The 69,337-nt window shown below is 50.7% G+C and overlaps 3 protein-coding genes across 8 annotated transcripts in view; 1 reads left to right on the forward strand and 2 right to left on the reverse strand.

Annotated features, from left to right (window-relative positions):
* The first annotated feature begins 10,829 nt into the window (after positions 1-10,829).
* IRGC (immunity related GTPase cinema) lies at positions 10,830-14,802 on the forward strand. 2 transcript variants are annotated; one of them, XM_055369614.2, is made up of 3 exons: positions 10,875-10,896; positions 11,632-11,704; positions 13,274-14,781. In XM_055369614.2, exon 3 carries the CDS (start codon positions 13,340-13,342, stop codon positions 14,729-14,731), a length of 1,392 nt encoding a protein of 463 aa, XP_055225589.1. In that variant the 5' UTR covers positions 10,875-10,896; positions 11,632-11,704; positions 13,274-13,339; the 3' UTR covers positions 14,732-14,781. The 2 variants fall into 2 exon arrangements, with proteins under 2 accessions (XP_018869902.2, XP_055225589.1); XM_019014357.3 differs by lacking the exon at positions 11,632-11,704 and having other exon boundaries at positions 10,830-10,896; positions 13,274-14,802.
* Positions 14,803-21,427: 6,625 nt separating this feature from the next.
* On the reverse strand, positions 21,428-45,425 carry SMG9 (SMG9 nonsense mediated mRNA decay factor). 2 transcript variants are annotated; one of them, XM_004060882.5, is made up of 14 exons: positions 44,923-45,425; positions 40,892-41,047; positions 38,278-38,352; positions 37,933-38,197; positions 37,742-37,839; positions 35,066-35,178; positions 30,376-30,487; positions 28,389-28,484; positions 27,864-27,949; positions 24,669-24,775; positions 23,902-24,009; positions 23,600-23,728; positions 23,134-23,278; positions 21,428-21,950 (listed from the first exon to the last, which is right to left on the reverse strand). In XM_004060882.5, the coding sequence occupies exons 2-14, from the start codon at positions 41,039-41,041 to the stop codon at positions 21,872-21,874; spliced, it is 1,563 nt and encodes a 520-aa protein (XP_004060930.1). In that variant the 5' UTR covers positions 41,042-41,047; positions 44,923-45,425; the 3' UTR covers positions 21,428-21,871. The 2 variants fall into 2 exon arrangements, with proteins under 2 accessions (XP_004060930.1, XP_063557483.1); XM_063701413.1 differs by lacking the exon at positions 44,923-45,425 and adding an exon at positions 44,679-44,755.
* Positions 45,426-56,892: 11,467 nt separating this feature from the next.
* The window catches only part of KCNN4 (potassium calcium-activated channel subfamily N member 4), a 16,134-nt gene continuing 3,689 nt past the window's right edge, over positions 56,893-69,337 (reverse strand). For 2 of the 4 annotated variants that reach the window (XM_055369617.2, XM_063701414.1), the window contains exons 2-9: positions 66,893-66,988; positions 64,551-64,978; positions 62,362-62,493; positions 60,081-60,191; positions 59,804-59,922; positions 59,325-59,394; positions 57,906-58,073; positions 56,893-57,449 (exon numbers count right to left, since the gene is read on the reverse strand). In XM_055369617.2, the coding sequence (XP_055225592.1) occupies positions 57,909-58,073; positions 59,325-59,394; positions 59,804-59,922; positions 60,081-60,191; positions 62,362-62,493; positions 64,551-64,978; positions 66,893-66,962 (1,095 nt within the window). In that variant the 5' untranslated portion in view covers positions 66,963-66,988 and the 3' untranslated portion in view covers positions 56,893-57,449; positions 57,906-57,908. Of the gene's footprint in view, positions 57,450-57,905; positions 58,074-59,324; positions 59,395-59,803; positions 59,923-60,080; positions 60,192-62,361; positions 62,498-64,550; positions 64,979-66,892; positions 66,989-69,337 lie in introns of all 4 variants that reach the window. The other 2 variants (XM_004060883.4, XM_055369615.2) reach the window with 1 other exon arrangement.

The raw sequence follows: 69,337 nt of genomic DNA on the forward strand, positions 1-69,337 counted from the left end.
TTTCCCTCCCCTCCCCTCCTTTCCCCTCCCCTTCTCTCCCCTTTCCTTCCTTCCTTTCTTTCTCTCTCTCTCTCCCTCCCTCCCTTCTTCCTTTTTTTTTTTTTGAGATGGAGGCTCGCTCTGTTGCCCAGGCTGGAGTGCAGTGGCATGATCTCAGCTCTCTGCAACCTCCGCCTCCCAGGTTCAAGTGATTCTCTCAGCCTCCCAAGTAGGTGGGACTACAGGTGCATGCCACTGCTTCTGGCTAATTTTTTTTTTTGTATTTTTAGTAGAGATGGGGTTTCACCATGTTGGTCAGGCTGGTCTTGAACCCTTGACCTCAGGTGATCCACCCGCCTCGGCCTCCCAAAGTGCGGGATTACAGGCATGAGCCACCATGCCCGGCTCCTTCCTTTCTTCCTTCCTTCCTTTCTTTCTCTTTCTGGTCTCCCTATGTTGCCCAGGCTGTTCTCAAACTCCTGAGCTCAAGCAATTTTCCTGCCTCGAACTCCCAAGGTGCTGGGATTACAATTATCAGGGTGATCCACTATGCCCAGCCACCTTTAATTTTTTAAGGAAAGTTTTCTCTTCTTTTCTGCTTGGCTCTCTCCTCACCTTTCTCTTCTCTCCCCTACAGACTCCTTCATAGGAGTGCTCATAGCTCACTGCAGCCTTGATCTCCCGGGCTCAAGTGATTCTTCCACCTCAGCCTCCCACGTAGCTGGGACCACAGGCATGCACCCTCATGCTGAGCTATATGTATATGTTTTGTAGAGATGGGATCTCACTATGTTGCCCAGGCTGGTCTCGAACTACTAGGCTCAAGCGATCTGCCCACTCTGGCCTCCCAAAGTGCTGGGATGACAGGCAAGAGCCACTATGCCTGGCCAACTCTCTGCATCTTGCTTTTCTCAACCCTCCGAGTCATTTGATTCACCCTTTCTAATGGCTGTGTGGTATGGTTTCCATGGCCTATGTCATGGATGTGCCAACATTTATTCAGCAGTCATCGTCCTATTGAGGGGAATTGACGCTGTTTTCTCTTTTGTCCCTCCCACTATGAGAGACGCAGCAGTAAACATCCTACTGACAAGACAGTTATCATCTGTTATGTGTCTCTGTGTCCTGAATAAGTTCTAATGAATTTTAAAAGTTTGGGGCCAGGTGCAGTGGCTCACGCCTGTAATTCCAGCACTTTGGGAGGCTGAGGCGGGTGGATCACGAGGTCAGGAGTTCGAAACCAGCCTGACCAACATGGTGAAACCCTGTTTCTACTAAAAATACAAAAATTAGCCGGGCGTGGTGTTGCATGCTTATAATCCCAGCTACTCAGGAGGCTGAGGCAGGAGAATCGCTTGAATCCAGGAGGCAGAGGTTGCAGTGAACCGAGATTGCACCACTGCACTCCAGCCTGGGCAACAGAGCAGGACTCTGTCTCAGAAAAAAAAAGAGCTTGGATGTCATATCCCCTTCATGCATGTTTTAAAAAATTCAAAAATGTGTAATTAAATGAAATTGTAAGTTATAGTTAAAAATTAGAAGTAAGAGGCCAGGTGCGGTGGGTCACACCTGTCATCCCAGCACTTTGGGAGGCCAAGGTGGGAGGATCATTTGAAGTCGGGGGTTCGAGACCAACCTGGCCAACATGGTGAAACCCTGTCTTTACTGAAAAATAGAAAAATTAGCCAGGTGTGGTGGCGCTCACCTGTAATCCTAGCTACTCCAGAGGCTGAGGCAGAATCGCTTGAACCTGGGAGGCATAGGTGGCCCTCACCTCCCCGGGTGTGCCCCACTCCCCATGTGCCATTTCCATCCAGATGGGGCCCCCTAGACATCCTTTTTCCCCTGCAGGCTCCAGGGAGTGGTCAATGAAATTCCTTCAGTCATGAAAAGTTCCATCAGATAGATCTTTAGGAGCAGGGGTGCTCAACTGAAGGAAATGTGTGCGTTTAATTCATTAATAAGTGTTGTCAGATTTGCCTCAAGTGTTTCATCTGGGGCCTTCCTGCATGGAGAACACCTGTTTCTCTCCATCAGGCCGAATCCAACTTCCCAGCCATCCCTTCTGCCTCCTCCCACCCTCTCTCTCTGAACCTTCCAAGGCCACAACTTGGGGTTCTGACCAGTGTTGCGCTGAGCCACGTGGGGCCTGATACAAAAGGCACTATTTACCCATGCCCCTCTGTCATGGTTTCATTTTTGTTTTGTTTTTTGGAGACAAGGCCTGGCTCTGTTGCCCAAGCTGGAGTGCAGTGGCTTGATCTCAGCTAAATGCAACCTCCACCTCCTGGGCTCAAGCCATCCTCCTACCACAGCCTCCAAAGTAGCTGGGGCTATAGACGCCTACCACCAAGCTCAGCTAATTTTTGTAGAGACCGGGTTTTGTCACGTTTCGCAGGCTGGTCTCAAACTCCTGGGCTGAAGCAATCCGCCCACCTCGGCCTCCCAAAGTGCTGAGATTACAGGTGTGAGCCTCTGCACCTGGCCTTCATGTATTTTTTTTTTGTTTTTTTGAGACAGAGTCTCTTTCTGTCACCCAGGCTGGAGTGTAGTGGCATGATCTTGGCTCACTGCAACCTCCGCCCCTCGAGTTCAAGCAATTCTCCTGCCTCAGCCTCCCAAGTAGCTGGAACTACAGGCACATGCCACCATGCCCAGCTAATTTTTGTATTTTTAGTACAGACAGGGTTTTGCCATGTTGGCCAGGCTGGTCTCAAACTCCTGATCTCAGGTGATCTGCCCGCCTTAGCCTCCCAAAGTGCTGGGATTACAGGTGTGAGTCACCGTGCCTGGCCCTTCATGTTTTTTCAGTGGCTAATTTTTTTCCAGAACATTAGTCAAAATAATATTGAAAAATTCTGGAGTGGGTGTATTAAAACTCACGCTATTTTGAGTTAAAATATTTTAATTATAACAATATAAAATGTATTATAATTTTATTTCAGCTTAAGTTAATTAAAAATTATTGAACATCATCACTTGGTTAAGAGAAATTGTCAAGCGTGGAGATTCTCTCAATTGAAAATGAAATAAGCCAAGATGTAGATTTTGAAAACATTATTGATGAGTTATTTTTCCATCAAAGCTGGAGTGTATATTTAGGGCTTGGTGTGGCATTGGTCTTTATTTAGAATTTTGATATTTTGTTCATGAAAATATCAGGGCCGGGCACGGTGGCTCACGCCAGTAAGCCCAACATTTTGTGAGGGCAAGGAGGGCGGATCACTTGAGGTCAGGGGTTTGAGACCAGCCTGGACAACATGGTGAAACCTTATCTCTACTAAAAATACAAAAATTAGCTGGGCATGGTGGCAGGCACCTGTAATTTCAGCTACTCAAGTGGCTGAGGCATGAGAATCGCTTGAACCCAGGAGGCAGAGGTTGCAATGAGCCCAGATCACACTCCAGTCTGGGCAACAGAGGAAGACTGTCTAAAAAAACAAAAGAACAAACCATGGATTTTTTGGCATTAATTTTTATTAGTTAAAATATTGCATTAAAAATTGCATTAAAATATAATTTATCTCAATGACTCAATTTTTCACACTCCCTTAAATTTTGCACCCAAGGCCAGTTCCTCATTGTCCCTAGTTCTGACCAAATTGAGTCACTGAATGTAGAAGAGTCCCACCTCACTCCTGGCTTGTTTCTGGAAAGCCTGTGGGTTGGCTGGGCTCAGCTGTATGGTTCTTCTGCCCCCATGTGGTGTTGGCTGGGGTTACACCTGTGCCTGCATTCAGCTGGAGCTCATCTGTGGCTGAAATGTCCTGGATGGCTTCAAGCTCATCTCCATGTGGCTGCAGTCTCTACATGAGGTCTCTCCAGCAGGGTAGCAGGACCTCTTTGCATAGTAGTTCCGGAGAAAGAAGGAGAAAACAGGAGCTGCCACCTGTTAAGGCCTGGGCTTGGGAGTCCCAGAGTGTCACTTCTTGTGACAAAGAATGTCACAAGACTGGCCCAAATTTAAGGGAAGGGGAAAGAGACTCTGCCTCTTGCTACAAAGAGTGGCACATGCCCACAGGGAAGGGAAAATTGCCAGTGGCAGTCTATCCCTTCCCCAAACCCCTTCCCCAACTGCCCACCTCTATCCTCTTGCTTGCTTTTTCTTTGTTTTTCTTATCATTACTTGACACTATCTTAATTACTTTTGTTTATAAGCTCCATGAAAGCAAGGACTGTTTTTGTTTTGTTTTTTGTTGTTTTTTGAGACAGAGTCTTGCTCTATCACCCCAGCTGGACTGCAGTGGCACAATCTCGACTCACTGCAACCTCTGCCTCCTGGATTCAAGCAATTCTCACGGCTCAGCCTCCCGAGCAGCTGGGACTACAGGTGCCCACCACCACACCTGGCTATTCCTTTGTTTATTTATTTATTTATTTATTTCATTATTTACTTATTTTGTAGTTTTAGTAGAGATGGGGTTTTGCCATCTTGGCCAGGCTGGTCTCAAACTCTTGACCTCAAGTGATCCACCCACCTCGGCCTCCCAAAGTGCTGCGATTACAGTCATAAGCCACCATGTCTGGCCCTTTTTCTTCTTTTTTCTTATCACTACTTGACCCTATCTTAATTACTTTCGTTTATTCTCTATATATTTAAAAAATATATAAGCTCCACGAGAGCAAGGGCCTTCTGTGTCTTATTCATCACTGTATCAGTACCTAAAACTGTGCCTAGCACCTAAAAGGCAGCCAGTATTTACATGAATGAATGAATGAATGAATCCCTGAGGACTGACTTCAGGTTTACCCAGGTTGTGGAGAGTGGAGAGAAGGTGGAGGCCACCACGTGTAGATATTCCTAGGAAAGTGCTTTAGAATTTCTAAGAGACACAGAGAGAAAGGGCAGGGAGGAAAGGAGGCCTGGGAGTGGGCAGGAGAAATGATTCAGGGACTGTCTTTTTCACTGCTGTGTCTCCAGCCTCGACCAGCCAGGGCCTGACTCACAGTAGGTGTCTGGAAAGCATGTGTTGAATGAATGAACTTTCTCCAAAAATCCTTCACTGACTCCACCCCCACCCCCAGGCGGCAACCCCCATGGCTCCCACACCTCTCTGGGCAGCTTCAACCCCATTATAACCACTGTGGGTCATCACTGTCTGAGGACGGAGGTGTGTTCCCTACAAGACTCAGAGTCCATAGGGTTGGTGCTGTCTCAGTCACCACTGGGTCCCCAACATCAACCAAGAGGTTCTTGGAGGTAGTAAGTATACTTTGCATCAACCTCCTCTCTGTGGGGCAGAGCCGTCCCATCACTGCTGTATTCTCACCCCGGAGGGACACAGAGCAGACACTCACAAATCACCTTCATTGATTCTAAGATAGATTCTTTTTCCTTTTTCTTTTCCCACATTTTAACAATTTTTTTTTAAGAGACAGAGTCTCACTGTTGCCCAGGCTGAAGTGCAGTGATGTGATCACAGCCCACTGCAGCCTTGACCTCCAGGGCTCAAGCAATCCTCCCACCTCAGCCTCCTGAGTAGCGAACCATAGGCACACGCCACCATGCCTGGCTAATTTTAAAAATTTTTTGTAGAGATGGGGTCCCCCTATATTGCCCAGGGTGGTCTCGAACTCCTGGGCTCAAGCAATCCTCCTGTCTCGGCCTCCCAAAGTGTTGGGATTACAAGTATGAGCCACTGGGTCTGGCTGCAATTTTAAAAATAAGACAATTGACTGGGTGCCGTGGCTCACATCTGTAATCCCACTTTGGGAGGTCGAGGCAGGCAGATCAACTGAGGCCAGGAGTTTGAGACCAGCCTGACCAACTTGGTGAAACCCCATCTCTACTAAAAATACAACAATTAGCCAGGTGTGGTGATGCATGCCTGTAATCTTGGCTACTCGGGAGGCGGAGGCAGGAGAATTGCTTGAACCTGGGAGGCGGAGGCTGTAGTGATCTGAGATCGTGCCATTGCGCTCCAGCCTGGGTGACAGAGTGAGACTGGGTCCCAATAAATAAATAAATAAATAAATAAAGACAACAATGAAGTTTGCTGCATCACTTGCCTCTTCCTTTCACAAAAGATTTCTCCGTAGTGTGCGATGCTGTTTGATAGCATTCTACCCATGGCAGAACTTTCAAAATTGAAGGCAATCCTCTCAATCCCTGCGACTGCCTTATCAAGTAAGTTTATGTCATATCCTAAATCCCTTGTTGTCAATTTAACAATATTCACAGCATCTTCACCAGGCGTAGATTCCATCTCAAGAAACCACTTTCTTTGCTCATCCATAAGAAGCAACTCCTCGCCTATTCAAGTTTGATCATGAGATTGCAGCAATTCAGTCACATCTTCAGGCTCTACTTCTAATTTTAGTTCTCTTGCTATTTCTACCACATCTGCAGTAAATGCCTCCACTGAAGTCTTTTTTTGTTGTTGTTTGTTTTTTGAGATGGAGTCTTGCTCTGTCACTCAGGATGGAGTACAGTGGCATGATCTCGGCTCACTGCAACATCCGCCTCCCAGGTTCAAGCAGTTCTTCTGCCTCAGCCTGCCAAGTATCTGCAATTACAGGTGCACATCGCCGTGCCCAGCTAATTTTTGTATTTTTAGTAGAGACGAGATTTTGTCATTTTGGCCAGGCTGGTTTCAAATTCCTGACCTCAAGTGATCCACCCGCCTCAGCCTCCCAAAGCGCTGGGTTACAGGCATGAGTCATCATGCCCGGCCTTTTTTTTTTTTTTTTGAGACAGGGTCTGGCTCTGTTGCCCAGGCTGGAGTACGGTGTTGTAGTCATTGCTCACTGTAACCTTGAACTCTTGGAATCAAACAATTTTCCCTCATCAGCCTCCCAAGTAGCCAGAACTACCGGCACGTGTCACCACACTCAGCTAACTTTAAAAAATTTTTTGTAGAGATGGGGTCTCACGATATTGCCCGAGCTGGTCTCAAACTCTTGGCCTCAAGGGATCCTCCCAACTCAGCCTCTCAAAGTGCTGGGATTACAGGTGTGAGTCACCATGCCTGGCCCCTATCTCAGCTTTGGACATGCCTTCTTCACTGAGCTTAATCATTTCTAGCTTTTGATTTAAAGTGAGAGACATGTGACTCTTCCTTTTACTTGGACACTTGGAGGCAATTTTAGAGTTATTAATTGGCCTAATTTCATTATAGTTGTGTCTCACAGAAGAGGGAGGTGCAAGGAGAAGGAGAGAGACAGAAAAATGGCCGGTCAGTGGAGCAGTCAGAACACATACAATGTTTATCAATTAAGTTTGCTGTCGTCTGTGGGCATAGTTTATGGTGCCCCGAAATGATTACAATGGTAACATCAAAGATCACCACACCAGAGATAATGATGATGAAAAAGTTTGACATGTTGTGAGAATTTCCAAAATGTGACACAGAGACATGAAATGAGCACGTGCTGTTGGAAAAATGGCACCAACGGGCTTGCTGGACACAGGGTTGCCACGAACTTTCAATTTGTAAAAACCATAGTATCAGGCCAGGCGGGGTGGCTCATGCCTGTAATCCCAGCACTTTGGGAGGCCAAGGCGGGATGATCACTTGAGGCCAGGAGTTCAAGACCAGCCTGGCCAAGATAGCAATACCCCATCTCTATTAAAAATACCAAAACGAGCCGGGCATGGTGGCGCATGCCTGTAGTCCCAGCTACTCAGGAGGCTGAGGTAGGAGAAGCCCTTGAACCTGGGAGGTGGAGGTTGCAGTGAGCCAAGATCATACCACGCACTCCAGCCTGGGCAACAAGAGCAAAACTCCGTCTCAATAAATAAATGAATAAATAAATAAATAAATAAATAAATAAAACAATAGTTGGGCATGGTGGCGCGTGCTTGTGGTGTCAGCTACTTGGGAGGCAAAGGTAGTAGAGATTGCTTGAGCCCAGGAGGTGGAGGTTGCAGTGAGCAGAGATCACGCCACTGCACTCCAGCCTGGGTGGCAGAACAAGACCCTCTTCTCCACCACATCCCCCCACCTCCCCCGGCAAAAAAAACCACATAGTATCTGTGAAGGACAATAAAGCTGCATGCAATAAAATGAGGTGTGCCTGAAACTGAGTTTATTATTGAACGAATGAAAGTTCTGTCTCAACTCAGGTTCTTTGCAGAGGCTGGTCCCTTAGCCTGGGATGCAACTCCCTAATGTGCCATCTGGCTCACTCCTACTCATCCTTTGGATCTCAGGTCAGACGCCCCCTCCTCCAGGAAGCCCTCCCTGACTCCCAGGCTGAGTCGGGCTTCCTCCTTTGTGCTCCCACAGCCCTCTGGGGTCCCCCATCCCAGTGCTGCCCCCTCTGTCATCATTATCTTGGGATGGATCTGACTCCACCACTGGACTCTGAGGAGTCCTGTGGGGGCAGAGCCTGGCTGTCTTGTTCATTGCTGCGTTTCCAGCATGCAGATAGGCAGGGTGCAACCCCTCTCTCTCTGGCTGGTGCTCTCAGAAGCTGCTAGGGGCATCCCTGGGAACATGCCAGTCTGCATCGGTGCATGTGTGCAGGTGGCAGTGGCTCTCTTTCTTGGTCCACAATCATCCTGGGCTGCAATAATCTCTGTTTTCTCGGGCCTGGAGCCCCTGAAGCAGTGCCTGGGTTTGATGCATCTCTGGAGCCCTAGCTGCTGCAGCAGAATGAATGAGGTTCCTGAATGGAGTCAGTGGGTTTCGGGGTTTCTGTATATGTTGTCAGTGTGTAACTGTGTCTCTTAAAGTCTGCACATCTGTGTCCCGGAATGTGTGTGTTTGCGAGGCTTTGGTAACTGTGTGTTTGTCTGAGTCTTGCTTTCCTTCAGTGACTCTGTTGTTTTGTTTCGTTTAGAGACAGAATCTTGCTCAGTCACCCAGGCTGGAGTGCAGTAGCATGATCACGGCTCACTGCAGCCTTGAACTCCTGGGCTCAAGCAATCCTCCCACCTCAGCCTCCTGAGTAGCTGGGACTACAGATGTGCACCATCACACCTGGCTAATTTTTTTTTTTTTTTTTTAAGAGATAGGGTCTTGGCCAGGCACGGTGGCTCGCGCCTGTAATCCCAGCACTTTGGGAGTCCGAGGTGGGCGGATCACGAGGTCAGGAGATCGAGACCATCCTGGCTAACACGGTGAAACCCCGTCTCTACTAAAAAATACAAAAAAATTTAGCCAGGTGCGGTGGCAGGCGCCTGTAGTCCCAGCTACTCGGGAGGCTGAGGCAGGAGAATGGCAGGAACCCGGGAGGCGGAGCTTGCAGTGAGCCGAGATTGCACCACTGCACTCCAGCGTGGGAGACAGAGCGAGACTCCGTCTCAAAAAAAAAAAAAAAGAGATAGGGTCTTGCTATGTTGCCCAGGCTGGTCTCAACCTCCTGGGCTCAAGCAAACCTCCTACCTCAGCCTCCCAAATTGCTGAGATTACAGGCGTGAGTGAGCCGCCGTGCCCAGCCACGAAGTAACTCTGTATTTGAGGCTCTTTCTGTGTCTTTCCCTTCTCTCTTGGGCCAGGGGTGCGTGTACATGCATTTTGGGAAGGAGTCCTTGCTGTCTGCTGGTCTGTGTGCTCGGTGTCCGGGAAAGTCTGAGAACCGTGTTGTTCACTCTCTTCAGCTCTGTGTGTTTGTGTCAGTCAGTGAGAGCATGAGTGAGTCGTGTGTCTTCTGCCCCGCACCTCCCTTTCACCTGTGGCTTAAGAACTCTGTACTATGCGGCCAACAGCCCACTCTTCCCCAGCTCTCAGGGTGGCTCTGAGCTAGTCTATTCCCCTTTTGGGCCTCTCTCTCCTTCTCAGTTGTTCTCAGAGGCTCCTTTCCAGAATTGGCCTGCAGATGGTCAGGAAAATCCTCTGAGTAGCATTATTGTAAATTCCCTACAAAAGGAGAATGGAGAAGGCCCTGTGGAGCCTGGCCTGGGCAGAGAGGAAGCCAGGAGGGGAGACAGGACAGAGACACTTATAAAGGACAAGAAGGGGCCGGGTGTAGTGGCTACACCTGTAATCTTAGCACTTTGGGAGGCGGCATAACCTGAGGTCAGGAGGTTTGGGAGGCGAGGCAGGCGGATAACCTGAGGTCAGGAGTTCGAGACCAGCCTAGGCAACATGGTGAAACCCCGCCTCTACTAAAAAAAAAAAAAAAAAAAAAAAAAAATTTAGCCAAGCCTGGTGGTGCATGCTAGTAGTCCCAGCTACTCAGGAGGCTGAAGCAGGAGAATCGCTTGAACCCAGGAGGCAGAGGTTGCAGTGAGCCAAGGTCGTGTCACTGCACTCCAGCCTGGGTGACAGAGCAAGACACTGTTTCAAAAAAAGAAAAAAAAGAAACCAATGACTAAATTATTGGGCTTACAAGATAGCAGATCAGCCTCCCGAGTAGCTGGGACTACATGCATGCACCACCACATCTGGCTAATTTTTGTATTTTTAGTAGAGATGGAGTTTCACCACGTTGCCCAGGCTGATCTCAAACTCCTGGCCTCAAGTGATGCACTCGCCTCGGCCTCCCAAAGTGCTGGCATTACAGGCGTGAGCCACTGTGCCCACCAGCAATGACCGAATTTGTATCATCAACTTTCACACTTCTCTGGGGAACTGACAGTCCCCTGGGTGGAGGGTGGAGTGGTAGCAGGGCCAAGCCCTTGGAAACCAAGCTGTGAATCTGAGACTTTGTCCTTGGCGGTTGATGGAGACCATGGAGGATTTTGAACAGGTCTTGGTGTTAGAAAGATCTCTCTGGAATCTTCAGGGGAACTGGAGGGCCCAGTGTGAGTGGGTGGTGACCCCATGAGCAGCTGGGGCTTGGGGTCCCTGCTCCACCTCCGGGCCCCGCCCCCTGACATCACTGTCGCATTATTGCACCAGGTCTGGCTGACCAATAAGCTGCTGCTTGCTATGATAATGGGTCCTAGCAACGGTGTCGACCTTGGCTAAGAGGGAAGGAGATCCTATCAGTGGGGAGAGTGTGAGGGGAGAGGGAGAGCCTGCAGGGCAGGTGAGTCCCCCAGGGCTCTCTCGCTGGGCCCCTGTGTGTGGGCGGAGCAGGAGCTTATGGTCTAATCCGGACCCCCTCAGCCCAAATTCCAACCACTGACTTGTCTGCCCCTTGCTGCCAGGACCTGTTCCAGGTTCCCACTCTTCCCACCGCAGACCATACTAGGGAGAGGGCACACCCAGGATAGGAGGCTCAGATCTGGAGGCAACAATGTCTTTTTTTTTCCTTTTTTTTTTTTTCTGAGACGGAGTCTCGCTCTGTCGCCCAGGCTGGAGTGCAGTGGTGCAATCTTGGCTCACTGCAACCTCCGCCTCCTGGGTTCAAGAGCTGGGACTACAGGCATGCGCCACAACACCTGGCTAATTTTTGTATTTTTAGTGGAGATGGAGTTTCACCATGTTGGCCAGGCTAGTCTCGAACTCCTGACCTCAAGTGATCCACCCACCTCAGCCTCCCAAAGTGCTAGGATTACAGGCGCGAGCCACCATGCCCAGCCGGGAACAATGTCTTAAGGACATATTTCTGTGGGGGGTGGAGTAGGGTAGCAGAGGATGGGGTGAGTGGTGGGAGGTGAAGAGACGGGGTGCAGGGGGCAAGGAGACAAGGCAGGAGGCAAGGACATGCAGCTGAAGGGAGAGTAGCTCTCTAGGGGGGTGAAGGAGCCTGGGGACCTGGGTTGGGGTCCTGGCTGTGCCTCTGGATGAGGAGACCTCATTTGTCTTGTCTGAGCCTCAGTCCTTCTCCCTGTCAAATGGGGACAGTGATCCCAGACATGAGCAGCTCTCCCAGGGCACCCTGAAGACCCTTAGTGAGTAAATGTATTTTAGAGATGATGGGCCAGAGGAGGGTGAGTGGGAAGAGGGAGGACCAGGGAAGCTCCTGGTGAGGAGGAGGGATCTGAGGGGGGACCATCACGACAGGAGCTCCGGGGGGTGGGAGGGGAACTGAACCCCGGGAGGCAAGGGCTGCCATGGCAGGGCTGGGGTTTCATGGAAATGACTCCTGGTGTCCAGGTGGTCCCCATTTCTGGCTTCCCGAACCCAAGGGCGTCTGAACCCAAAGTCAGCCTAGGGCTAGCTGAACGGGGTTTGTGGGCATCATGGCAGCCCTGCGAGTTGGGGAGGAGTATCCCCCACGGGGCAGCTGAGGCTCAGAGAGGGCGAGGACTTGCTCAAAGTCACACAGCTAAGAATATTACTAACGATAAGAATAATGACGATGACGGTGATGCCAATGACACGTGGCACCTGCCCTGAGCCAGGCGCCGTTTTATGGGCTGCTTTATGTCATAACTCATTCAAGTCACAGAGATCCTAGGAGGTGGTTTGCCAGGATTGTAGGTATCATTCTCAGTGTACAGATGAGGAGAGTGAGGAGAGAGTTAAGTAACTTGCCTCACATCACTCAGTGAGTATGTGGTGGAGCCAGGATTTGATCCCAGGCAGTCTGGCTCCAGGTCTGGGTCCCCTCCACCCTACCCTCCAATCCCAGCCACCACAGGAGTGCAGCTGTTTCCTCTGAATGGGCCTGTGCCACAGGCCAGGAGCTGGGCTTAAGCCCCTTCCTATACAGCCCTGGCTATGTAATTTGCCCTGGCTATATAATTTGCAAGGCCCAGTACGAAATGAAAATATGGGGCCCCTGGTTCAAATATTATAAAGAATTTCAGGCCAGGCATGGTGGCTAATGCCCTTAATCCCAGCACTCTGGGAAGCCGAGGCAGGAGGACCTTGATCTCGGAAGTTCAAGACCAGCTGGGACAACATAGTGAGACTCCCATCTCTACAAAAAATTTAAAAAGTACCTGGGCATGGTGGCATGTGCCTGTGGTCCCAGCTATTCAGGAGGCTGAGGTGGGAGGATTGCTAGAGCCAAGGAGATCAAGGCTGCAATGAGCCATGATCGTAGCACTGTGCTCCAGCCTCGATGACAGAGAGACCCTGTCTCAAACAAACAAACAAACAAACAAACAAACAATTTCAGCTAGTGTCAGCAGAGCATTAAACCAAGCACTGGGCCATTCTAAGCACAGAACCCTCCAGGGCACAGACACACCCAGAAAACTGACCTGTGCCTAGGTTACCCTGGAGACTCCAATAGTGCTCCAAGAGGCTGCTTGGTGGTCATGCGCATTACCCAGAGAGGTGCTTCATTTTGCCCCTGGTCACACAGCAAGTTAGTGGCAGAAAAGGGATGTGAACCTGGGCCTGCCAGACCCCAAAGCCCTCTAACTTGTGCCAAAAATGTGTCCCCAATTCTTGAGGGAGAAAGAGAGCTGTGGGCTTCCAGGGTGATTCCCTTCACATCCGTGGTATCTGTCTCTCCCTGCCCCATGCCAAGGCCCAGGAGGTGTGAATGGCTCCCTTCTCCTCTGCAGGCGCTGAGGATCACGCATCCTGTGACTCTCCCCTGTCCCCCACCACCCTCTGAACCACTGGCCACCATGGCTACTTCAAAGTTGCCCGTGGTGCCTGGGGAGGAGGAAAACACCATCCTTATGGCCAAGGAAAGGCTGGAGGCCCTGCGCACAGCCTTTGAGTCGGGTGACCTCCCCCAGGCCGCCTCTCACCTCCAGGAGCTGCTGGCCTCCACAGAAAGCACCCGCCTGGAGGTGGGCGTCACGGGCGAGTCGGGCGCGGGCAAGTCCTCCCTCATCAATGCCCTGCGTGGCCTGGAGGCCGAGGACCCTGGCGCGGCTCTCACGGGCGTCGTGGAGACCACGATGCAACCGTCGCCCTATCCGCACCCACAGTTCCCTGACGTGACCCTCTGGGACCTGCCAGGAGCCGGCTCACCAGGCTGCCCGGCTGACAAGTACCTAAAGCAGGTAGACTTCAGCCGCTATGACTTCTTCCTGCTGGTCTCCGCCCGCCGCTGTGGGGCCGTCGAGACCCGCCTGGCCGCCGAGATCCTGTGCCGGGGCAAGAAGTTCTACTTTGTGCGCACCAAGGTGGACGAGGACCTGGCAGCCACGCGCACCCAGCGGCCGTCGGGCTTCAGAGAGGCCGCTGTCCTGCAGGAGATCCGAGACCACTGTGCCGAGCGGCTGCGGGAGGCCGGCGTGGCTGACCCTCGCATCTTCCTGGTGTCCAACCTCTCGCCGGCCCGCTACGACTTTCCCACGCTGGTGTCCACCTGGGAGCACGACCTGCCCTCCCACCGGCGCCACGCTGGCCTGCTGTCGCTCCCCGACATCTCGCTGGAGGCCTTGCAGAAGAAGAAGGCCATGCTTCAAGAGCAAGTCCTCAAGACCGCCCTGGTGTTGGGCGTCATCCAGGCCCTGCCGGTCCCAGGGCTGGCGGCCGCCTACGATGATGCGTTGCTCATCCACTCACTGCGTGGCTACCACCGCAGCTTTGGTCTGGACGACGACTCGCTGGCCAAGCTGGCCGAGCAGGTGGGAAAACAGGCAGGTGACCTGCGCTCGGTCATCCGCTCCCCACTGGCCAACGAGGTCTCGCCTGAGACTGTCCTGCGGCTCTATTCCCAGTCATCCGACGGCGCCATGCGGGTGGCCCGCGCCTTTGAGAGGGGCATCCCTGTGTTTGGGACGCTGGTGGCTGGCGGCATCAGCTTTGGCGCTGTCTACACCATGCTCCAGGGCTGCCTCAACGAGATGGCTGAGGATGCCCAGCGTGTCCGCATCAAGGCCCTGGAGGACGACGAGCCGCAGCCGGAGGTCAGCTTGGAAGTGGCCAGTGACAATGGCTTGGAAAAGGGGGGCTCCGGGGAGGGAGGTGGGGAGGAAGCCCCACTCTCAACCCGCAGGAAGCTCGGCCTCCTTCTTAAGTACATTCTGGACAGCTGGAAGAAACACGACTCAGAAGAGAAATAAAGGGTGCAGCCCCGCCCCCCTGCTTCACCCACAAACTAAGTCTTAACAAAATCCAACAAACCAACAAAAAAGGCCAATGTGGTGAATGTGAGGGCTGCAGTTGCCTGGGGGGTGGGTGTGGAGGGAGCCTGTGTCCCTGGCAGGCAGGGGAGCCTGCGTCCTGGGCAGGGCAAAGGAGGCGGCACTGGGGAGGGGAGGAGGGAGGCAGATGGGCCCAGGGCCAACAGGGGTGTAGTGAAAGGGGACAGGAGTGCCCTGGAGAGGGAGGTTGGAGACATGGATGGTCAGCCCAGGGTTCCCTGGTGGTGTTTTTCTCCCTGGTCCCCAAGTGGCCAGGAGGAATTTGTGGGGCACAGGACAGCAGGGCCAAGACAGGAGATTGCATCCTGCTAAGGTGCTTTCTATTTTATTTTATTTTATTATTATTTTTTGAGATGGAATCTTGCTCTGTCACCCAGGCTGGAGTGCAGTGGCGCGATCTCGGCTCATTGCAGCTTCTGCCTCCCAGGTTCAAGCAATTCTCCTGCCTCAGCCTCCTAAGTAGCTGGGATTATAGGTGAGCACCACCAAGCCCAGCTAATTTTTTTTTTTTTTTTTCGAGACTCAGAGCCCAGGCTGGAGTGCTGTGGCACAATCTTGGCTCATTGCAACCTCCACCTCCCGAGTTCAAGCAATTCTCCTGCCTCAGCCTCCCAAGTAGCTGGGATTACAGGCACATGCCAACACGTCCAGCTAATTTTTGTATTTTTGGTAGAGAGGGGGTTTCACCATGTTGGCCAGGCTGGTCTTGAACTCCTGACCTCAGAAAATCCACCCACCTTGGCCTCCCAAAGTGGCACCCGGCCTAATTTTTGTATTTTTAGCAGAGATGGGGTTTTCACCATGTTGGCCAGGCTGGTCTTGAACTCCTGACCTTGGCCTCTCAAAGTGCTGGGATTACAGGCGTGAGCCACTGCACCTGGCCCCTGCTAAGGTACTTTAGTTTCAATCTCATGTCCGTGTCTGAGAACCCAGTGTACCAAAGACAGCCCCTGGGGCCTGGGATGAGCACAGTGGTGTCCAGCAATGGCTAAACAGGTTGGGGAGAGTGGGCATCCGTGCCTGCCTGCTGCCTGGGAGCCATGGAGGTGTAGGGGGTGGCAGGGAGAGGGAGGCCAGGCGGCCACAGGGCTCACCTCCGTGTGGTGCTTGAGAAGACAGAGAATGGCATGGTGAGAGAGTGACTGGATGTTTCCATGAACATCGGAGGAGAGAGGAGGCCGACGATGCAACTCCGTGGCCTAGCATGAGTCTTACTCCAGAAGGAGGGCGGGTGTGTCTCAGAGCAGGAAGGCACATGGTGTTGAGACATCTGGCGTGTCTGTGATTGGGAAGAATCCTGGTCTCTCCATGATTAAAAAAAATTTTTTTTAGAGACAGGGTCTTGCCCTGTCGCCCAGGCTGGAGTGCAGTGGCGTGATCACAGCTCTCTTCAGCCTTGACTTCTTGATTTTGATGCTGTGAGTCTAAGATTGTGACTCATTTGCTGAGTCTGGGGTCACCTGTCTCTGTGGGATCCGGTCAGGGTGTGCGCATGTGAATACTGGGACCTGCTGAAAGGCCCTGGGTCTTAACGGGAGGGCAACTATGTGTTGAGCTTTCTGACCAGACTGGTCAATATGGAGAAACCCCATCTCTATTAAAAATACAAAAATTAGCTGGTGTGGTGGTGCCTGCCTGTAGTCCCAGCTACTCGGGAGGCTAAGGCAGGAAAATCGCTTGAGACCTGGAGGCGGAGGTTACAGTGAGCTGAGATTGTGACTCCGCACTCCAGCCTGGGTGACAAGACTCTGCCTCAAAAAAAGAAAAGAAAAAAAAAAAGCTAAGTTTAGAGATTCATGTCTACATTTTTATTTTTCACTTTGACACACTCAAACCTAACTTTCCCTTGCTCAAGACCAAATTAAAAAGTAACCATAACAATAAAAGTCATAACAATGCCCAGAGTGTCTGAGGCATCACCAATAATAATACTGAGAGTGTAACCACACACAAGGCTAAGTACTTTATATTAGCTAACATTTATTCATCACTGCTAGGTACTCCTGGTTCATAACACCCTGGAAAAGAAGCTTCTCTTACTGTTTACATTTGGCACTGAGAGAATGATTAAGTTGCTCAGCCAGGTGTGGTGGCTCATGCCTGTAATCCCAGCACTTTGGAAGGCTGAGGCCGGTGGATCACCTGAAGTCAGGAGTTCGAGACCAGCCTGACCAACATGGTGAAACCCTGTCTCTACTAAAAATACAAAAATTAGACAGGCGTGGTGGCAGGCACCTGTAATCCCAGCTACTTGGGAGGCTGAGGCAGGAGAATTTCTTGAACTGGGGAGGCAGATGTTGCAGTGAGCCAAGACTGCCACTGCACTCCAGCCTGGGCGACAGAGCAAGACTCTGTCTGAAAAAAACGAACAGAAAACTTGCCCAGGCTGTTGTAGGGAGGTGTCAACCAGTATTTGCCCAAGCTTCTATTATCTAATTATGACATTGCTGGAGACCATCAACAATTAAAGGATTAGGAGCATAAATATTTTTGCTTTTTTTTTTTTTTTTTTTTGTGAGACAAGGTCTCACTTTGTCATCAGGCTGGAGTGCAGTCACATGATATCAGCTCACTGCAACCTCCACCTCCCGGGTTCAAGCGATTCTCCAACCTCAGCCTCCTGAGTTGCTGGGATTACAGGCATGAGCCACCATGCCCGGCTAATTTTTTTGTACTTTTAGTAGAAACGGGGTTTCACTGTGTTGGCCAATCCGGTCTTGAACACCTGGCTTCAAGTGATCCTCCCGCTTTGGCCTCCCAAAGTGCTGGGGTTACAGGTATGAACGACCATGCCCAGCGTATTTTTGCATTTAGTTAAATTCTGGTTTTTTGCAGTTTTAAGATCTAATTTCAAAGTCTTTTCTGTAGACTGCAGTCACTTTTGGGGTGAAACAGGGAATCTGAACATGTACGTCTCAAAGTTTGACTTTGTGGCTGGGCGCAGGGCTCATACCTGTAATCCCAGCACTTTGGGAGTCCGAGGCAGCAGGATCACTTGAGCCCAAGAGTTGGAGACCAGCCTAGGCAACATGGCGAGACCCTGTCTCTACAAAAAATTAGCCAGGCATGTGGCACATGCCTGTAGGCCTAGCTACTCAGGAGGCTGAGGTGGGAGGATCACTTGAGCCTCGGAGGTCAAGGCTGCAATGAGCCATGATCGTGCCACTGCACTCCAGCCTGGGTGGCAGAATGAGATCCTATCTCAAAAAAAGAAAAAATAGGCTGGGCGCAGTGGCTCAGGCCTGTAATCCCAGCACTTTGGGAGGCCGAGGTGGGCGGATTACTTGAGGTCAGGAGTTCAAGACCAGCCCGGCCAACATGGTGAAACCCCATCTCCATCTCCACTAAAAACACAAAAATTAGCTGGGCGTGGTGGCAGGCACCTGTAATCCCAGCTACTTGGGAGGCTGAGGCAGGAGAATCGCTTGAACCCAGTGGGCATAAGTGGCAGTGAGCCGAGATCATGCCACTGCACTCCAGCCTGGGCAACAAGAGCAAAACCCCATCTCAAAAATAAATAAATAAATAAATATGAAAGATGTGGATACAGAAGTCAATGCCCTTTAGTTTGGCAGCACAGGGATTGGTGAGAAGGACTTAATGTGGCTCTTTCTGGTAAGGCTGGATAGAATTCTTGTGTACGTGTCTTTTCCAATAGACAAAGTCGCCAGGCTGCAGATCATGGTGTTGTAGGTCTTTGTCTCCTATGATTGTGCTGTGGAAAGATTGTTCTATCAAAGTATGATTTCTATCCATTGCTTTATTAATGCCTTTACCTTAGTAATGCTTTATTAATATTGAAGTATGTCTGTTTTGTTTTTGTTTTTGTTTTTGTTTTTTTGTTTTTGTTTTGAGACAGTGTCTCCCTCTGGTGCCCAGGCTGGAGTACGGTAGCGGGATCTCGGCTCATTGCAACCTCTGCCTCCCGGTTGAAGTGATCGTCCCGTCTCAGCATCCCGAGTAGCTGGGACTACAGGTGCACACACAACTACACCCAGCTAATTTTTGTGTTTTTGTAGAGACAGGGTTTTGCCATGTCACCCAAGCTGGTCTTGAACTCCTGGACTCAAGCGATCCCCTTGTTTCAGCCTCCCAAAGTGTTAGGATTACGAGTGTGAGCCACTCCACCCAGACGGATATGTCTCCTTTTATCAATTAAGGGTCAAAAGCAGAGGAGGCCAAGTGCATAGGATGGCCTGTGACTATTTCCAAAGGTGAAAGTTTATGAGCCCCAAAGAGAGTGGCCCTTAGATTTAATAATACCAAAGGAGGAACTTAGGTCAAGGAAGGTGTAGATAAATTCTGCCAATGTATTCCTGTGTCTGAATTGAAAAGCGTTGAGTTCCACCTGCTGGGAATGATGGTGAAGGGACTGGAGAGCCACAAGCAGGAGGCATTCCTGGTGGCCAGGCCCATCTTGCAGCCCATCCTAGAGCAGAAGGCCTCCCTGCAGCAGTATATCTAGCTGGTGTCCACAGTGGCCTGCTGGCAGCATCAGCCTGAGTCCTCTGCTGGATGTAAAGGGGGTGGCGGGTGACCTGTACATACTTACCCACTGTTCAGAAGGCTACTGCCAGTTTGACTCCTCTGTCAAACTGCCTCAACGGGCCAGCCCCTGCACAAAACCCTGGAGGTGGGACAGGGCCTTTGGACCAAGGTCACCAGACCACCACGGTGGTGGTGGTGGAAACGCTAGGCTGGATTTCCAGAGGTGCCTCATTTCACCCATCCGGGCATCCTGGTCACCTGCAGCACCTCCTTCACCACCATCTACCGGACGCTTCACACGCCCCTGGATTTGGCAGCCAGGGACACCAAGAGTGTGCTGATTCAGACCTTCCTTGGCAACACTGACCACAAGATCACAGGTGAATCCAATCAACAATCTCAGCCCTGAGCTAGGCCAGCAGGAGATGGTAGGTTAGGGCTGGGAGGGCACAGTTCTGTCTGTCCCCAGCCTTGTGCTGAAAGGGGCTGGGACGGAAGAAACTGAAGCTCCAACTCTCCTGGACTGAGTTGCATGCTGTCTGGTGCCGTCTTGCCTTGGGTCTCCCATCTTTCTCTGGCCGTTGCCCCCACCACCTTTCCCACTCTGGCAAACCCCCAAATCAACCAGCAAGAAGACCCCCTGGGGAAGCAGGGGTGGGGATGAGACTTGGGGCAGACGTTTTGACAAGGCAGGGAAGAGCTGGGTTATCTAGCTGGAGAGGATGGTCAGGAGGGTTCTGTAGAGATCACGACAGTGGGGCAAAGGATTTAGAAGCATTTCGGTAAAAGGGCAGTGAATGTCACAGCTCTGAACGGCCTCGAGGATGATCTTAATGTTGGAATAATGGCCAGAGAGGGGAGGCTCCTTGCCTACTACAGTCGGTCAGGAAGTGGCTGTGCCAGAGCCTGTGCTGGGCCTCCTGTCTCCCAGGCCTCAGCCCTCTGTAGAGACTGGCATTCTATCCACTTCTGGCCTGACCTTCTCTGGCCCCGCTGAGTGCTTTCTTCACTGACCCCCCGCCCCTCCCCACTTCAGTTGTTTCTCAAAAGGCCCCGGATCCCCATGGTATGAAACACCAGGGCTGTATGGGATGCTTGAAAGCAGGAGGAAACCAGGGAGACAAATATGTGCCACGGGCGGCAGGGGGTGGGGGAGGGCAATGGATGAACAGACTCAGCCAGCTGGACTGGAGCTGACTGCTTTACTGAATGATGGATTAATTTGGGGTGGCGAGACCAATTTGGAGACATACTTTGGGAAACCTCAAACTAAGATCATGTACTGTATTTAACTGAGCAGACGAGGGTTGGTACTGTACCAAATCGCAGAGTGGATTTAACTGAGGGTAGGTTCTGGATTTACATTAAAGGTGAGGGTTGCCATTTCTAAGCAAGAGTAGATGAGGTTTACGAGAGGAAAGCCACTGTATTTAACCAACAGAAGGCACTGTCTGTACGGGTGAGGCATCGTATTTGGATTAAGGGTAAGTACTTACTACATTTAAGGACAAGTTCTGTTTCTTAAATCAAAAGTAGGTTTTTTGTTTTTTGTTTTGAGACGGAGTCTCGCTCTGTTGCCCAAGCTGGAGTGTGCAGTGGCGTGATCTTGGCTCACTGCAACCTCTGCCTCCCGGGTTCAAGCAGTTCTCCCACCTCAGCCTCCCAAGTAGCTAGGATTACAGGCGTGCACCACCACGCCCAGCTAATTTTTTTTGTATTTTTAGTAGAGACAGGGTCTCACCATGTTGGCCAGGCTGGTCTCGAACTCCTGACCTCAAGTGATCCGCCTGCCTCGGCCTCCCAAAGTGCTAGGATTATAGACGTGAGCCACCATGCCCAGTCTAGGCACTGTATTTAACTGGGCATTTAACCCAAAGGCAGGTAACTGTCTTTAAGTGAGAGCAAAAGACACGAGGGTAGTTGCTGTACTCAGCTGCACCAGTTATTTTCCCATCCAAAACATACACAGGGGAGGCTTGATGCCACCCCAGGAAACAGAATAACCCCTTCTAGGGACTTCTTAGCGGAGACTGATCTCCATCTGCCCACAAGGGCTGGGTGTCCAATTTGTCCTGCTTCCCAGAGCTGCATGTTGGGTAGAGGAGTAAGTGGAACGTAAGAACAGGCTTGCATGACTGTGTTTATTTGAACCACCAGATCTGCTCCAATAAAGAGCTCTCCAGACCCTGCCTCACCTTACAGGGAAGGGCTTAGAGTCAGGGAAGAGGGGCCTGTTGCTCCTGTCCCTGATAAAGGAGGTCAAGATGGAGCCCGGGCTTCCTGGTGACCATTCAGACTCCTCCCACTGCTTGTCCCTATGGAGGACGTAGGACAGGCTGCCCCATCTCAGGTTTGGGGTGGGATCGCTCACAGTCACCCCCCGGAACAGCCCCCAACTGAGGATGGGGGGCCTGGCCCTGGACACCTCATGTCTCTGGGCCGGGAAGCCACGATCCCTCATCCATCAGGCCTGCTGCCGCTCTCCACCCCAGCGGGGGACGGACATTTGTGCTCCCTTGCAGTACACTGGGGACCCAGGAGGTCCCCTGCGTGACATTCCTCTCCTTGGCCTCAGGCCAGCAGGCGGCTGTACTCTGCCAGAGCAGAGGACTTTCTCACCCCATCCCAGATCCGGGCAGCGTAGTGGAACCTGTGAGGAGGTCAACAGTCAGGGCTGCCTGGCCGGGGCTCCCCCAGCCCAGCACCAACCCGGGACAGGTGGAGAAACTGAGGCCCCTTTTATGACCTGAGATGTGACTCTGAGCCTCTTGGAGCCCAATCTCCTCGACTGGGATACAGGGAGGATCCTAACAGTGATGGGAGGTGGCCCAACTTTTCTTAGCTCACCCAGGTTATGCAAAGCTGAAGGTTCCAGGGCTTGGACTAAGACCTCAAGTCTCCACCACCTAAACTTCTCCCACTCCACACAGTGCTGGCTTTGTGGGTGAGGGTTCAGTTTCCACCTCCCTCCAGAGTCTTACGACATAGAAAACATCTAACAGCAGCTGCACAACCCACAATCTTCTCCCTCTCCCCTCTGGGTCCTGGTTTAGACCAATGGCAGGAGCAGAGCTGGGACTCAAAGCTCTGCCCCATCTCTGCCCTACAAGCCCTGAGGGGCTTCCTGCTGCTTTGTCTGCACTCCTGACCCCTTCCAGGCACAGCCAACTGCAAACAGATGTAGGGAGCCAAGTTAGAGAGGCTGCACCCAGTTAAGCTATTTTATCTTTCCAATTTTTCTCTTTGAAGTAAGATGAGGAAGACCTGGACTCATACGCTGAGGGCTCTGGACAAAGAAGTAATGTAAAGTAGGGGCCACAGAGCTAGTGCAGGGCCAAGTGAAAGCAGGGAGAGAAAGCCAGAGGCAGGAAACAAGGCAAATGCAAAAGTGTGAACAATGAGACCCTGATGGCTTCCTGGTTCCCATCTGCTGCAGGGCCCTGCTTTCTGTGATCAGGTCCCTGGAATAAATCTTCCTTAAGCTAAATCTGGTCACTGGTCCTACTCCTAGCAATCAAATGACTCCTAGCCACAGATGTGTGGCCTTGCTATGTAACACTTTTCCCCGAGCCTAAATTTCCCCACCAGGAAAACTGGTGACAAGGACCTACATGATGCTGGCTGATTAGGAGGATTCAAAGTCACAGGAAACAGCATGTTGCCACATGGGTGAGATGCTTACAAGACAGTAGCAATCATCACTGTTCCAGAAAAGGAACCTGAGATCTGGAGAGGAGGGGCTTCACAAGGTCATGCCGATCTAAGGGACACCCCCTTCTCTCTACACCAGGGTGGGGTGCCTCAAATTGACCCCCTCTGCAAAGAGCTCTTACCAGTTCTTCTCGGTGAGGATCGTGTGTGACAGCTGTGGCCGGGCCATGGACATCACTTGGCTCCGGAGCTTGCTCACCAAGGACTGGAAACTGGGGTGGCCACGATACCCAGGCAGCAGGGAGAAGAGTGGGCTGGAACCAGGTCCTGGAAAGTTGGGGCAGGGAGGGTAAGAGGGATAGACTGCCAGGGTCTTTCTCCCAGTTAACAGCATCCTGGGCTTCAAGGAGCACCTGAGAGTTCAGCCCCGGCTGAGCTCTTCCTGTACTTTTATGACTCTGAAACACACTCCTAATAAAGGGTCCACACACCCCAGGAACAAACCAGGATCTTCTCTCAGACCAGGTAGGCTCCACACTGCTCCCAAACCACGGGAACCCATGTCGCCTCCTAGACCAGTGGGTGCTGGGTCTCTCTCTGATCAGGACAGGACTTGTCTCTCCATGAACCTGTTGAGGGTAACTGTACCTGCTCTTGGTGGGTTTTCACTCTCTGCTTCACTGTCCATGAAGGGTACCAGGAATAAGTTGACCTCAGAGTCCAGGAAGTCAGGTGGAAGCCCCGGGAAGACATTGCATTGTAACATGGACAGAGTCCCTGGAGGAGAAAACACTTCAGCCTTCAGGTACCATGTTGTGGATTTGGGGAGTGGGAATTGTTGACAGTCAAAGCAGGATCAGGAGACTAGTCTGGGGGTAGAGACTGACCCACGGGGTTGGATCAGGAATTAGGAGGCTGACTAGCTTGGGGGGTGATGTGGGAACCCTCACCCTTGTAACGCAGGTGGGAGTGGGCCATGAGCTGGTCAATCATCAGGTGCATCTGCCGCAGCTTCCGAGGACAGAAGTCCTCTCGGCGAGCTTTGTTCTGCAAGAAGACTGAGGGTGGGAAGAGATGGGCCCTGTGAGGCAGACATCGCTTGGCTTCATGGACTCCCCTTGCTCACCCCGAAGACCTGTTGTTACCCCTGAGTTCAGATCACTGTGTAAATATTTATGTAACTTCACTTCACTTTAGCACCAGGCTCTGTGTAGGGCAATGCTGGGGACCCAGAAGTGAGTCAGATCTGATTTCTGCCCCTAGTCTCTTTGAGGCCCTAGCAAGGGATCATAAAACGAACTGGGTCTTTGCAGAAGAGTAGAGCGGAGAAAGTATGAAACAGGCAAAGGAACGGCATGTGCAAAGGCTAGAGGAGGGAGAACAGGTGGACGGGGCCACTCAGATGAACCCAACCTAATACTCACTTCCTGAGTGGGGAGATTCCAGGGACCCAGAAATAGGCAGACCTGGGGCCTGTCCCATTCCAGACACAGGCTCAGGGGTCATGCCCTCAACTGTCAGGATTGGACCAGGGCAGTGGGAACTTGGGAGGAAGGAGCAGCTAATCCTTTTTGACTTTGCTCCTCACAACTCTCAAAAGTGCTCCACACAGAACCCCACTCCTTCCTCTCTCTCCCCACTTCTCCAGCGTGCTCCTGACTTTCAGCCCCTCATTTTTCCTCCTGCCCACCCCTCCAGTCCCCAGAAAGCCTCTCACCCAGGTGGGGGTAGTACTCGGTGCCTTCATCGGAGCCCGATGAGCTGCTGGACTCGTGGCTGGGGGATGGGGTGGAGGGCTTCACCATCTCTGCTGTCTGCAGGAACCTTGGGGTTTGGGGTGAGTGGCTGTTGCTCTTGCACTTGCACCCCAGGTCCCACAGCCTGGGACAGGGGCTTCCTTTGAGATTCTGATGAAAGCTACAGCCATGCTCAGAAAAATACCATATACACACCATGTTTCTCACAATTTCAGAGAATTCAGAGATAATCCTCTCAAATACCAACCCATGGACTTACAAACTGTATAAATTCTTTATGAGTTTACAGTATTTTTTTTTAAAGGCTATTTTTTAGAGCAGTTTTAGGTTCACAGCAAAACTGAGCAGAAAGCACGTAGCGTTCCCACACACCCCCTGCACATGCACAGCCTCCCTGACTATCAACATCTCCAACCTGAATGGTTCATTTAAGAGCCATGAAGCTGCACTGACACATCATTATCACCCAAAATCCCTAGTTTACATCAGGGATCACTCTTGGTGCTGTACATCCTACAGGTTTGGACAAATGTATAATGGTGTGTGTCTGCCATTATAGCATCACAAAGAGTAGTTTCACTGCCCTAAAAATCCTCTGTGCTGTCCCTATTCATCCCTCCCTCTCTCCAACCCCTGATCTTTTTACTGTCTCCATAATTCTGCCTTATCCAGACTGTCTGTATAGTTGGAATTACAAGTATATAGCGTTTTCAGATTGGCTTCACTTGATCTGCATCTAATGATCCTCTATGTCTTTTTATGGCGAGATAGCTCATTCCTTTTTAGTGCTGAATAATATTCCATTGTCTAGATGTGCCACTGATTATTTATCCATTCGATTTACTGAAAGACATCTTGGTTGTTTCCAAGTTTTGGCAATTATGGATACAGCTGCTATAAATATCTGTGTGGCCGAGCACGGTGGCTAACGCCTGTAATCTCAGCACTTTGGGGAGCTGAGGCGGGCAGATCACCTGAGGTCAGGAGTTCGAGACCAGCCTGGCCAACATCGCGAAACCGTGTCTCTACTAAAAATACAAAAAATAGCCGGGCATGGTGGCACACACCTGTAGTCCCAGCTACTTGGGAAGCTGAGGCAGAAGCACTTGAACCTAGGAGGTGGAGGTTGCAGTGAGCCGAGATTGCGCCACTGCACTCCAGCCTGGGTAACAGAGTGAGACTCTGTCTCAAAAAAAAAAAAAAAAAAAAAAAATCTGTGGTTTTTTAGTGGAATTTTCAGTTTATTTTAAAATAATTTTTTACAATAGGTTAAGAGTACATAAACCTGTTTTGTAAGGTAAGGGATAATCGGATTGCTAAAATACGGGGACATTCTCCTCACACACACACAAACACATCTACAATCTCAAGGGGCTCCCCTACTCTGAGAAGCCCACCTGTAGACAAGAGCTTAAAAACAAGGCTCTGCCATGTGCCGGCCTGAGCCAATACTCCTACCAGAATGTAAACTCCCCAAGGAGTTTTATCTGTTTTCTCTCTTTTATCTGTTTTGTTCACACCTGTGTCCCTAGTGCCCAGAACAGTACCTGGCACACCTAGATGTGAATGAATCCCAGATGGTGGTAGGAATTGGTGTTTCAGAATGAAGTCACAGCTTAGCTGCATTAGATCTGGTCAGAACAACCAACTCCCCAGCAAGCCTTTTTTGCTGTTGGCCAGACCCTCAGCTCATCCCTGTCCCCAGGGTTACTAATATAAACACTAAGTTTTCTCCATCAACTGCTTACTATGTAACAGGGACTAAGCTGAATGCTTTAAATTCCTTAACTCACTGAATCTGCACAACATAATGCTACTGATGAGGAACTGAGGAGGAAAGAGACACATGCCCAGTAAGAGCTAGGATTCAAAGGCACTACCTAGCTCTGAAGGCATCTGCTTCCTAATTCCATTTCTCCCCTCCCTATAAGCTCCTGTCCCTTCCTTCTGCCTGGTCCGTGTGCCCAAAGCTGTTCCCCCCAACACCTCTCAGCGGTTTCCTGGGGCCTGAAGCCAGGAAGAGCCCTTGTGGCCATAGGTTCTGAGCCAGTCTCTTCTGGGGGCATTTCTGGAATCTGTGGCTGCTTCAGGCAGGACTCCTGCCAGGTCCTGCCTCCCTGAGTACCAACAGGAGGGCACACGAGCCTGAAGGAGATGAACAGCAAAACTCCACGGATCAGACAAGCCAGCTCCTCATGCTCCTTATTCAGCAAATTTATAGTAAATATTTACTGTGTGCCAGGCACTGTGTGAGGTGCTGGGGACCTTGCCCTCCTAGGGCTTACATTTGAATGGGGGAGAAAGATCATAAGGAAAACTACAGTATCCTATTAAGGAGAGGTAAATGCAATGAAGGAAAACACAGAAGTGGGGGAGAGTAACAGGGGATGCTATGTTAGATGGTCAGGGAAGGCCTGAAGTTGACTCGAATGGCACGAGGGCGAGAGTCTGAGGAGATCTGCGGGAAGGGTATTTCCCACTGAGGGAGGCGGAGTGCAGAGGTCCTGGGCTGCAGGAAGAACAGCCATGAGGCCCTGTGGCTTTAATAAAGGGAGTGAGGGCAGGTGCGGTGGCTCACGCCTGTAATTCCGGCACTTTAGGTGGCTGAGGCAGGTGGATCACCTGAGGTCAGGCGTTCAAAACCAGCCTAGCCAACATGGTGAAACCTATCTCTACTAAAAATGCAAAAATTAGCCGGGCATGGTGGTGGGTGCCTGTAATCCCAGCTACTTGGGAGGCTGAGGCAGGAGAATCACTTGAACCCAGGAGATGGAGGCTGCAGTGAGCCGAGATTGTGCCACTGCACTCCAGCCTGGGCGACAGAGCGAGACTCCGTCTCAATAAATAAATAAATAAAAATAAAGGGAGCGAGGGGAGGCAGTGAGAGAAGTCAGCAAGGTGACCAGAGAGCAAAGGACTTTGTAAGCCATGCACAGGCAGACTCTGGATTTATTCTGGTAGATATGTAAAGTCAGTGGAGGGCTGTGTGTGTGGGCAGTGCTTTGAGGGGGAGGTTAGATGGGAGTGATTTGCTCCAACTTATATTTTAAAAGGGTCCCTCTGGCTGCTGTCCCTTGAGTCAGTGGCTCAAGTCTCTGGGCCTTTGTCTCCTGCCTCATTCCTCCTCCCTACCCTCCAACCCCTCAGCTCCTCACCTGTAGAGACTGAGGTCTGTGAACCAGTCCTGGACAACAATCACCACATGGCAGACCGTGAAAAGGAAGGCAGCAATCTGGAGTGACTGAGGGTGGGCAGGAAGGAAGGGAGGTGAGGACCTCTTCTGCCCAGACTAATCAGGAGTCCCTGATCCCAGGACTCAGTTCAGGAGGCAGCAAGGCAAGGAGCCTTCAAGCAGCTACTGTGTGCCCAGCACTGTGATGGCACTTCCCTTACAGGCCATCCCTAACTCAGGAAAGGTGGGAATTATCACCCCCATTTTACACAGGCAGATGCTGAGGCTTCAAAGGGGAGGGGGTGGGAAATGACTTGCCTGAGGGGCAGAGCCAGGAGTTGAGCCAGTTCTGACTCCCAGTGTTGTCCTCTTCCTATAGCCCTTGGGGCAGCCAGGGCTCTTCTGAAGCAGAAACTAAGTGGACCACCCACACCCAGCTCTCCAGATCTTGGGAGGATGGGGGTGGGGATGTAAAACCTCAGTCCTGGGCCTGGCTTGGTTCCCTCACCTGCATCTCAACGTAAGTGTGGGGAAGGTTGTACTCTGGAGGCAGTTTGCGGTCATTATTGATGAGATGGTCTAGGATAGAAGGGCTCAGGATGGGCTGCAGCAAGGAAGAGAACAGAGTGTCACTCAGATACCCAAGTTTCATACGCTCAAGGCAAATACATTGTCTATCTCAGGACAAAACAAGGTCAGAAACAAAGGCAGGCAATTTCTAATTAGAACAGCAAGAGGAAGTTAAAGAAAAAAAACTCAAAGCTGATACACTTTTCCAGCTCCTTTACAAATCACTGCTGCTCGCAAGCACCTCATGCCCAAAGAGAAGAAATTGCTTTGTGCTAATGAATTTTTAACGTTTACTCAAATAAGTCATGTCCCTTAAAGGCTCATTTTGTTGTCAGTTGTTTCATACGCTTTCAAAACTTTGCTAAGAATAATTACTTAAGTAAAAAAAAAAAAAAGATTAGTGTGAAAACTGGTGAGAATTTTAAAAACTGCATCAGTACGTACAAGAATCAGTGGTGAGCTCACCGGACTTTTTTTTCTTAAAGGAACATTCAATCAAAAAATTTTAAGAGCTAAATTAAATTAGCTTGATAGTCTACTGGCTTCTTACTGCAGTGAAATTCTTTTAGAAAGGGGCTTTCACAACTGCTCGCTTTCTCAAACTCCAAACATTGAGCAGTGCTCTATTCTGTCTTGTTTAACTTCTGTCCTCCTCTTCACAGGTCTCTGACCCAGACCACGGCCGGTTTGGTTTGTCTCCAGGTCTCCATGGCCCCTGCACAGGGCCTGGCACACAAGGCTCACATCACATTTGTAGATTTTCCACTCTGTGTCATCAATGCCACAGTGACCAGAACTCTGTTCCACCAACTATGAGTGCCAACTAAAGGGCCAGGCCCTGTGCCCCAGCTCTCACCCCCAGAGCCAGGGCTCTGCTCTGAAGAGCTTCGGGCAGGCAGGGAGTGGGAACAGACACGGTGGCAAATCACGTGCTATGGTGGGAGGTGCATATGGGCAACAGTGGAAGGGGAGGGCTTCTGAGACGAGGCCACACCCCAGTGGAGTCTTGAGGAAGAAGAAGGCGTTAGCCAGGCAAAAACGCAAGGCGAGAGCCTATTGTACTGATAATGGTATTAATTGCTAAGGGTATTTAGCACCTAACTCCTGTTGGGTGCTGTCATTAGGACTTTACTTGCATCAATGCACTGAAACCTCACAAAACCCCTATGAGGCAGGCAGTATTGTTTTTCCCACTTAAAACTGAGGAATGAAAATAAATAACTTGACAAGGTCACACAATTCGTTGGTGGTTTCAGGTATAAACGGGATATGCGAAGTCCAGAGAAGAGAGAGATCAGTGTGTGTGTGCTGGGGGTCTGGTGGCTCCTCCAGAGGCGAGGATAGGCAGTCTGAGGGAGGCAAGCCACACCCTCCGAATGCCAGCTTAAGGAATCTGGACTTTGCCTGAGAGGAAGGGAGAAGCTGAGGAAAACTGCCAGGTAAACGCAGGACCAGGCAGTTCTAACGACAGTGACGAGCCTGAGCACTAACCTTGTGCCAGGTCCTGGCCAAGCACTTTGCCTGGATTGTTCCACTGAATCCTTGAAACTCCTAAGAGGCTAAGTACAGTCACCATCCCTATTTACAGATAAAGAGCTGTGGTTTAAGAGAGTTTAAAACTGAAAGTCACCCAGCTGGTAAGAATTAACAGACAGGATCAGAACACACATTCTCCAGGGCCCACACTTTTCAGCACTATACTAGAAATCCTTTAGGCTACTGTGTAGAAGGCGAATGAGATGGGGGCAAAAGTGACAAGAGACTAAGGGCCAAGAAAAGACACAATTTGCCCCAGGGCAGCCAGTATGTCCATGGCTTGACTGGAAGCACATGGAATCCACGCAGGGTTCTGGCTTAATCACATTCCAGGAAGAGGCTCAATGCAGGATGTGGCAGGGTGGGGCAAAGGCAGGCGGGGCTGGCACCTGTGTGTCCAGGAAAACAATCCGTTCTTGGGTAATAAAGAAGTCGATGCCACTGGTCTGGTTGCCCCCTCGTTCCTTCATTTCAGCACTCTGGGCCCGGAAAACATAAGTCCTGTGGAGAGGAGCAGGCAGGGGTGCGTGAGAGCTCTGGTTCTCAGCCTTGGATGCATCCGAAGTGTGACCCTGTGAGCTGAGCATGTGAGCCGTGGTGCCCTGCCTGCTCCCTAAGCTTTTCATCTGTGGCCCATGTCAGGGGGTGGGAGGCGGGGGTAGTACATGTTTTGAAGCACACGATTTCACTCCTATCCATAAAGAGATCCATTAGTTCAATTAATGAAGCCAGTACACTGAGGTGTTGAAGGGCAGAGACTCCGCCAGTCTGCCAGGATTCAGATCCCAGCTCTGCCTCTTCCTGGCTGTGTGGCTTTAGGCACACTCCTTAACCTTTTTCCATCAGTTTCCTCATCTGTAAAACGGGGATAACCACATGATCAAAACTCTGTGTATTACTGTGAGGTCGGTATGTGTAAAGCCCTTAGAATGGTGCCTGATATATAATGATATATACTTTTAGCTGTTAATTATCAAATAAACCTACTAGATCCCAGGCACTGGAGAGAGAGCACTGAGTGCCCTCCACTCCCACAGTGAGAGGGAGTTTGGGTCTTGTTCCCAGCATCTTCCCCTGTCACGTGAGTCTCCCTCACTTCTACGTGTGCTGGGTGCTGGGAATATGAGGGCAAAGCAGGCAGAGCAGGGCCGTGCCCTAAACCACTAAGTTCAACTTGGTGACTCTGTGACTTGGGCAAAGTGATTTTACTTTTTGAAATCTGTAAAATCAGGGTAATAGTACCTACCTCTCAAGGGGTAATTTCTATCTCCCCGCAAGATGCATAATCTGTTGTCTGACACAAAGCAGGCATCCTTCCACTTTACAAACACTATACGGAAAACCTCCTATTTGCCAGATACCAGGATATAGCAGTGAACAAAAAAGACTAAGTCGGCTTCTGTGAAGCTTCTGGTCTAGTTTACAAATTACCAGAAATCAGTAACTGTGGGTGTTAGAAAGAAGAGGCGTGCAGTGCTCCAAGTGCAGATTGCTTAGTTGGTGGATCCAGAAAGGGCTGCCCTGGAGAAGGAAATGACAATGCTGAGGGTGAGAGGGAAATGACAATGCTGAGGGTGAGAGAGAAAGAGGGAGTTAATTGGCACTGGGTGGGGGATGGACGCAGAGGAAGGTTGTATCGGCAGAAGGTAGGTGGCTTGTTGTACTAGGACTCAAAGACCAGCATGGCAAGAGCAGAAAGATGGTGCATGTGGGAGGGGAGGGAGCAAGAAGAGGATACACAGACCCTTGTGGAGCATGGTAAGGCTTTGGCCTATGAGCCTGGAGAAGCTGCTGGAGAGATGTAAGTAGACGAGTGACAGGATCAGACTGTGGTTTGAAAGGTCCCCTTGTTGCTATGTGGTGAGGACCGTACGGTGGAAAAAGTGGAGATAGGCTTACAAGGCCCAGTGCCAGAGTGCCTCGCTCTGCCTCTCTGGCCTTATCTCCTACCACTCCCCTTCCAAGGCTGCCACGTTCTTCTACACACACTATGGGCAAGCTCCCACTTCAGACGCATTGCCCATGCCAGTCCCTTTCACTGGAATGCTCCTCCCAGCATGCTTTTTCTCAAACGTTCCCCTTAGCAAGGCCTTCCCTCACCATCCTATTTAAAACTATAACCTAGTCTGGGCAACACAGCAAGACCTCATCTCTACAAAAAATATTAAGGGCATGGTCGCTCATGTCTGTAATCCCAGAGCTTTGGGAGGCCAAGGTGGGAGGATCACTTGAGATCAGGAGTTCAAGACCAGCCTGGCCAACATGGTGAAACCTTGTCTCTATTAAAAATACAAAAATTAGCCGGATGTGGTGGTGCACGCCTGTAATCCCAGCTACTCGGGAGGCTGAGGCAGGAGAATTGCCTAAACCTGGGAGATAGAGGTTGCAGTGAGCCAAGATTGAGCCACTGCACTCCACCCTGGGTGACAGAGCAACACTTGTCTCAAAAATAAAAAATAAATAAATTAGCCAGGCACGGTGGTACACAAATGTAGTCCTAGCTACTCAGAAGGCTGGGGTCAAAGGATCACGTGAGCCCGGTCTGGGCAACACAGTGAGATCCTGTCTCTACAAAAAATTAAAAAATTAGTTGGGCATGGTGGTGCATACCGGTGGTTCCCAGCTACTCATATGGCCGAGGTGGGAGGATGGCTTGGGCCCAGTTCAAGGCTGCAGTGAAGCCATGATCAGGCCACTACACTCCAGCCTGGGTGACAGAGCAAGACCCTCGTCTCTTAAAAAATAGTAATAATTTTTAAAACCTGTAACCTAGGCCCAACATTACCTCCCTATAACCCTTTTCCATTGTGTTATATTCTAATGTGCCAAATAGTGTGTTTATTTTGTTTACTATCTTCCCTATTAAAATATAAGCCCTGCGAGGGCAGATTTTTTCGTTTTGTATCCCCAGCACCTAGAACAGTGCCTGGCGCATAGTAAGCAATTAATACAGTACTTGTCAAAACTGAATTAAATCAGGCAGACCAGACAGAAACCTCTTGGTATCCTGCATGTAAGATAATAATGGCTTGGACTAAGGAGGTCGGAGTGAAGGAGGGAAGAAACAGATGAATTAGAAAGAGAATTAGCAAGAAGGCCAGGCACGGTGGCTCACACCTGTAATCCCGACACTTTGGGAGGCCGAGGTGGGCAGATCACCTGTCAGGAGTTCAAGACCAGCCTGGTAAACATGGCGAAACCCCATCTCTACTAAAAATATAAAAATAAGCTGGGCATGATAGTCCCAGCTACTCGGGAGGCTGAGGCACAAGAATCGGTTGAACCCAGGAGATGGAGATTGTGTTAAGCTGAAATTGTGCCACCACCCTCCAGCCTGGGCGACAGAGCGAGACTGTCTCAAAAAAAAAAAAAAAAAAAAAAAAAAAGAGAGAATTAGGAGGCAAAACCTAGACCTGATGAAAAGAGTTGATACTAAAGTCTACCATACCCCAGGCTGACGTGGCTCAAAAAGACAAGCTGGACGACAGGATTCTCTCTACCTCAGGAATCTGAACTGAGACCCATGGGGAAAATTTGCTAGTTGGGGTGAAAAGCTGAAATGGAAAGAATGTTATCTAAGACCTTGAACTATTCCAAAATGGAACCAAACTGAGTCATGAGTGAGCAGAGAACAGGAGGGAGAGAGGCAGAGGAACCTCACAGCTCCAGCTTTATGGGATGTGTATTCGCACAACAGTGGTCTTCACCTTTTCTAGATCTCCATCAGCCCACTCTGAGATCTGGTGCAAACTAGGGACCTTTTCCCTAGAAGAAAAGCCTGACTGCAAATGTGTGCAAAATTCTGCATATGGCCAGGGGTGGTGGCTCACACCTGTAATCCCAGCACTTTGAGAGGCCAAAGCGGGAGGATTGCTTGAGCCCAAGAGTTTGAGACCAGCCTGGGCAACAGAGGAAGACGCCATCTCTACCAAAAAAGTTAAAAACCAGCTGGTGTGGTGGCATGCCCCGTAGTCCCAGCTACTTGGGAGGCTGAAGTGGGAAGATCACTTGAGCCTGGGAGGTAGAGGATGCAGTGGGCTATGATCGTGCCATTGCACTTGAGCCTGGGTGAAAGAACAGGACACTGTCTCAAAAATAAATAAATAAATAAAATTCTGCATATACTGTTAAGGGATTAATGGACCCCTGACGCTCATCCATGGAGGCCAGGGTAGTATCACCTGCTTTACAAAAAAACAGATGCCTGTATTTTTAGGTAACTTCAACGTGTCTCTGTTCTTTACCACCCCAGTGGCTACTATCCATTCTCATTCCCCATTTTGATTCTCCCTTAATGAGATGTGTATCTCCCCTGTTCCCAAATTCCTACATTTTTCCCTTTCCTTCTCTGCCCCCAGTTTCGGGACCTGTTTCTCAAGTTCTCCCCTCCCCAAAACCTGCTCCTGTGCCCTTACGCTTTATCTTCATAATCACATTCCATCCTTACTCAAGAATGTTGTTCAGGCCAGAGAATCCTCATGTCTGATCCTCCCCAGCCTGGAGAAGCAGAGCCATTTTCCCAAGGTGACACAGTAGGACTGAGGCTGGTACAGAAACCACACTCTGTCTCCAGATCTCTTTCCCCACTCTATTTCTCAGATCGTATCAGCTACCATTCTGTGATACTTGCTCTATGCCAGGTGCTCATTAACTTTTGCCTTCTTGATCTTATTTTATTCTCCAAAAATCTACTTGGACAGGGGATACGGGAAATGAAGTGACCTGCCCAAGGTCAACCAGTTATGTAGCAGGGCTGAGCCTGAGGTGGGCCCAAATCCAAAACCTTAACAACTACATCATCTCACTTCCTGTCTAGGGCCTGTACCATTTCCTGGGGCCAGGCAGGAAGGGAGGGAGGGAGGGAGGGAGGGAGGGAGGAACAGGATTGGATGCCTTGGAGCTACACAGATTTAGTCCAGCCCATTACCATCTTCATCTCATGAAGACACTGAGGCCTACAGAAGAAAAGCAACTTTCCAAAGTCCTTTGATAACACCACTTGCAACACCCAAGCCCACGTTGCCCCTGCTCCCGGTGGGTGCCCACCTCCCTCCTGCACCCTATCTGATAGCCCCTCACCTCTGGTCCTCCTCTGGAGTGTTGGCTGACAACAATGACATGACCATGGACTTGCCTGTCCCCTGGAGGCCCAGGACACCAACCACCAACACATCAGTCTGATCCAACAGGTACTGTGGGAAAATACATAAATGACTCTGACAAGTCTGTCAGCTGCTGGGGCTGGAATGAGAGGGGGGACTCCAGAGACCCTTGTGGCTCCCCCACCTGCCTTATCATATATGAAGAGAAACTCCTATAGTCCCAACCCCTTCAACTAGGCATAGGGCCTCTGTTCCGTGTCATGGTAGGATTATGTGAAATGTTTTAGACACAAACAACAGTGTCTGTGAGAACTCTGAAGTAGAAAAGAGCCTAGCATGGTCAAGAAGCTAAAAGGAAGTCAGTGTGGCTGAACACAGCGGGAAAAAGGGAAGTCTGATCTTGGAGAAGTGAAAGTGAGAGTCACAGGAACAGAAGGGCAGGTTGGAGAAGATAGGACTCGGCGACTGAGGGCTACTGGCACAGATTCCTGGCAAACCTGGGAAAGCACATGAAAGGGAGTGGTGTGCAAACAGGAGCCACCCAGGCTTTCGTCTGTGTGTGTGTTTTTTTGTTTTTTTTTACATTCATATGCTGTTGTCTGTGGGATTTAAGAGCCCCTCTGGAAATTAATTAACTGAGACCAACTGCGGGCCACCAGCTCTGCTGACTTTCACCACCAGGGGGTGTAAGAGACACTCCTCAAGGAAAACAGCTACGTCCTGAACTGTGGCTGCTGCTCCTTAGAATTACCTTAAAATTTTGTTTTGTTTTGTTTTTTAAAAGCGAATCCTATAGGCCAGGTGTTGTGGCCCACGCCTATAATCCCAGCACTTTAGGAGGCCAAGGTGGGAGGATCGCTTAAGGCCAGGAGTTCAAGACCAGCCTGGCCAACATGGTGAAACTCCGTCTCTGCCAAAAATACAAAATCCGGTTGGGTGCAGTGGCTCACACCTTTAATCCCAGCACTTTGGGAGGCCGAGGCAGGCGGATCACCTGAAGTCGGGAGTTACAGACCAGCCTGACCAACATGGAGAAACCCCATCTCTACTAAAAATACAAAATTAGTTGGGTGTGGTGGTACATGCCTGTAATCCCAGCTACTCGGAAGGCTGAGGCAGGAGAATTGCTTGAACCTGGGAGGCACGGGTTGTGGTGAGCTGAGATCGTGCCATTGCACTCCAGCCTGGGCAACAGGAGCGAAATTCCATCTCAAAAAAACAAAAAAAAAAAACAACTATCTGCGCGTGATGTCGCACACTTGTGGTCCCAGCTACCTGGGAAGCTGAGGCTGGAGAACTGCTTGAACCCAGGAGGTGGAGGTTGCAGTGAGCCGAGATGGTGACACTGCACTCCAGCCTAGGCAACACAGCGAGACCGTCTCCTAAATAAATAAAGCAAATCCTGGGCCCAATCAGGATTTAACGTGCTTTAACACATTAAAGCAGAGTATCTATGGATGCCCTGTTCAATCAGTAGGCATTAATCATACATGGCTATGTAAATTAATAAGATTAAACAACATTAAAAATTCTGTTTGGTTGTACTAGCCACATTTCAAGTGCTCTAAAGCCACATCTGGGGATAGTGGCTACCATACTGGACGGATAGTTCAAATATATATGATCTTCATCACTGCAGAAAGTTTTCCTTAATAGCGCTGAAGGGTAGGGTTTGGTTCTTTTTTTTGTTGTTGTTTTGTTTTTTGTTTTTTTAAAGCTCCCCAGTTAATTCCAATGTGAGAGCGGACACAGAAGTGGCAGGGGCAAGGCAATAAATGGACTTGAGGCTGTGCTAATAAGCCCAGGCTGCTGGGTAGGAGAGGTGACACCTCTGGGAGAATCTGAGCAGGGGTGTGACAGGTCTAGGGGAGAAAAAGCAGAAGGGACACAACGTCTGGGAGACTGACGTTATGTATGATGATCTAGGAATGTGAGGTCTGAACTAGAGCAGGGGGTGGTGGGATGGATGGGGGTCACTTTGGGGGAGTGACATTCAAAACAGTTAACACTGAGACAGCGTGGGTTTCTTGTTTTTTTTTTTTTTTTTTACTGAGACAGGGTCTCACTCTGTTGTTGAGGTTGGAGTGCAATGTCATGATCACAGCTCTCTGCAGCCTTGACCTCCTGGAGTCAAGTGATCCTCTTACCTCAGCCTCCTGAGCGGCCTGGATGCCTCCTGCCACCATGCCTGGCTAATTTTTAAATTTTTGGTAGAAATGGAGTATTCCTATGTTGCCCAGGCTGGTCTTGAACTCCTGGGCTTAGGTGATTCTCCTACCTTGGCCTCCCAAAGTGCTGGGATTACAGGCATGAGCCACCAGCAAGGGTTTCAACCAAATAAGAAGGGTACTGGAGCAGGCTCCAAAAGACTCCCCTGCTGTGGATGGCACGGGAGATCCCAGGGGTCCTGGGGTGGTAGTGAGAGTACTTCTTTATCAATCGGTACCAAAGTAGTTCGGTATTTTACCAACTAGCAAGCACAGCTGAGCTAGTTGAAATTCCGCTCTGGTTAGGTGAGAATGTTCTGATTCCACCCCCTCTCATTGCTGTAAGTTGCCTGAAAACCCTCCAGTCTGGTGTTGCCTACAAAGAGGTGGAGGATCAGAGGATGCAGGATATGCGGAAGCTCAGGCAGGGCGGAACCCCTCGGTACCTCGATGGCACTGTCACACCAATTCATCTGGTCATCCACCAACTTGATGCTGTGCTTCATGCGCTCTGGGGGCAGTAGTTTGGCCTGACCCACGACAGCTGGAGATTGGAGAAAGCAGGAGACAGAGGATGCAGTGAGGATCTGTGAGGAGACGCCAGTTCCCAACCTGGTAATGCCCAGCCCCAACTCACGGTCCATGGCTGCTGGTGCGGCAGTGCCCATGCCCCGGTTCTGGATCTGGTACACAGGCTGTGTGGGTCTCTGCCCCTCCTTCTCCCCCTTGGGTGGCGCAGGGGCTGCAGGGGGTGGTGGGGCGGTGCCCTCAGGGGTAGAGGCACCTGTCACGGCCACAGGCCCCTTCCCCTCCTCCCGTGGCTTCATGAGAACGATGGGCTTCTCCAGAGGGGCTGGAGCAGGCGGGGCAGCAGGGGCTGTTGGAGGTGGTGGCTGTTTTGACTACGGAGGTAAAAAAAATTCCATCAATGGGGGCAATCCCTTCCCTAACGGCTCCCCCTCCTCCCTCCTTCTCTGCTCACCCGCTCTGCTGGAGGTTTTGAGAGGATGATGGGGGTTTTCTGCATGACAGAAGTGCTTGTCTCTTCGCTGGCATCCTGTGGTGAGGGAGGGCAGTTACTCATGAATGGCTCTCCTGGACATTCCAGATCTTTATGTACCATGAACTATTCTAAATGCCGAAATATATTAACTACCTTGATCCTACCAACAGCCCTGTGAGATAGATACTATTATTACCCCCACTTTACAGATGAAGAAAATGAAGCCTAGAAAGGTTAAGCAGATTGCCCAAAGTCACAAAGCCCAGGCAGCCTGGCTGCAGAACCAAATCCTCAAGCATTCTGCTCAGCTGCCTCTGCGAGGCAACAAGCCCAGGAGGAAAGGAACTAGGAGCTAGACAGGTCTGGGTGCAAACCTGGTCCCGTCTTGTGTTGGCTGTGTGAACTTGAATAAGGAACCACCCTCGCCACCTTCACTTATGCCTCATTTTCCCATCTGTGAGTGGGTATGAGAATTCCTTCCTCACAGACTATGATGAGGATGAAAGGAGAGAGAACTCATCAAGTGTCTAGCATGGCACCTGACACATGGCAGGTGCTCACTACGTGAGACCTGCTGGTGGCACTTGCTATCCTGATCACCTCTGCCTCAGCCCCCTCCTGCTCTGGCAAAGCTGGCAGGCTGATCCCACGCCTTGACCTCTTCATGCCTCCCCAACTTACCCTCAGTCTGCTGAAGAGGGGAGAAATCTGAGTCTGAGTCTCATTCTTTCTCTGGTTCCTTGAGTAACCTCATGAGAGTCTTGACCCCTAGCTGTGTCTGTTCCTTCACCAATATACTGAGGACACTTACTTAAACCCTCCTCACTTCACTGGCTTACGGTGAAGAACAAACAAAAAGACGAAGTGAAAGTGCTTCGAAAAGAAGTTTCAAGGGAAAAACTACAGGAGGAGAGGCTGTGGACTTCCAGGAGGCTAGGAAGGGGGAGATGATACAGGCTGAGTATCTCTTATCTCAGATGCCTGGGACCAGAAGTGTTCTGAATTTGGGATTTTTTTGAACTTTGGAATATTTGCATATTTACTGGTTGAGCACCCCAAATCCATTTGCAAGGCTCCAATAAACATTTCCCTTAAATGTCATGTTGGTGCTCAAAACATATGGAATTTTGGAGCACTTCGGATATTCAGTCTATACCTGGGATGAACGCTGTGAGGGTAGAGAGAAGACACACAGATATAACCAGGCGGCAGAATGTAAAGCACTGGTGCCTGACTAGCACAGAGGAAGCAGGGGAGAGGCGAGAGAGGCATTCAGGATAAGGCCCAATGGGCTGTCACTGATATGGGAGAAAAAAATGGGAAGAGGAAAAATGGCAGAAAGATGCTGAGGTCAGCACGGGACACAGAGGATAAGAAGCCCATGGGTGTGACAGGAGGCTGCCAGGGCTCAGCAGCACATTTAGAGACAAAGATGAGATTTAGGAGGTGCTTGTTCAAGGATTAAACCTGAAGGTGTGGCGGGATAACATTCCCCAGGAGGGCATTATGTGGAAGGAAGAGAGACTACGTGTTCTCATTTACACTGTGGCCCAAGAGAAGGAGCAAGTAAGAGCCCAGCTCACTGTGAATAAACTATTCTTCATGTTTGTACAGTTTTATAGCTCAGAAGCTGGCCCCAATCGTCACCTGCTTCCACCCTACCTGACATCTCTGAGGTGGACAGGGCCCTAGAGAAAAAAGCCCAGGGGGCAGGTTCTGGCAGTGAGTCACCTAGGTACAGGAGGGGAGCTAGGCTGGGCCTGGGCACAAGCTGATCCCTCCTGATTCCCAGCCCAGGGCGCTCTCTATAGCAGGCAGAGCGATGCTATACGTGAGACTAAGCTGGACCTGGATCTGAGTCCTGGACCCACAGTTTATTGACTCTGATTTTGGAAAAGTCCCTTCACCTCTGGGGCTCATTTTCCTCCTTAGTGAAAATCAGATCTATCATAGAATCTACCTCATGGGGTAGCTGTAAGGGTTCAGGAAGACCCAAAGGATGTAAAAGACTTTGCACAGTGCAAGCACAGTATAGGCTGCTCAGTAAAAAGAGTAACAGTTGTTGTTATTATGACATGACCCTTTAAAACATGAGCTATGGCACCTCTCAGCTCAAACTCTCCAATGCCAATTTCACTCAGTGAAATACAAAGTTCTTTCCAAGGCCTACCAGGTCCTACATGATTTGGCCCCAGTTACTTGACTTCATCTCCTATCTCTCTCCCTCCTTCCTCATCGATTGCAGCCATCCTGGCCTCCTATGGCTACTCCTTGAACACGCCAGATATAGGCCACCTCAGGGCCTCTGCGCTTGCTGTTCTTTCTGTCTGGAATGCTCTTCATCTCAGATGCTGGCATGGCTTATTCTCTCATCTCCTTCAAGTCTCTGCTAAAAAGTCACCTCTTCAGAGAGACCTTCTCTGACCATGTTACCTAGAACAGTCTCCTTTATCACTCTCCACCTTCTTTATCCATGAGGGTGGTAGGTTTTGTTTACAAATATATCCCCGGCATCTGGATTAGTGCCTGGCACATGGCAGGTGCGTGGAACCAAACAGATACATGAATGCTGCTCCTGGGTCCAGACACTCACCCTTCTCTCTCTTTCCCATGGTGCAATGTAGTCCCTCTCCCGACCACCAGGCCCAGAGAGATTCTGGGGGCCACCAGAGCCAGGCTCCTTCCACCGTCGCCGCCGCTCTATCCCATAGAGTCCAGGCTGACTGTGTCCAGACTCAGACATGGTTACCTATGGAGGGAATGAGGGGATTTCAGGATGACAGAGTCTCTTCCTACTCTACTTGGCATATCCTAGACTATATGAAGTCCCTTCTTTCTTTTTTTTGGAGATGGAGTCTCTCTGTTGCCCAGGCTGGAGTACAGTGGCCTGATCTTGGCTCACTGCAACCTCTGCCTCCCGAGTTCAAGCAATTCTTCTGCCTCAGCCTCCCAAGTAGCTGGGATTACAGGCACCCACCACCATGCCTGGCTAATTTTTATATTTTTAGTAGAGATGGGGTTTCACCATGTTAGCCAGGCTGGTCTCGAACTCCTGACCTCAGGTGATGCACCTACCTTGGCCTCCCAAAGTGCTGGGATTACAGACGTGAGCCACTGTGCCCAACCAAGGCTCTTCCTTTCTTCTTTTTTTTGAGACAGAGTTTCGCTCTTGTCACCGAGGCTGGAGTGCAATGGCGTAATCTCGGCTCACTGCAGCCTCCACCTCACAGGTTCAAGCAATTCTCCTGCCTCAGTCTCCTGAGTAGCTGGGATTACAGATGCCCACCACCACACCTGACTAATTTTTTTTGTATTTTTAGTAGAGATGGGGTTTCACCACGTTGGCCAGGCTGGTCTCAAACTCCTGACCTCGGGCAATCCACCTGCCTCAGCCTCCCAAAGGGCTGGGATTACAGGCGTGAGCCACCATGCCCGGCCAAGGCCCTTCCTTTCAACAGAGCTCTGGGCCTGTGGTAGCAACTGCAAGCTGGTTCCCAACATCCACTCCTGACTTCTTCCAAAAAAGTAAAACCCTCAGTTCTGAGCTAGGTACATGGCTATCCAGAACAAACTTCTAATCCTTGTTTGCAGTTAGGTGTGGCCATGTGAGTAAGTACTTTCTGGCTATGGTATGACACCAGAAGTGTGGCTTGGCAGCTTCCAGAAACTTCCCTTCACAGACTCTGGCACATGCCTTCTGCCCCTTCCTCCCAGTGACAGGAATGTGGGTGTGGAGGTTGGAGCTCAAGCAGCTATCCTGGGCTGTAAGGCAATTTAATGGAAGGTACAATAAAACAAGACACAAGGTTGGGGGGTTCCACGTTAACCTTGAATTGCCTACTTCGAGAGGCAGTGAAAAACAAATACACATCTATCTCTTACTTGCAGCCAAAACTATTCCCAACTATTAAAATGCTCCAACATAAATAAACTCACAGGGGCAAGTTCACATAAAAAAAGGATATTCTCCTTACCAAAATGCAGCAAGGCATTTGCTTACAAACCAGCAATGTGATCCTCAGTCCAACAGCTACTCTTGATTAGCCATTACTAGCGTATGTCATGGTGGGGCTCCAGCCACTTACTAGTGTATGTCATGGTGGGGTTCCAACACTCAAGGGCCTATTTTCACCTGGTATCCCACTACATTTCAGTGTCTGTCTGTCTTCCGTTCCTGACGGTCTGCCTTCCCTCACAGTGAATTTCATTTCAAGGTGTCTCCAGTGTTTATTCTATTTGAGATGTTATATAATGTCTGGCTACCTATGCAACGCACTCTCCACCATTTCAGTATCTGTTTACAGGTCCTTAGAGAGTTTTCCCAGCTGTTCACACATCAGTCTAGGGTGGTATTTGACTACTTAACTGTTTGTAGAACTCAGTGGGGCTATCTGCTCAAGCTCAGAAGTCAGGCTGACAAAGTGTGGCCTAGGGGCCAAATCTGGTCTGCTTTCTGTTTTTGTAAATAGAAAGTTTTATCGGAACATGGCCACATCCATCAATTTAGAAACTGTCTGTGGCTGCCTTCTTGATGCAATGGCAGAGCTGAGACAGACAATACAGTCTGCAGGGCCTAAAATAATTATTCTCTGGCCTTAACAGAAAGTTTTACTGAATGGCCGAGTATGGTGGCTCACACCTGTAATCCTGACACTTTGGGAGGCCGAGCCAGGAGGACTGCTTGAGCCCAGGAGTTTGAGACCAGCTTGGGCAACATAGCAAGATCCTGTCTCTATATAACATTTAAAAAAGAAAAAAGTAGCTGGGTGTGGTGACATGCACCTGTAGTCCCAGCTACTTGGGAGGCTGAGGTGGTGGGATCACTTGAGCCTGGGAGGTCAAGGCTGCCATGATCATGCTGCACCACTGCACTCTAGCCTGGGTAACAAAGCAAGACCCTGTCTCAAAAAAAAAAAAAAAAAAAGCAGAACCCTGTCTCAAAAAAAAAAGTTTGCTGACCCTTGCTTAGCTTGGAAGTATCTGTTAAATCCCTCCATGAATCCTCCCCTGCCCCACCTCATAATGACATAAACAGGTCCCTCCGAGACTCTCCAGAATGGAAGGGTCTGTTTACAAGATGCAGTCATAATTTTGCTAGCCAGACAAGTGGCTTGTCTAGCTCCTCTCTTACTGTGCTACATGACCTCTCCCCCAGCCACAAGCCAGGTTGAAGACTGCTTTCCTAGACAGAGGAGGACAAGGGCCTGTTTACAGATGCTTAGGGAAAATGACTCATTCAATACCGAAATGACTGCTTAGTCTGGGATGGAGATTCTCCCCGGAATCTGAGACTCCTCCCTCACTTGCAATTAAGTGTCTTTACACATTATTCTGAAATCTACCCAGTGCTTAAGTACTTGTCTTCATGCCTCAATTGGGATACTGCCCAGCCCTGAAGTTTCTGTTTACTGGCCTATGAGGATGCCCTTTCCTGTGCAAAGTAAGCGCCCCTGTGTGAATGCTTTTCTTTTCTTTTTTTTTTTTTTGAGACGGTCTTGCTCTGTTGCCCAGGCTGGAGTGCAGTGGCGCGATCTCAGCTGGCTGCGGCCTCTGTCTCCCGGGTTCAGGCAATTCTCCTGCCTCAGCCTCCCAAGTAGGTGGGATTACAGGTGCATACCACCAGGCCGGGCTAAGTTTTGCATTTTCAGTAGAGACGGGGTTTCGCCATGTTGGCCAGGCTGGTCTCGAACTCCTGGCCTCAAGTGATTCGCCGGCCTCGGTCTCCCAAAGTGATCGGATTCCCCGGGTGAGCCACCGCACCTGGCCTCCCTGTGCCCTTTATTCTGGGAGCTTCCACAGTATCTGAATGTGGGGAGTTCCTTGGAACTTAAAAGCCCACCTAAGCCAGGTGTGGAGGATACAGTAAACCGAGATCGTGCCACTGCACTCCAGCCTGGGCGACACAGCGAGACTCTTGTCTCAAAGAAAAAAAAAAAAAGCCCACCCACAAGCAAGCTGGGGACTTCCAATGCTGTTTCCGGGCTCCTTTGGGGATTCCCCCCAAACTTAGGAAAGCTGATCTATTTAAGTGTCTGCTGATGGACTTCTGGGGTGACTTCCCGAAAATTAACAAATCGAATTTACATATTTTTGGGGAGTGTCTCCTCAGTACTTAGGCATCGCTTCACACACTCCCTTCGGGGATCTCCCAGAACCTCACTATTTGCAAATATTTGGGGAGACTCTCCCAATTCCTGAGTATGTAAGCCCACTTCGTGGGGCACTCCCCACCCCAGAACTGTAGTCGATTTGCACATTTTCCTAAGGACTCCCTAGGACTTAAACTTCTCTCTACGGGGTTCTAGAAGGGGGCCTCCCCCGGATATAGGCATTGCTTTACAAAGCTTCCCTCGGGGAACCCAACTCAAGTTTCTCGTTACACGTTATTGGGGCGGCCTCCCCAGTACTTGACGGGCAGTTTGCAGGCTCTACTTGGATCTCGCAGAGCGTTTCTCATTTACACGTTATTTCCGTCCCCCGCCCCCATTCCTGCCAACCCAGTATCGAATTGACGGTCGCCGGCCCCCTACTCAGTGCCGCACCCCCGCCGGACGTCCCAGCGACCTTTCAATGGCCAAAGCGGGGGCGGGGCCTATCGGCGGGCCCCGCCCGCCGCCCCCTTACCTAAGGCGGCTGCTGATTGGTTCTCGGGGCGCGGTGTGCGCTCTCCCGTGACGGAAGTCGGGTGGGGGCGGGGAGGCTGACCCAAGCCACCCGCCTGCAAATGGCGTCTGGGGGCCAGGAACGTGGGAAAGAGAGAAAATGGGCACTCCCCACTCCGAAACCGGCCTCGGCGTCCGGGTTGCGGCCCGTAAGGAAAGCTGGCCCGAAGGAGGAAGAGGAGGAGGATGTAACGCGGGGCCGAGCTGAGATCAGTTCCCTCAGGCGGCTCGTCCTGCGCATGCGCTGAGGGCCGGACGCTCGAGAACTGAATGCGCTCCCCGGGCTGAGCATGCGTGGATGGAGGCGGTCGGCTTCAGCACGCATGCGGGTTCCGGAGCGGGAGGCGGGAGGACGCCGCGGCTCTGACTCAATGCGCGTGCGCGCGGTTGGGGGTTGAGGGTGGGGAGATGAGTAGGGAAATGGATACGCCGAGGAGCGGGCAGGAGGGAGGGCGGCCCGGATCTGGGGTTCGAGTTGTGCCTCTTCAGTGATGTTGGCGGGATGCAGTGGGGTGGGGCGACAGGGAGGAATTTCACTGTTCTGGGCTGAGTGCCAAGAACACATGAATGAATCAGACTTGGCGTGCGCCCTGGAAGACACCCCGGCCTGTGGAGAGACTGCCAGGGCCTCAAATCACTTAGGAAAGGGCGCGGGTCCGGTTGGACCTTGAAGGACAGGCAGGCGAGGGTACTCCAGGGAACAGCTAAGCAAAGGCGGCGAAGACCCCGGGGGAGAGGTCTAGACTGGCTTGGATTCAGGGTCCCCCTGGGTGGGAGGTGAGGCAGCAGAATGGGCAGGTCAGACCCTGAAGGGTCTCCAGTGTCAGTTTTATCCTTAAGGCCTGGGAGATGCAGAACAGTCTGAGACAGAACTATGTTTAAAACCCTCGAAGGCCGCGTTGGAGGAGGCAATCCGCGCCAGGGTCGAAAATTTAAACGCACGTGGGCGGAGTCTTGCGCGCGCCAAAGAGGAACATTGGGCGAGGGGCGCGGCCTGGAGAGCGCATGCGCATTCGGAAGGGTCGGCGGTTCCCCAGTGGGCAGAGTGGGTGAATGGGAAGGTTCTAGTTTTTTATTTGAAATTTTATTTATTTTTATTTTATTTATTTATTTAGAGACGGAGTCTCGCCCTGTCACCCAGGCTGGCGTGCAGTGGCAAGATCTCGGATCACTGCCGTCTCCACCTCCTGAAATTCAAGCGATTCTCCTGCCTCAGCCTCCCAAGTAGCTGGGATTACAGGCGCCCACCACGCCTGGCTAATTTTTTGTATTTTTAGTAGAGACTGGGTTTTGCCATGTTGGCCAGGCTGGTCTCGAACTCCTGACCTCAAGTGATCCGCCCGCCTCGGCCTCCCAAAGTGCTAGGATGACAGGCGTGAGCCACCGTGGCTGGTCTAAAAAAATGTTTTTTAAAATTATATTTGAACAGGTATTACATGTACATACACAATTCAAACCTCTCTGGCTGTATACAATAAAAGTAAGTCTCCACCTCTGGTTCCCATTTTCCTTTCCTAAAGCACTGGTTCCCAGTTTCCTTCTGGAGCTGCTGTTATAATAAAGCATTGGAGTTAAGAGCATGTGTTGAGTTCATATAAATAGCGGCTGAGCTTGACCAAGTGACTTAATACTCTCTACTTCTATGTCCCTGTTTGTGAATTGGGTGTGGTATAACCTTACAACATTGCCGCCAGCATTAAATGGGTGAGAGTGCATAGAACAGTGCCTGTTGCCTAATAGCATTGAGTGTTGTCACTGTGTATTATTTTGTGATCTACCATGATGATACTTGTAGATTCTGAGCAGCCCTCTCCCCTCCAGGCCTCATCCCTACTGTCATTGTCCCAGTACCAGTACCAGGTGGAGCCACCTCTCTAGGCTGCCACAGGTAGAAACACCAGTCACCCAGAATGACTTGAGTCCACTGTTGATGGATTCTGGGGAAAGATTCTGGGTGTTTGATAAAGATACACATGACAGGCCATCTCTGTATTATGTCTATCAGTGTCCAGGTAGAAACACCAGTCACCCAGAATGACTTGAGTCCACTGTTGATGGATTCTGGGGAAAGATTCTGGGTGTTTGATAAAGATACACATGACAGGCCATCTCTGTATTATGTCTATCAGTGTCCACTTTTACTTCTTCAGCTCAGGCCATATCTGAATTTCTCAACCCCAGATCACTCACGATTGCCAGTTTCACATCAGGGCAACCCTCAGAGGTAGAATTTTCTTAAAAGAGGGAAAGAAGAGGCCTGGCATTGACCTTGGACCCACTGTGTACCAGGCTGTGTGTTCTCTGCTTTATATACATCACTATAACCTTCTCCCCTAATTTGTTTAACAGATGTTGGTCCACGCAGTGACTCACGCTTGTAATCTCAGCACTTTGGGAGGCCGAGGCAGGCAGATCACCTGAGGTCAGGAGTTCAAGACCAGCCTGGCCAACATAGCGAAACCCCATCTCTACTAAAAGTACAAAAATTAGCCGGGTGTGGTGGCATGCGCCTGTAATGCCAGCTGCTCGGGAGGCCGAGGCATGAGAATCACTTGAACCCGGGAGGTGGAGGTTGCAGTGAGCTGATATCGCACCACTGCACTCCAGCCTGGGTGACAGAGTAAGGCTCTGTCTCAAAAAAAAAACAAAAAAAAAACAGATGTAGACAAATGAGCCTGGAAGAGAGAAGGGCCTTACCGAAGTCCCCATAGCCAGGAAGCAGCAGGGCCTGGATTCAAACCCGGGCCTGGATTCAAACCCAAGCCTGTCGCACTCCAGAGCAAGCCTACACTTTTTCCCTGGCACCGGGGAGCCAGCCTGGTGATGAGTCAGCAGTACAGTCAGGCACCCAGTGAGCTGCCTTTTGTATTAGTGGCATGGTATGCTGTTCTGGAGATAAATCATACTTTAACACTTTCTCTGTTGATGAGCATTTAGACTGTTGCTGAACTTCTGCTCTTACAAACATTTACTGCAGGGGTTTGTGTGTATGTTTCTGTTTTCTAATTTTTTCTTTTTCAGACATGGTCTTGCTGTCTCGCCCAGGCTGGAGTCATGTAATACAGTTGTGGCTCACTGAAGCCTCAACCTCCTGGGCTTAAGCAATCCTCCCACCTCAGCCTGAGGAGTAGCTGGGACCACAGGCATGTGCTACCACACCCAGCTAATTTTCTGTTTTTTGTAGAGACGGGGTTTCACTATGTTGCCCAGGCTGTCTCAAACTCCTGCCTCAAGCAGTCCTCCTGCCTCAGCCTCCCAAAGTGCTGAGATTATGCTACAGTTAATATCCTTGTACACGTGGCTGCATGTATATGTTAGTATTGTCAGTAGACTATCTCATTTAAAGTGCAAGTAGAATTGCTGGGTCAAAGGGTATGCACATTGGGAATTTTGAGAGCCATTGCCAAATGATCTGTTCATGTCTTTATTTTTTGTTTTTGAGACAGGGTCTCCCTCTGTCACCCAGGCTGGAGTACAGTGGCATGATCATAGCTCACTGCAGCCTCAGCTTCCCAGGTTCAAGCAATTCTCCTGTCTCAGCCTCCCGAGTAGCTCAGACTACAGGCATGTGCCACCACACCCGGCTAATTTTTGTATTTCTTGTAGAGACAGAGTTTCACCATGTTGCCGAGGCTGGGCTCAAGCAATCCTTCCACCTCAGCTTCCCAAAGTGCTGGGACTACAGGTGTGAGCCACTGCGCCTGGCCCTGTTCATCTCTTTTTCACTTCTCTGTTCATTTCTTTCATTTATATGTTGAATGAATTATGGAACTCTAGTCATCTGCCAGGCACAGCTGTAGGCTGGAGATCCTGTAGTGAATAGGAAAAGCACCTGTCCTTTGGGAGCAGATATTCTAGTGGGGCAGATGACATCAGATAAAGGATGCTTGGAAGAAAAGAAAATCAGGGGTGAGGATTGGGAAGACATTGCAAAGGATACAAAATTTCATTTAGACAGGAGGAATAAATTCAAGAGATCCAATCCACAACATGGTAACTATAGTTAGTAACAATGTATACTTGAAAATTGCTATGAGGATAAATTTTCAGTGTCCTCACCACAAAAATGATAAATATGTGAAATAATGCATATGTTAATTAGCTTGATTTAGCCATTGTACAATGTATAAATATACAAAACATGTTGTACACCATAAATATATACAATTTTTATTTTTCAATTAAAAATAAAGTCAGGTGCCGGGCACAGTGGCTCACGCCTGTAATCCCAGCACTTTGGGAGGCCGAGGCGGGCAGATCACGAGGTCAGGAGATCGAGACCATCCTGGCTAACATGGTGAAACCCCATCTCTACTAAAAATACAAAAAATTAGCCAAGCGTGGTGGCGGGCACCTGTAGTCCCAGCTACTCCGGAGGCTGAGGCAGGAGAATGACATGAACCCGGGAGGCGGAGCTTGCAGTGAGCCAAGATCGCACCACTGCACTCCAGCCTGGGCGACAGAGCGAGACTCTGTCTCAAAAAAAAAAAAGTCAGGTTACAGGAATTGAGAGTGATAGAGGTCACAGAGAGTGACAGGTGGCCAGGGAAGGCCGCTTTGAGGGGATGACATTTGATCAGAGGCCTGCATGCAGTTAAGGAAGGTCAGGAAATGAGCCATCTAAAGATGCTGAAGAACGGCCAGTAAAAGACCCAAAAGTGGGAGTGGGCCTGGCTGTCCAAGGATGGTCAAGGTGGCCAGAGTGGCTGAAACAGAGCAAGGGAGGGAAAGAAGGGCAGGATTATTTAGAGACGGAGCTGTAGACAGGGCCAGTTTACATAAAGTCTTATAGGCCACGGTAAGCGTTTGGAATTTACTTCCAAATGTAACAAAGCCATTGCAGGGCTACAAACAAGCACCAGCTTGTTCCAATGAATGTTTACAAAGACTTCTCCCGTGAACAACAAAAATTAACAGTGATTGCCTATAGGGATGAGGGTTATAGACAGATGTGGGTCAGGGCTATGGGAACTTAAAAAGCATTGTTGTTTTTTTAAACCACGTAATTATTAGCTATGCGCAAAAATGTTCAATGAAAACAGTGCTGGTTGCTGTGAGGAGAATGGCCTGCAGGGGCGGAAGCAGGAGATGAGAAAGCTGGTGTCCTTGCCTGGGCAAGAAAGGATAGTGGTTCTGGAAGAGGGTGGTGCTAATAGATGAGTTGAGAAGGGTCAGGAACTGGGATCTTTTTTGAAGGTAGCGCCAAGAAATTAAACGTGGGGTGTGAGAGGAAGCATGAATCAGGGATGACTTGAAAGTCATCCTAGAGATCTGTTGTACAACAGGGTGACTCTAATTCATAACAATGTGTTATATACTTGAAACTTACTAAAATAATAGATTTTAAGTTTTCTCACACCACAAAAAAATAAGTATGTGAAATAATGCATATGTTAATTAGCTTGATTTAGCCATTCCACAATGTGTATATATATTAAAACATCATGTTATTTGCAGCATAAAAAAAGTTCTAGCGGGGAGGGGGGAGGGATAGCATTAGGAGATATACCTAATGCTAAATGACGAGTTAATGTGTGCAGCACACCAGCATGGCACATGTATACATATGTAACAAACCTGCACATTGTGCACATGTACCCTAAAACTTAAAGTATAATAATAATTAAAAAAAAAAAAAGTTCTAGAGGTTTTGGGCCTGGCCAACTGCCTGAAGACTGAGGCTTTTTTTTTTTTTGAGATGGAGTCTTGCTCTGTCGCCCAGGCTGGAGTATAGTGGCGTGATCTCGGCTCACTGCAAGCTCCGCTTCCTGGGTTCACGCCATTCTCCTGCCTCAGCCTCCCGAGTAGCTGGGACTACAGGCACCCACCACCACGCCCGGCTAATTTTTTTGTATTTTTAGTAGAGTCAGGGTTTCACCATGTTAGCCAGGATGGTCTCGATCTCCTGACTTCGTGATCCACCCGCCTCAGCCTCCCAAAGTGCTGAGATTACAGGCGTGAGCCACCACGCCTGGCCTAAGACTGAGGCTTTTTACCGGGATGAGGAAAAGTACTTTTGATGGGAAATCAACAAGCTTTGAAATTCTTAACTTTGAGATGCACGTTGGTCATCAAATAAGTGGTTGGAGTTAGGGGAAAAAGCCGGGGTTTGTAGATAAAGACTTTCTGACTTTGCGTCACAGAGTTTAGTTTAATTAATTAATTTATTTTGAGACAAAGTCTTGCACTGTCACCCAGGCTGGAATGCAATGGCACGATCTTGGCTCCCTGAAACCTCCACCTCCCGAGCTCAAGCAATCCTCCTGCCTCAGCCTCCCAAGAAGCTGGGACCACATATGCTCTAGCACACCCGGCTAATTTTTTAGAGATGAGGGTTCACTATGCTGCCTAGGCTGGTCTCAAACCCCTGGGTTCAAGCAATCCACCCCATCAGCCTCCCAAAGGCTGGGATTACAGTCACTACAGAGTTTTAAAAATACACACAAAGATCTTATGGTATGAAGAGACTCCCACGTACCCATCGCCCAATATTGACAGACATCTGCATTTCTCTTGTCTTATGTCTTCTATTTTTCCCTCCCACATATAAGCATACTTCCCGCCACCCCCTGGAGTTTTGTTTGTTTGAAGAAAATCACAGATAACCTGTCATTTTGTTAATAACTATACGAGTATGCTAAATTTTGGAGCTGCCTATTTATAGATGATATTTAAAGCTATGATTTGCTGAGATCATCTAGGCTGAGAGGTTGAAGAGAGCAGGGACTAGGCCTGAGCATCCCGCATGTAGGAGCCAGGATCCTGGAGAGGGGCTGAGATGGAGCCAGGAGTGTCAGGAGAGGGGATGACCTGGCGCCATGGGAGCAAAGGGTTCCAAAGAGAAGATAATGGACTAAGGAGCAGAGACACGGGGCAGCAGCTGGAGGCAGATGTGGGGTCCACCATGGAAAAGACATGGCTTTTGATCCCCCATCTAACTGTGTTATGGAACCTTCTCAGTATCTATAAGGAAAAATGTATAAGTACTTATTTTTCTTTATTTTTATTTATTTTCTTTTTGGGCGACGTATAACTTAAGTGTGGTAAAGTATATAAAGGGCACAGATCTTAAGTGTACCAGGTAATGAATTTTTACAAATTTATGCATCCATGTAACCGCTAATCAGAGAACATTTCCAGCACCCAGACGTCTTCCTTGTGCTCTTTCCCTGTCAATTCCCCTGCTCCAGAAGCAACCACCCATCTAACGCCTTTCAAAAACAGGCACAGAGATTCGTTGTGTCTCTTTTTGAACTTCATGCGAATGAAATCTTACAGCATGTTTTCCGTGTGTCTGGCATCTTTAGCTCTTTATGTCTGGGAAAGTCTTTTATGTCATTCTATGTAGCAGGAGTTTAGAACCAATTTTATGGCCGGGCTTGGTGGCTCACATCTGTAATCCCAGCACTTTGGGAGGCAGAGGCAGGCAGAACACATGAGGCTAGGAGTTCGAGACCAGCCTGGCCAACATAATGAAACCCCATGTCTACTAAAAATACAAAAAATTAGCTGGGTGTGGTGGAGGTGCATACCTGTAATCCCAGCTACACTCGGGAGGCCGAGGCACGAGAATTGCTTGAAGCTGAGAGGCAGAGGTTGCAGTGAGCCGAGATCACGCCACTGCACTCCAGCCTAGGTGACAGAGCGACAGATATTTTGCAGTTTGGTGAATAGTGAACTTTAAGGAAAATGGAGAATCTAAAATGCTTCTGAAAGTTCCAGTGGGATGTTTATAAGATGGGAGAAATTATAGCATGTTTGTGTGCAGATGGGAATGATAGAGGGAAAAGAGACCAGGAGACTTTGGAGCTGTTTTTTGAGGAGGTGTGAACAGGGTACAAGTGGAGAGGGGGCTAGACTTGACTTGAAGAAGGGCCAGCTCATCCTGGAAAAAGAAAGGAAAGTTTTATCATTTGACACCCCCTCCAAATTACAAAAAGCACTCTCCTGGTTTGTATATGTTAGCAGCTATTCCACACAACATAAAAGCTTAAAGCATGCCTTTGGACTGCCAGTCTGGTGTTGATGATGATGATACAGCTTCCTTTATGGACCATAATAAATAGCTGGGCTGGGCATGGTGGCTCCTGCCTGTAATCCCAGCACTTTGGGAGGCCAAGGTGGGAGGATCTCTTGAGCCCAGGAGTTTGAGACCAGCCTGGGCAACATAGTGAGACCCCCGTCTCTACAAAAAAAGAACTGAATAAATGTTAGTGATGTTTATTTTTATTCTGAGTGGATGGGGCAAGAAGGAGGGGAGAGCAGCAGGCAGTTTGGGAAGGAAGAGGAGCCTAGTGGCCTGAGCAGCCAGGACAGGGAGGAGAAGGGGAGGCCAGAAGACGGGGAGAGACTTGCAGAGTCCCCCGGGTGAGGCTTGTGGGCCTACTGACACAATGGAATACTACTGTGTAATGAAAAGGATGAGCAGCATGGCTGAATCTCACCACCATCCTGCAGAGCCCAAGACACAGATACACACCAGGGCGTGCAGCAGGGTTCCTTCCAAAGTTCAAAGTTGAACAAAAGGAATCAAGACAGGTCAGGATGGTGGTTCCTGGGATGAAGGGGGCTGTTGGCTGGGAGGGAAATGAGAGCTTTAAGGGGCTAGACACTTCTAGCTTGATCTGAGTGATGGCTACTCAGGTGAATGTATTTGAAAAAATATATTGAGATTACATTTAAAATTTGTGTGCTTTATTGTATGTTAAAATATATGTCAGTTAAAGAAAAAAAGGGGGCAGGCATGGTGGCACACAGCTGTAGTCCCAGCTGCTTGGGAGGCTGAGGCAGGAGGATCACTTGAGTGCAGGAATTCGAGGCTGCAGAGAGCTACGATTGTACCACTGTACTCCAGCCTGGGTGACAGAGCAAGACTCTGTCTCTAAAAAAAAAAAAAAAAGAGCTGGACTCAGAGCTAGACTTTGACAGGAGGGCAGTGGGAGGAATGGGAAGTGTGTGGGTGTTAGAAAGGTCCTCAAGGGCAGTTGGGGGATTTATGAAGGGGAAAGGCCCGTGACTGGCTGTATGACCCTGGGAAGCCCCTGCCCTCTCTGGACCGCCTTTCCCCCACCCAGTCCTCATGAGAGTGCAGGCAGAACAGAAATCGGAGAGGGAAGGAGCCAAAATCACCATGAGACTCAGCTCCTGGAGGACAGAGCCCTCTGATTCATGTCTGCAGCCCAGCTCCTGGCTCAGGGCCTTCAGGAAGTGTTGATTTGGTGAGGGGGGTGCAAAACCTGCCAGAAGTGGGGGCATCCAGGCCTGAGCCCCACAGTGGAGAATGAGGGCAGGCGGGCCAGGGCAGATCCAAGATAATTCAGAACACAGGATCTCTTGTATGTTCTCCTAGGTTCTCAGTCAAAAGCCCCTTTTCACTGGTTCTGACCTTGCCTCAGCTGAAATCAACATGGGATGGCTCAGCTGAAACCAACATGGGATGGCTTCAGGCCATCCCAGGCATTCAGAGGGTTCGTTTAATGACAATCACTGAGGCCCTGTCTATGTCAGGCCCTTGGTGTTGAAGACGCAATCATGAACAAAAATGAAAATACAATGTGATGGTCTCCTGAGTGTCTGAATGGGCCAGGTGGCTAAGTGCTGGGGCTCTGGGATCAGGCTGCCTGGGTCACATCCTGGCCCCAAACTGCTTTGCTATGGCTTCGGGCAGTTACCTCATCTATAAAATGGGACCAACATTGCCTACCTTGCCTCCTTTTGTGAGGTCACTTATTAAAAGGGCTTAGCGTGGTGCTTGACCCATTATTATTATTATTATTATTATTATTATTATTATTATTATTATTACTACTACTACTACTTGAGACAGGTTCTCACTTTGTCACCCAGGCTGGAGTGCAGTGGCATGACCACAGCTCACTGCAGCCTCGACTTTCCAGCCTCCTCAAGTGTTCCTCCCACCTTACCCTCCCAAGTAGCTGGGACCACAGGTGTGTGCCCCCACACCTGGCTAATTTGTTGTCGTTGTCGTTGTTGTTGTTTGAGATGGAGTCTTGCTCTGTCACCCAGGCTGGAGTGCAGTGGCATGATCTCGGCTCACGGCAAACTCCGCCTCCTGGGTTCAAGTGATCTCCTGCCTCAGACTCCCGAGTAGCTAGGATTACAGGCACACACCACCATGCCTGGCTAATTTTTGTATTTTCAGTATAGACAGGGTTTCACCATTTTGGCCAGGCTGGTCTCGAACTCCTGGCCTCAGGTGATCTGCCTGCCTCGGCCTCCCAAAGTGCTGGAATTACAGGCGTGAGCCACCATGCCTGGCCAGACCCAATATTATTATCATGATAGGGATAGGTTTATGAGGCTATAGGAGTATCAGACAGGGCCTCCTGGAGGAGGGGACATATTAGCTGAGGCCTACAGGAGGCGTAGGAAGGAGTTTGCCAGTTAAAAGGGAGTGGAGGCAAGGAAAGAGAGGTCCCAGAAGAATGAGTTTGGCAGGGGCTTTGGCAACACTGCCAGGAGGGCTTCTTGCAGGGGAAGGGTGTCAGCAATATCTGGAGGTCTCATCCAGTTCCTTTCTTGAGTCCCCGCCTTTACTCCCCAGGTGGGCTGGCGTCCAGAGGAAGGGCAGTTCGTGGCAGTGGGTGGCGGAGGCTCCAATTTAGCTCTCAGGGATGAAGGGGCGAGGCTGGCTGTGGACTTTAAGGGAAATCCAAAGATAGCTCAACAGAAAAGGATGACTCGCAGCCTGATCTTCCCCTCAAGAGGAGGGAAGCAAGAATGAATCAGCCTCTCAAGCTGGAATGAAGTTGCGGCGGGAAGTCAGTCCTCGGTTTGTGGCCCAAGGCCACTCTGCCTCTGACTCACCTTGCAGTGGGTCGGGATGGGTGTGAATCTGGGCTCTCCAGCCCGGATTCCTAGCTTCCGGCTGGGGGCCTGAGGGGAGGCCTGGCTCCTCTTGAAACCTCGGTTTCTACATCTGTGCAGTGGGGTAACGAGGGTCAGGAGAGTGGTTATGGTGACTTATAAACAGAGCTGGGCACACAGTAGGGCCTCTGGAAGTGCCAGCCCCCCTCCTTTGCCCCCTTCCCTTTCACATCCTCTCTTGAGCGGATGTGAAACGGGTATGTGGGTGGTTTGGGGAGGTTTGGGGCCTCTGTTAGTCTCTTGATGAATGAGTTGTCATCTAGATTCTGGTAAGGCATGAATAGAGGGAGAAAAGCAACAAAAAATCAGAAAAAGGGCAGCCACGCATTGTGTGTGAAAATCAGAAACAATAATAAAAATGATTCTTGGCCGGGGACAGTGGCTCACGCTTGTAATCCCAGCACTTTGGGAGGCTGAGGTGGGCAGATTGCTTGAGCCCAGGAGTTCAAGACCAGCATCTGCAACATAGTGAAACCCCATCTCTACTAAAAATACAAAAATTAGCCAGGTGTGGTGGCAGGTGCCTGTAATCCCAGCTACTTGGGGACTAAGGCAGGAGAATCGCTTGAACTCTGGAGGCGGAGGTTGCAGTGAACCGAAATCGCGCCACTGTACTCCAGCCTGGGTGACAGAGCAAGACTCCATCTCAAAAAAAAAAAAAAAAAAAAAAGATTCTCTCTCACATATTTGGTTCCTACTAAATGCCTCTGGGCTACTCCATGTTTTAATCTTCACAGCAGTTCCATGGGGAGGCAGTCCCATTTCACAGGTGAGGTAAACTGTTCAGAGGTGAAGCCACTTACCCAAGATCACACCGCCAGTGGATGGTAGAACCAGGATTTGGACCCTGATCTGTCTGAGTTCAAAGCTGTTGCTCTTTGCCTCAGATCTGGGCAGGGGACTGTTGCTGAGGACTGCCCAGCCTACAGAGTTGGGAGGGCACTTACAGGAGGAGGCCTCTGAGACAGGTTCAGACAAGGCAACAGTCTTCCACTGGACGGTCCGCCAGTTAGGAGTGTAGATATGTTTAGAGAGAAATGGCAACTTCTGGCTTTAACATTTATTACAAAGATAAGAGCAGAGGCTGGTGAGTTACACTTCTTCCTCCCCACCAGGTGCTCTCTGCAGCTCTGGAAAAATGGTGTCCTCTTTGTTGTCCCGCCAGGGGGCGCCACCTCCTGCCCCGCCCAAGCCTCATACCCAGTTCTTCAGCTCGGCCAGCGGTAACTGAAGCCTCCCAGAATCCTGGATCCGGGCCCCTAGTACCCTCTTTCCCAGGGACCCAGGAGTCCGGCCTCCAGTCGCCTCCAATTGTAACTGAGAGCTGGAGGTCGTCCATAGCAGCATAGTGAGAGTGTTTTTGATGAGGGTATGCAGAGTGGGGGTGACCATGTTCCCACCTGGGGCCTCAGGTGGGCCAAGGCCTCCCCACTTTAGCCAGCGTCCCCTCCAGCAGCCGTCAGCAAGCCAACCCACTCCAAGCCAGGGCCCCCTTTGGTCCTTGCGCTTGAGGTGCTTTGTTCAGGGCTGGGTCAGGAGTGGCAGAGACGATGTCCACCACCTCAGTACTGGGGAAAGTAGCCTGGTTCCTCCTCATGGGTCCTGGAGAGACAGAGAGACTGATGGAGAGGCAGGCCAGGAAGAGGGAGAGTGAGAGTGGGACACACCGAGGTGCAGACAGAAACCGGTGGGCAGAAGTGGGAGACAGGGGGTAGGTGTTTCCGGGCCCCGAGGCCAGGGGGCAGGAGGGCATTTAGACAGAGACATTGGATGGACAGCCAGAGAATGTGCCCAGGACAGGCAGAGAGAGAGAGAGAGAGAAAGACCAAGCAAAGAGGGAGAAGGCCATCAAGGGTCAGTGAAGGGGAGAGGGTACACCATCTTCCTTCACTGCCAGTGCAGCCCTGAACTGAGTCCTTTCCACCAGACAGTGCCAGAGCTGATGAGAAAAGGTGGCCTTGTCTCCCAGCCATCCCCCGCCCCCTTAGCCACATAGGGTGCTGGCCACAGGAACCCTTCCTCCAGGATGCCTTCCTGCCCAAGTCCCAGCCCCCTCACCAGCTACGTGGACTGCTGGCTGGGTTCTGGAAGCTGCCTCGGCCCCAGGGCAGTGCTAAGCAGCTCAGTCAGGGCATCCAGCTTCCCCGCCAGCGTGTCAATCTGTTTCTCCAGGGCCCGGTGTGAGCTGCTCAGATTCTGCTGCAGGTCATACAGGATCATGTGCATCTGGGTGGGAGGAGAGGATCAGAGGTGTCGGGGGCTGGGGTCGACCCCCACCTACTCCATAGCGTAAGGCAATGGAACCAATATTGACCACATCCTTATGGTCCTCTGAGGATTACCCTCAATAATAACTGTTACCATGTATTGACCACCTACCACTTCCCAGCTACCTGCCCAGGTGTTTCCCTATATGGTTTAAAATCCTCCTAAAAGCCACAGGGAGTGGGAATCCTGTTCCCGTCTTACAGCTGAGGAAACAGGCACGGAACAGTTAAATGACATGCCCAAAGCAGCTCCTGAAATAAGACCTAGAACATAGCAGGTGCTCATTAAATATTTCTAGCATGGATGATGCCTGACTTCCAAATCCACATAGTCTTTTACTACATTCTCTGGCTAGGATTCACTAGTTGATCCCTGAGGGTTTGTGGATTTTCTATGGAAATTCTTGAATTCTGTGTTTTTGGCTTGATAACCTTCAGAAATTACCTCCTGCCAATTCCTGCAGATCTGGGCCACTGCCTTGTCACTGAGACCTGCCATGCGGTTTTGGGGCCTGCATCTGTGACCGTGCTTACCATGGCATTGCTGCCAGGGGCCACTGTTTGAACTGTCGTGGGCTAACGAGAAAAAGCAAAGGCCACCAGATAAGCAGAAGATGCTGTGAGCCAGGCCAAGGGGGTGTTGTGACATCATTGTCCCTAAGTACTGGCGAAATCAAATGGTCTCAGCAGAAGAAGGGGGCGGGTAGCTGAGTCACGCCTTGGCCAGGCAAACTTGCCTGGAAGTCCCTGTGGCCCTGAGTACCCCTCCACAAGAGCAGCAGAGATTGAGTTTAACGGAAACAATGTCACCTGTGTCCTTGTCAGTGTTGTTCATTTTAATTGTATTGGTTTTGCCGTCTATGGGCTTGGTTTGTAAATTTGCTTTGGTTTTATTGTATGAGTTGTAGTTGGAAGGAATTTTATATCCGTCTACATGTAAGTAACTTAACAATAAAGATAATTTGAAACCAAACACTGGGGTTCTTTGTACAATTTTTTTTTCAGTTTGTAAGGGATCTGTGCCTTTCATGAATGTAAGAAACTGTGTTGCATCATTCATTCCTTCCTTCCTTCATTCAACCACAGACCTTTACTGACAGGCTGTGTGTGCCAGGCCCCTGCCAAGGTTCCCTGTTCTAGGGCCAGATTTCCCTCCCTGTGGCCCCAACCTCCCCCTTCTTCAAGACCTCCTCCCACGGGATCCTAGTACCTTGGAGATGTCCACCATGGAGTTCACTTGTTCCCGGAGCTTCCGGTGTTTCAGCCGCACCTGGCGGAACCTGTGGGAAGAAGTGGGGAGTCAGTTTTACAAGCCTGGTCCCTGAATGTAGCTGTAGCTCAGGGGAGGAATGAAGGGAGGAGAGGCACATGAAGAAACGAAACAAAGAAAAAAAGTTGTCGAAGAGCTGAAAGAGCGGGAGGGGATGCACCCTGCCTCCCCACGAGCCCCCATCCCCAGTAGAAACCCAGGTACCCAGGTCCGCAGAAACACCGAGATATGCAGAGACAAACCAGCACAGACACATAGAGTCGTGCACGGTCAGATCCAGGTGAGACCTGGATGTTGAGTGAGACCACACCTGGGTGTCCTGACCTGGACAGGCATGGACACGCACACACACAGCCTTGCAGAGAGGTGACTTGGACATGGGTGCACATGGACACGTGTGCATACAAAGCAGCCCTCACGCGTTGATGGCGGCCAGCAGCTTGCGCTGATGCCTGCGGGCAGCATGAGACTCCTTCTTGCGAGTATGTTTGTAGAACATCCAGGCTTCTTGTAGCACTCGGGCAGCGGACTCCTTCATCTGGGGGTGGGTGGCACAGTGTCCGTGGAGATAGACCCTTACGGTTCTGGGAAGGCAGGGCTAGGGCTGGGACTCTTGGGTCCTAGGGGAAGCGGGGGTGCCTGGACTCCTGCTTCTTGGAAGAGGGGTGTGCCATGGGTGCCATATGCCCATCTCACCTCTTTGGTATACTGGATATCCATCATGAAGTTGTGCACGTGCTTCTCTGCCTTGTTAAACTCCAGCTTCCGGGCCACCACGGCCACCAGCAGGGCTGTGCAGCAGACACCCTGTGGGCACAGCAGGCACTGTGGCATGAGGCTGTGCCACCGACTCCCTCCTTGAACCCGCCCAACAGCCACAGAAGGTAGGCACGACCATCCCCAGTTGACAGACAAGCAAAGAGGCTCAGAGAGGAGAGCCAAGGTCCCAGCTCAGAGTGGTGGAGCTAGAATCACAAATCGCATATGTCCGAGCCCAAATTTGACGCATAGTATTCACACCCGCAGGATGGCCTCTTGAATGAAGGATAGGATTGGAGGAGTGAGAGGAAGGCTGGGTTCTGAGCCAGGGGCAGGCCTCTGGGTCCTCAGTGCTCATGTGGTCAGCCATTGCATTGTGGAGGGCGACCATCCTTCTCCCACTCCCACAACCTCTTCCTAGCTCCAGCCCTGTCTTCTCTCTCCTGGACCATCTCCAGCCTCTCACTCATCCTCCCCTAACCCCCTTGGTCGCCTCTAATCTCCTAGGCTTCCACTGGCCTGAACTTCTCAGCCTGGCTCCCAATGCCTCCCAAGGTCTATGCCTCCCACCTGGACAACTCAGCCCTGGCTCCATGCTGCCTGCCCTCCCTGAGCACCTTCCTCCGAACACTCATTCTCCTCCCTTCCTTCTCCCAGTGCTCCTGGCCCTTCAAGGCCTTGGCAATTCCTAGCTGCTTGTGGCATCTGCTCGCCTGTCCCCAAGTTAGAATGAATCTTCCTAGGAAGCATCCCCCACCCTATAGTTTCAGCTCTTGATCACTCAGAACAACTTCCAGTCACAAATGCTGGCTCCAGGGGACTGCCTGGGTTCCAAGCCCAGCTCTGAGCAAGTTATTTAATCTCTCAGTATTTCAGTGCCTCATCTGTGAAATGGCCTCACAGGGTTACTAGGTGGATTTCATGAATTACCCCTGGCAAGTGTGTAGGGCAGAGACTGGCACAGAGTATGTGCTCCGGAAAAGTAAGCTTTTATGGCCCAACCATGCCATGGAGCCTTTCTTCCAGGAGCAGGCTGTGAGCTCAAGTGCGCATCACCCTATCTCTCCAGGTTTCTGTTTCTCCTTTTGTCAAATGAGGGAGGAGGTCCTGAGCGGTGCTGCAGGTCCCTAACTGAGTCTCTGCCCCTCTTCCCTTGCTCCAAAGACTCACCACTGGGGGAGTGGAGGTCACCACATCCTTCACCTGTGCACCTAGGGATTGGGGGATGAATATGTCCTTCCTAGGCCCACATCTGGGCTAGGTGCTGGTGGCTTAGGTCCCCGAGGGTGAGGGGAACCCGATCTTGTAGGGAGGTGAAGGCCAAGGCATTAGGTGCTAGTCTCTAGAGGGGGCCATGGCTGGGTGGGAGGACCTGAGTGACTGGGTCTATGGAGGGAAGAAGGTGGATGTCAGGGTTCAGGAAGAGGCTGACTCAGGCTGCAGAGCCTCTGCCTCATCCTTGAGGGCAACAGGAGCTGGTGTGGGGTGGCTGGATGCCTGGCCACCCCTAGACCTGTTTACTGAGCACCTCCTGTGGGCTGGGCACTGTTGGAAGCACTTTACGTAGTTGGACCCATTTAATCATCTCAGCAAGCCCATGAGGAGCATCAGCATCCCCATTTTATGGATGAGGAAAGTGAGGCCCCGAGAGATCACGTGGCTCGCCTGAGCTCCCCAGCCAGGAAGTGGCAGCCACAGGATTCAGACCCAGGTAGCCTGGCCCCACAGGTATGCACTTGATAACTGGACTCTACACCCTTGGTGGAGGCTGGGAGACGATTTCCGAGTTCTGGAAGAAAATGGGGCTGCGAAGTCAGGAGCCTGGGTCCCTGAGGAGGATAAGGGCTGGGGCCCTAGGTTCTAGAGAAAGCAAGGACTTAGGGGCTGGATTCCTAGGTCTGATTTTTTATTTTATTTTTTAAGAGACAGGGTCTCACTCTGCCACCCAGGCTGGAGTGCAGTGGTACGATCATAGCTCACTGTAACCTCAAACTCTTGGGCTCAAGTGATCCTCCCACCTTGGCCTCCCAAAATATTGGGATTACAGGTGAGTATCTTGTTCTTGAAGAGAGAATGGGGCTGTGGGGGCCCCAGACACTCAAGTTTCTCAGGAGCTGTCCCTGAGAGCCTGTGTTGAACCCATTTAATCATGGCTTCCTGGGGCCAGAGGATGACCAGTTTGGGATACGGATCATGTCCCCAAGGCAGCTGTACTCACCATGACTCCAGTGCATAGGCAGACGATCTTGCCCCACATGGTGCCCGGCACCACGTCACCATAGCCGATGGTCAGGAATGTGATAGGGATCAGCCAAAGTGTGTCTGAAAGGTGCCCAGTGGCATTAACAGCCTGCCTATGGGGAAGGGTAGGTTAGTTCTAAAACCCCACCATGGAGGTTTCCATGATATTCACTCCCCTTCCCTCTATACCCTCCCGTCCCCTTCCCTCTGGTTCCCTCCCTTCCCCTCCCAGTATACACCCATAGTTCTAAGAATCACCTGGACAAAAAGCCATTAAGTTCTGAGCTTTGGAAAGCCTGTATGGCCTCCTCTCTGCTGTGTGACCTGGGCAAGTTGCTTAGCCACTCTGGGATTTGAGACTGGGTCTGGCCAATCCCAATGCCGGTATGGTCTCAGCTAGGCTACCCGGGCTGCTGTAGCATTCAGAGCATGTGGTTGAGGGTGGAGAGTCGAGAGGGGGCCAAAACCCAGTCAGACCCTGACTGGTGGCTACATCCACCCAGAGGAAGGGGTATATTTTTCTAATTTCCACAAAGATGCTGTGTGGTCCAGAAGTGGCCCTATCAGGACCAAAAAGGACTCTATAAAGGCTTGGTGGGACTCGGCCTTCCTTTCCCCTCACTTCACAGAGGAGACATTTAAGTCCAGCCATGGAAGGGGTTGAAACATTGAGATTTGTCTAACTTTGTCCACAGGCCCCTTGCCCCAAGATCAGCAGGGAAAGCTTCATTCATGAGGGCCCCTGACACCCCAGACCCACCGGGTTAGAGTTTCTAGGAGTGAAGATGGAATCTGCACTGTTCACAAACCCCACCCCCTCATTCCGAAGTACATTCTAGTTTCAGGACTTCTGCCTTGGAATTTGGAACTTTGACTTCCTCCCCATTCTCCCATCATTCAATTGAGGAACATGGTGGGGGGATCATTCATTAATCCTGATTCTGACCAATTTCCCAATTGTGAAAACTAAGATCCTGGAAGGTGAAGGAGTTTAAAATCATGACAGAGGGCGGGCATGGTAATCCCAGCACTTTGGAAGGCTTAGGCAGGAGGATCACTTGAAATCAAGAGTTCAAAACCAGCCTGGGCAACATGGTAACGTGGTCTCTACTAAAAATACAAAAACTAGTCAGGCATGGTGGCGCACATCCGTAATCCCAGCCACTCGGGAGGCTGAGGCATGAGAATCGCTTGAAGCCGGGAGGCAGAGGTTGCAGGGAGCAGAGATTGTGCCACTGCATGCTAGCCTGGATAATTGAGACACCAGATCAAAAAAAAAGAACTGCCAGGGAGACTACAGATGGTGAAACGTGACACGCATTTTTCAGATGAGGAAACTGAGGCTCAGAGAGGAGAGATCTAAAGCCAGATCTTCTCATTCTCCTCCTGCCCTGAAGGATCTTTGCCACATACACTAGACCAGAGGTTCTCAACCTTGGTTGGGCCATAGAATCACCTGGAGGGCTTGCTAAAGCTGATTGCTGGCCCTACCCTCCAGGATTCAGTAGGTCTGGAAGGGACCTGAGAGTTTTCATTTGCAAGTTCTCAGGTGATGCTGCTGGTCTTGAAATCACACTTTGAGGACCACTGGCTGAGATCACTCCCAACCTCTTTCTCTGTAAGGGATAGAAATTGAGGCACGGCATCGGGTTACACAGTATCTAGCTGGCAACCAGGATCTAGTTCCAATTCCCTGCTTGGAATTATTTTCCAGAGCAGTTCCAAATCATCCCCTTCTTAGGATCACAAAAAGCACCTACCTACAGTGCATTCCGTGCTAATTGGGAAAATATGTCCCCTTCCTCCAAGGCAGAGGCAACCCTTTAGGCAGGTCCCAGAGATAGGTTCGGAGACCGAACAGATGGCCTGTAAACCTGAGGCAGAAGTCAGGCAGCCGGAAGGGAAGGGCTTTCTAGGGTCTGTGTGTGCGTTTGGGGAGACTGAAGGCTGCAGGTGGAGGATTGGCTGGGGGCTTGTCTGTTGGTTCCTCTCAGCCCAGTTGATGGGAGTGTGGGCAAATTTCAGCCAGCAAGAGGAGAAGGGGTCAAAGTGTGAACTTTCTCCACTGCTTGGTCCTAGGGGGCCTCAACCTGCACCGCGGCACAGGACGGCCGCCGTGGCTGTCCGGGGTTCCCCGCTGCGCATTTATGCCTCCAGCACCCTCACCTCTCGGCCACGGACAGCACCCAGGCGGTGGTCAGCCAGAGGCCAAGCGTGAGGCCGAGCAGCAGGCGGCCAGGGTGCGTGTTCATGTAAAGCTTGGCCACGAACCAGTGGCGGAAGCGGACTTGATTGAGAGCGCCGATGCTGCGGTAGGAAGCGTTGAGCAGGACGCCGCTGCGCAGGAGCACGGCGCGGGGCACCAGGTAGAGACGCAGCAGCATGGCCAGGGACAGCAGCGCTTCCCCTTGGCCCAGGAATCCCGGCCAGGGCTGCGGGGAGGTCAGCGGCCCCCCTAAATCCTGCACGCACGGCGGGCCCCGCACGGGCGCCGGGTGCAGCCCACACACCACCAGCTCCAGCACGATCTGCGCCGCCTGCCGCCCGGTCAGCGCCACGCGCCAGTCCCGCAGCCCGTTGTCGGTCATGAACAGCTGCCGGGAAGGGGCCAAGAAGGGAGGGGTCAGGAGCAGGTCAGGCGCAGGTCAGGCTGCGGCCCGCGCCTGCCTGCGCCCTGAGATAAGTGGGGTGTGCCCGCCTGGCCAGGAGGGAGGGAGATAGTGCAGGGCGGGAGAGGGATAGGGAGGGAGCGGGACAGGACTTGAGGAAGACATCTTTCCACTTTTTCCTCCTTCCGCACCACCCACCCCACTAGTTTCAGCCCACTTCCAGCCTTTGAACACTGACTGAGCGCCGACTGTGTGCCTGACATTGTTCTATGTGCTAAGGATACACAGTGAACCCAACAGACCCCCCTGCCTCCCTAGAGCTTGCGTTCCACATGCCTGGAGCTCGCTCCTACTCCCCTTTCGGTTGACACGCGTAATAACTGTAATAATAATATCAGCAATAACAAAGCCATGAGCCAGGCGCGATGGCTTACGCCTGTAATCGCAGCACTTTGGGAGGCTGCGGTGGGTGGATCACTTGAGGTCAAGAGTTCGAGACAAGCCTGGCCAACATGGTGAAACTCCATCTCTACTGAAAAATACAAAAATAAGCCGGGCATGGTGGCGCACACCTATAGTCCCAGCTTCTGGGGAGTCTGAGGTAGGAGAATCACTTGAACCCGGGAGGCAGAGGTTGCAGTGAACCGAGGTCACGCCACTGCACTCTAGCCTGGGTGACAGAGCGAGACTCCATCTCAAAATAAACAAAACAATAACAAAATCAGCATGTACTGGGCACCATGGATACACCAGGCACTGCTCTATCCCGTTTATATGTTGTGACTTAGTAAATGCTCACAACCCAGTGAGATTGATATTATTATTGCCCCCATTTTATAGATGTGGAAACTGAGGCCCAGGTCCCTTCCATGGGCAATGGCGCACTGGGCTACATGCTACTTAGCTACTCTATGATAAGATGATAATGTGCACTGTTTACTGAGCACCTCTTATGTGCCAGGCACTGCTCAGAGAATTGCCACACATGGCCAATAATCCCCATTTTACATGCAAAGTTATGATAGGAGAGGGGGAAGAGGGGAAAGGGAATGGAGCAACAGGATCTGGGGCAATGGGGCAATAGGGGATGGGATGTGTCTGGGTGAGACCCAAGGTGGGGTATGGATGGGGAGGGCTCCTGGGTCTGGGGCAAGAGGGAGGTTATTGGCACAGAGATAGGGTGATTAAGAGTGGGCACCCCTGGGACCGGACCAGGTGCAGTGGCTCAAGCCTGTAATCCTAGCACTTTGGGAGGACAAGGTGGGCAGATTGCTTGAGCTCAGTAGTTGGAGACCAGCCTGGACAACATAGTGAAACCCCGTTTCTACTAAAATACAAAAAAATTAGCTGGGCGTGGTGGCATCTGCCTGTAGTCGCAGCTACTTGGGAGGCTGAGGCATGAGAACTGTTTGAATCCAGGAGGTGGAGGTTGCAGTGAGCAGAGATCGTGCCACTCCACTCTAGCCTGGGCAACAGAGCAAGACCTTGTCTCAAAAAAAAAAAAAAAAAAAAAAGGAGTGGGCACCCCTAGGACCTTAGGTTGCTTGAGGACTGGATTGGGGATGCAATGTTGGAGCACAGAGATCTGGGAAGCTGAGTGCCTGGGAGCAGAGTGGACAGAGGCCTGGGGGCAGAAGCAGGGCTGCAAGGGCGCTCTCAGCATCCGTGAGTGTGCAAGGAGGGGACTGGGGACTATAGGGGAAGAGCGGGGTTGGTTGGGGAGGCTCTGCCTGTCTGCTCATGGTTCATCCCATCTGGGTAGGTGAGGGTGTGGACGCAGCATCTAGGGCAGAATAACTTCTTACTCAGATCAGGAGGAGGAGGAGGGTGGAAAGTGTGAGTTGGCAGGGCGCTGAGGGGGTTGGAGGGAGCAAGGCTTAGGGGCGGGGCCTGCCCTACCTGGACCTCTTTGGCATGAAAGGCCACGATGAGGCAGAGGAGTAAGAAGGTGGAAATGCTGATCATGCATTTAACCAGGAACAGGTAGAGCGCCCACTGTCAGGGGGGACAGAAAAAAGGGTGTGAGATCCCAGGTCTCCCTCCACCTGGCCCTCCACCTTTCCTTCAAAACCACCATTTTTTTTTTTTCAATTTCCAATTTTCCTAGCCTCCTTCCCCTGCAAATCAGTCCCTCTTGATGTGTCGGTTCTGGAGAAGTCTCAAAACCATCATCTGGGCCCAGTGCGGTGGCTCACACCTGTAATCCCAACACTGGGAGGCCGAGGGAGGTGGATAACCGAAGGTCGGGAGTTTGAGACCCCCTGGCCAACATGGTGAAACCCAGTCTCTACTAAAAAAACAAAAATTAGCTGGGTGTGTAATCCCAGCTACTTGGGAGGCTGAGGAACCAGAATCTCGAACCCAGGAGGTGGAAGTTGCAGTGAGCTGAGAGATCGCGCCACTGCACTCCAGCCTGGGCAACAGAGCGAGTCTCCGTCTCGAAACAAGCAAGCAAGCAAACAAACAAACAAAAAAACACCATCATCTGGTCCCCAAGAATGCTCTCTTTCTCCCCAACAGGACAACCCTGTCCAGATGCTGGTGTCTACCCTCTTCCTCAGCTCTTCTCCCAAGACCCATACCCATGAAGGGGGACCTTGAAACTCACATTCCTTCTTATTCCTGTCCCATTTCACATCAAAAATAGTTCTTCAGGTGTGTGTGTGTGTGTGTGTGTGTGTGTGTGCGTGTGTGTGTGTGTGTGTGGTGTCTAGAAAAAGACATCTAGCCTCTAGAGAGGCTACCCACCTGGTGTTGCCCTAGAAACCAACTTCAATCAACCCCAACCCCAGATCTGGAAGAATGTAGAAACTACCATTCAATCCTCAAAGACTGAGTCACACCCTTCTCTGCTCTCATCCGGAGGGCTGAGTCCCTGAGACCCAGCCTCAGCTCTGAGACAGCCCCCTCGGTTCTGCCCCCCTGCAGCTCCCCACCCCCACCCCTCTCTTCTGGCTCTAAGCCCAGGGCAGATCTGGCCGGAAGCACAGGGCCTCCAGAAACCACGGAGAAGTTGTTCCTTTTTTTTTTTCCTCTCTTTGTGTGGCACAACCTTGGAGGAATCTAGAATTCTGGAGAGAGGGATTTAGAGGGGACTGGGACTGTTGGATTTCCTAAGAGGGGTTGGTCCCTGCCTGGCGGGTATTTGCAGGGGGAGGGGACCACCTGGGCGTCCTTACAAAGCATTGCACCTGTTTCTCCTAAGAGGGCTGCCAGCTCCCCTGGCTGGGCCAGCATCCCGCCTCTGAGCAGGGGAAGAGGGCCAGTTTCCTGCCCCAGGGGCCTGCTCCCCAACCCCCTATCAGAACAATAGTGCTGTTGTCACCAGCCCTCCCCCACCTTCTATGGCTCCCTGGTTCCCTGCCTCTTTCTTCAGTCTGTCTTAACTGCCCACACCACTAGACAACAAGCTCCCTCCTCACACTGCAATTTGCTTCCCTGGTGGTCCTCTCTACTTTTCCATTTCCTCTTCCCCCAAATCCCGGACCTGTCTGCACTTGGGCCTGTACTCTGTTCTCTGAATTTCCCTGTCTCTAGGGATGGTTGTTGCTGTCTTTCTATGTGTTTTGAGGGTCTTTGTTTCTATTGTCTCTTTTTTTTTCTGAGACGGAGTCTTGCTCTGTCACCCAGGCTGGAGTGCAGTGGCGCGATCTTGGCTCATTGCAAGCTCCGCCTCCCGGGTTCACACCATTCTCCTGCCTCAGCCTCCCGAGTAGCTGGGACTACAGGCACACGCAGCCATGCCTGGCTAATTTTTTGTGTTTTTAGTAGAGATGGGGTTTCACCGTGTTAGCCAGGATGGTCTCGATCTCCTGACCTCGTGATCCGCCCATCTCGGCCTCCCAAAGTGCTGGGATTACAGGCGTGAGCCACCGCGCCCGGCCCTCTATTGTCTTTTCTAACGCCGTGTGTGTATCTCTCACTGGTGGATTTCTCAGTAGCTTGATAGCCCTATTTGTCTTTCTCTTTAGCTGTACCTCTCTATCTTTCTGCATTTTTGTCTCCATCTCTCTTTTTCTCTCCATGTATCTCTGTGTCTCTGTCTCTCTCTGTACCTCTCCCCATCCCTCCTCCTCCACCCCACCTGGTGCTTTTGGATACCTCTATCCAGTTCCCTTGGACTCCCTAGGGTTTTGCACCTGCCTCTCTGCCAGCCCCTCCCCCTGGGGAGCAGGTGTCTGGGTCCTTGCAGAAATGAGCTCATTAGATTGAGATGGAGGTGGTGAGGGGCGGCGGATGTTATTAAGAGAGTCCTCAAAAGGGGACTGAGGAGCTGTGGCTCAGGCCTGTAATCCCAGCACTTTGAGGCAGGATTGAGGATTGCCTGAGTCCAGGAGTTCAAGA

The sequence above is a fragment of the Gorilla gorilla genome, chromosome 20 (assembly GCF_029281585.2).
Source record: "Gorilla gorilla gorilla isolate KB3781 chromosome 20, NHGRI_mGorGor1-v2.1_pri, whole genome shotgun sequence".
NCBI classification, from domain to species: domain Eukaryota; kingdom Metazoa; phylum Chordata; class Mammalia; order Primates; family Hominidae; genus Gorilla; species Gorilla gorilla.

What these genes read in the sequence shown, in the direction of transcription:
- IRGC (XM_019014357.3), top strand. Translation starts at nt 13,340, where the DNA reads ATGGCTACTTCAAAGTTGCCCGTGGTGCCTGGGGAGGAGGAAAACACC.
- SMG9 (XM_004060882.5), bottom strand. Translation starts at nt 41,041, where the DNA reads ATGTCTGAGTCTGGACACAGTCAGCCTGGACTCTATGGGATAGAGCGG. An exon ending in CGCACCAGCAGCCATGGACC is followed by an intron (nt 37,840 to 37,932) that starts GTGAGTTGGGGC and finishes TCCAATCTCCAG; the next exon opens with CTGTCGTGGGTCAGGCCAAA. An exon ending in CTCCCACCTGCGTTACAAGG is followed by an intron (nt 23,729 to 23,901) that starts GTGAGGGTTCCC and finishes TTTCTCCTCCAG; the next exon opens with GGACTCTGTCCATGTTACAA.